The sequence below is a fragment of the Cylas formicarius genome, unplaced genomic scaffold, assembly GCF_029955315.1.
Source record: "Cylas formicarius isolate icCylForm1 unplaced genomic scaffold, icCylForm1.1 PGA_scaffold_10__41_contigs__length_53128322, whole genome shotgun sequence".
Classification (NCBI taxonomy): domain Eukaryota; kingdom Metazoa; phylum Arthropoda; class Insecta; order Coleoptera; family Brentidae; genus Cylas; species Cylas formicarius.
Window position 1 is genome coordinate 21,076,642 of NW_026844214.1, and position 60,948 is coordinate 21,137,589.

Below are 60,948 nucleotides of genomic sequence, written 5' to 3' on the forward strand. Positions count from 1 at the left end.
TTTGACACACAATAAATTATAATATATCAAGCATTCTGTTACAATAATCGTGTAAAACGAAATGTTCAAAATACTTCAAAGATTACAAGAAACAATTCAGGTGGAAAATTATCCAAGTAAATTTTCCTACCGGGGGTTTTGAAATTACGATAAAAAAATAAAAAATATACAATAAACGGACAAAACAAACGGATACCAAAATCGTGAAGAGCGCACAAAAAATAAAAAGACCTATAGAATATTAACATTTCATTTTCACAAAGTGTCTATTAACAAATTATTTAAACTCAAATAATATAAACCTCAATAATATAAAACAATCTCTTATGACACTTATCTGCTATTAGAATAACATGAATAACAAAGAAAAGCATTTCCTCAATTGCAGTTTATGTGAAGTTAAGTGAAGCGTTATTTACTTACCAAAATTTAACAAGAGCAGGATCGAACAGGTTGATTGTGAAATGAAATAAAGGTTGAACCTAAAACAAAATCAAATCTTCAGGTCATATGTGCGATCGGTATTTATTGTCAATCTATTCTACTTCTGGCATAAAATTTTTGAATTATTTCCGAACATGAATATTTTGCAAGATGTACTTACATCTCCCAGTCAATGACTAAAGAAATGTTGTACGAGCTAGAAACTAATTCAAGATAAATTTTCCAACTCGATGTTCCAGAAATTAGGAATTTTTATGTTCTGCTATACGAAAAATAGCGCATTTTTATACTTCATTACGATTCCGATAATTTTTTAGCCCAGTCCACTGATAACGTCGAATAAGCGGCTTTTTGCATCGCAAATGAAATGCAATGAGTATCTTTCTAATCCTCATATTTCAAACTTATGACGAAAAGATAACGCTACTTTGCGATTACTTAATTAACCGGGCTTGTTTTCCTTTGGTAAGTTGTTAATATTGCTAATATGGTACCATAGAGAAGAATACATGTATTTTTCAAACAAAAAAGAATATGTGTGAATTGGCACACTAAAGCAGATATTTTTTTTTTAGTACTTGCCCCAAAATTAAAAAATTAATCGACTTACTTGGAAGATTTTCCGAACTTGTACGTAGATACAATTACACATTGTAGTATTCGTTCAGCATGTTCTCGATCACGACGTTTAAAGCGGAAAACGAGTTTTTTTTTCGCTTTTTGTCTCTGCCTCTAGGGTAAACTGGGTAAAGGGTGGATTTGTAATTGTATCTACGGACAAGCTCGGAAAATTAATATTAATCTTCCAGGTAAGTCATCAATTTTGACACCTCCTCTTAAAGCAGCCGAAGTTGCTCCATAACGGCTGCTTTGGCCGGAAAATAAAATTTTTCTCTAAATAGATCTGTTGTGAGCTAGGCACAGTTCTACCATTTTGTGAAGGTAAGGGAATTTCAGAAGCGGATTAGTTTTATTTGGAGCTGATGCTTTAATCTTGTCTAATTCAAATTTATATTTTCCCGACCACAGTACATTTTCCATTTTTAGTGCCATTAAGGTATGTACTCTACCTGCGGATCAGATTGACAGTAAAAAGACTAGTTTTCTGCCACCAGGAAAAGTTCCCCAGCTAGTGAGTGGCTGGTCCCGAATGGGTATAGTATTAGATTGAAATTAGGTTCAAAAAAGATGATATTTTCTAGCAACGGTCTTTTAAAAATAGAGTACCACGGTTGAGAAGGCCAATTTGGTACCAAGCGTTTTGCCTTGATTAGATTTATCCAACCCTTGAGTAGCGCAAAGAAAAAGGTAGGAAGGCGTAAAAGTAAAATTTGTTCCACTGAATAGTGAAAGAGTCTACTGCCAAAGAATTTGGATCGGGAAACCAGGAAATATACCTTTTGCACTTATTGCTTATTTTGGTTTGTATTCGGTATCGAGTGATAATAATCTAGTCTCGCGTTATAATTCATTTATATTATCAAAATACCAGTGACAACACAACAAGGTATAGAAATTTTACCCTACGAAAAATTTGCGAGCGCAGAAATGCCACAAGCACTAGTAAAACTAGTTGATTCATTTGCTCACACTATAATTACTAAAAATTTCATAAACCCTTAGATATTGGGTTAATAAATGAAAATGAAGTAAATTTTATTGATAAACCAGAAACAGAAAATTTAGCCCCGCTTAATTTCGATAACAAAAACAAAATCTGTAATAAGGATGAGTATGAAGTCATTCGAGAATTATGTTACGAATATAGGGATATACTTTATTGCAAAGGCATACAAACTTAATTAAACGTTAAATTAATTTAGTTAACGACACACCAATCTACACACGAAATTATCCATACCCTGAAATCCATAAAGCTGAAGTACATAAACAAGTAAATGAAATGCTAAAAAATGATACAACATTCAAATTCCCCGTGGAGACTGGTGGACCGGTGTGACCGGGTTGAGCTGGAGGCCCCTTTAGAGCCAGCTCAGCATGCGTACCGAAGTGGCGGGTCTGTGGGCTCGGCTCTTCACCATCTGACTTCCAGGTTGGAGCAGGGTTTGGGCTCGGGACGGCTGTTGGTGTGCGTGTTCGCTGACATCGAAAGGGCCTTCAATAACACGGCCCTGTACTCGATCTGCAGGGCGGTGGAGAGTACTGGAGTGGGGACGGCCATTGTAAGGTGGATCCGCTCCATGCTAACCGACAGGAGGGTCGAGGCAAGACTGGGTGGGGAGCAGGTCTCCATCGGTTCATCACGGGGTTGTCCACAGGGCGGGGTCTTGTCCCCGTTCCTGTGGTGCCTGGTGGTGAACGAGATATTGCATATTCTGAGGGAAGAACACGGGGTCTATGCTCAGGCATATGCAGACGACCTTGTGATTATGACGCAGGGGACGGACGTGAGGAGGATGGAGGGGCTCCTGAACGGGGCATTGGCAAGATTCTCACAATGGTGCCTGGACAGCAAGTTGGCTGTCAATCCTAGCAAGGTGGAGATGGTCATCTTCACTAGGAAAAGGAAGATGGAGTGCAACCTCAACATTTCGATGGATGGGGTGCCTCTTTCTGCAAGCGGAAGTGTCAAGTACTTGGGCGTATGGTTGGACTCTAAGTTGACCTTCCAGGAACATATAAGATCAAGGACCAGGTCGGCCTTTGGAGCTCTGTGGGCGTGCCGGAGAGCGGTAGGGGGCACTTGGGGCTTGGGGCCGAAGATCATGCAGTGGATCTACGGTACCATGGTGGTGCCTATGCTCACGCATGGGGCAGTGGCATGGTGGCCGGGGACCAAAAGAGCGGGAGCAAGGCTAGTTCTTGACAGACTGCAGAGATTGGCTTGCCTCTGCATAACGGGCGCCATGAGAACGGCGCCCACGAGGGCCCTGGAGGCTCTGGTGGGGCTGCCCTCTCTGGCGGATCGGGTGCAGATGGAGGCGGCCAGGACAGCTGTGAGGCTGGCGAGCTGCGGGCTCTGGAGGGAGGGAATCTTAAATCGGGGTCCGTACGACATTTTAGAGGGCCGTCGCGGGGATCGCGGGGTCATGGGCATCCCCGAGATGACCTTCTTTGATAAATTGACCTTTCTCTTTCCATCAAGGGAAGATTGGAGAGAGGGCAGAGTCGGCTCCTGGGATGGACTTGTCTGGTACACGGACGGGTCCAGAATGGGAGATCTGGCCGGAGCTGGAGCGTACTGCGAGACAACGGGATCAAGCTTGTCGGTCCCTCTGGGTCAGTACTGCACTGTGTTTCAGGCGGAAATTTTCGCTCTATTGATGGCGGCCAGAGAGGTGCTTCGGCTCAACTACGGAAGCAGGAGAGTCTTCTTCTGCTCGGATAGTAGGGCTGCACTCATGGCGCTGAAGTCAGTGCGTACGCGCTCCTTGTTGATAAAGGAGTGCAAAGGGGTACTGAGGAGGGTGGCTGAGGAGAGAAAGGTCACGTTGGTCTGGGTCCCGGGTCACACCGGTGTCCGGGGCAATGAGGCAGCGGACGCCTTAGCCAGTGAGGGCTCCTCGCATAGGCATATAGGGCCAGAGCCCCGCGCTTGGGGATCGCCCCGTGTGTGAGGCGGGGAGCTCTCGAAGCCTGGGCGAGAGACCGGGCCGCGGGGGACTGGAGAGTTGCTCCGGGAATGAGGCAGGCGAGGCTTATGATGGATGGGCCCGCCCTTCCTCGGACCAGGGAGCTGCTTAGACTGACCAGGAGGGAGTGTAGAGCACTAACAGGGGCCTACACAGGACATTGCAGGCTTAGGAGGCATCTCTGCTTGCTAGGCATTGGAGACGACCCGGAGTGTAGGTGGTGCATGGAAGGGGAGGAGACCCCGTATCATCTGCTCACCGAGTGCCCTGCCTTGACATGGGCAAGATTGGGAGTCTTCGGAACGGCCCTGATCGATCCGGACTCAGTGCACGGTATTGGGCTAAAGGAGTTGCTGACCTTCTACAGGAGGGGCGGCATTCTGGACGCCCTCTAGAGCGGCCTGGGGGCACAACGGGCCCATCTGGTGACCTAAGTGCTTGGACGCCCGCGAGGGCGCCCCCCTTTAATACCAATACCAATACCAATACCCCGTGGAGCAGCCTCATATGGATAGTGCCCAAAAAGGCAGACGCATCTGGTGAACGTAAATGGCGTATTGTTATTGATTACAGAAAGTTAAATGAAAAAACTGTCGATGATAAATTTCCGTTACCTAACATTTCAGATATTTTAAACAAAGTAGGGAAAACCCAATCTTGATTTTACGAATGGTTTCCACCAAATTGAAATGGACCCAGAAGATATTTCTAAAACAGCTTTTTCCACTGATACCGGATTATATGAATTTAAATAGAATTTATTTAGGCCATAAAATTACTAGCGAAATCCTTATAAAATCGAAGCAGTATAAAGCTTCCCTATTCCAAAAACACAAAAGGATATAAAGTCATTTTTAGGCCTAACCGGTTATTACCGAAAATTTATTAAAGATTTATTATTAACAATTATTAATTAATGTCCCTATACTAAAATATCCAGACTTTCAGGCATTTCAAAAACTCTCGGAGACATAGAGAAAGAATCCAATCCAAAAATAATTATTCACGAAAACAGACTTATAAGACCAGCTTTTAAAACAACAATACATAGTAAAAATAACGACGAATATCTTCAAGATATTCTCATATTAGACGAAATAATCAACAACAGGCAAAACCAATTAATTCTCAAGAAAGCACCTTATTCTACTTATATAAAATATAATATTGAAAATTTTGGTGGTCATTACATTATAAATGCAATAATTCCCGAAAATGAAACTATTTTAACTACATTCTTTAAGGAACATCTAAACAATAAGAAAATATATGTTCACCTTTTGTCTAAAGAATTGCGACCTATTGTGCAAATGGTTTTAACAAAGCATTTTTAAAATTGTAAACTAATTGAATGTACAAAATTAATTAATAATGTTAAACCAGAAGAAAAAGTAATTCGTTATAAACATGAATGAAAAACAAATCATAGAGGCATCGAGGAAACATCTAAATTTCTAAGAAATAGTTATTATTGGAAATCTTTAAAATCAGATGTTACGAAATATATTAACGATTATGAAATTTGCCAACGAGCAAAGTATCACCGAAAGCCACCTGATCAACCATTGATTCTTCAGAAACCAGAACTCGAAACCAGAAACCCTCTAAATCATTTGAAATCATACATATCGATATATTTAATGTAGGAGGACAAACATTTCTAACTATTATCGATAAATTTTCTAAAGTTGCACAAGCACTCCCCCGATTTTGCAACCGCAATTTCAGCATGTCAACAATTAGTCCGCTTTTTCTCGTTCTGGAATTCCGAATCTAATAATCTCTGATAATGGAACTGAATTTAAAAATAATGTATTAAACTCCTTATTAAAAGTACATAAAATTAATAAAATAAAAAAAATCATCATTCAACTCTAATCGAACATTTAAGGCTACTCAAAGAATCCGATGCCTTATGCAATTATTACCTATAATAGTACTATACATTCAAGTACAAATTATACACCCTTTGAACTTATACTGGGACACACCGATATCAGAGACCCTTTGACTCAAATTCGTTCACAAGTCTATTCTGAATATGTGAATTCTCACCAAACAAATAAAAAGCTCCTCTATAATAAAATCCATGATAACTCTCTAATTAAGAAACAAAACATTATCAATAAAATCAATGAAACGTATAGAAAATCGAGCAGGTAAATTAAATAAAAAAAATTTCGGACCATTCATTCTAACTAAAATTCTAGAAAATAACAAGATTGAAATTCAAAATCAGAAAACAAAAAAGAAATAAACAATTCATATTAATGAGAATAAAATTATGAATATTGTTCTAGATGTTCTAGATTCTACAAATGATTACCCAGGACTTCTTCCTTATAAAGGATTTCTAACTACCTCTCACTCGTGCAAATCTTTGACTTAAATAATATAATTTCTGAATTTGCTATAATTCAAAATCAAGCAAAATTGCTAATAGAAAAACCAAAAAATAACGATCAATACTCTGCTGAATTTTCGAACTCCGTCACTCCACTCCTAGCGTTAAAAAAACGCATCGAGAATCAAATTAATCAAATGAACCCTGCAACGAAAAAATTACGAAATAAACGCGGCTTGTTAAATCCAATTGGTTCTATCATTAAATATATTACTGGTAACTTAGATCAAACTGATGCGGAAAAATATGAAATGCAAACTGAGAGAAATCCAAAATAAATTAAAAACCAATTCAATTTACAAAATAAAATTATTAGAAAAGACAATCAATATGTTTCATAATGCAATAACCAATATCTCACATAAGCGGATTATCCCTAAATCAAAAATGCTACAAACTGACGAAACAGTATAAATAGAATCGATTAGTCTTCGACGATGCGCTGGTTGCCCAGCTGAACCTTTCTCTAGCTATACGACGGAAGAAAACCCTCGACACCCCTGAAATTGACCTGAGCGCTATAACTAGATGAAAATAAAAGAACACTAGAAGAAATGACGGCTAGAGTTTATATACAACGAACTAGTGTTTGGACTATTGTTTGTGTATTATTATTGTGCTAACCATTGTCTATATAAATATTTTGTTTCTAATAAACTAAAAGGAAAAAAAAAAAGAAATAATAAAAAATATTGTAATATAACAAAAAGCACTTATGCTTTATCGTTGCTTAGTTAGCGTCTAGACAGTAATGTTACCTTGTTCCTTATGATTCTTGTATTGTACACGTACAATTGTAAGAAAGTTCTTGACCAGTTTGTTAAAAACCAAGCTCGAATAAAGTTTTTAAATAATCAAAATCGTTTTATAAGACGAAAACCCTACAGTGTGTAATTGTATCAAGGACAAGCGAAGGAAAATATTCAATTATTTTTCATCCTGGTTTCGTAAATAAGAACAATGTAGTTCCCCGTAACATACCGTACACCACGGATTTTTAAAGCAAAAAAACTCTCTATCGAATTCTCTAGAACTCGTCGGGTCTTACGATGGTCCGATAACGCAGTTAGCTCATTCCTTGTTTTCGTGCCGTACAGTGCGTAGCGCGTTTGATGCGTGTATGCTTACCATATTTTGCGTTTCTGTTTATTATTTAATTATTATTAGTTTTTAGTCAGTGTGGTGTAAAAAATTATATCGTCTGGACAAAAAAGGCGTTACGCTTCAGAAACGGATGAGAAGGAATTTCTTAAATGGAAAATTTCCAAGCTAAAACAGCATTTGACCGAAAAAAGTCGTAGTCGGTTCAGAGACAGGAGAACAATCTCTCCGCCCTTGTTTCAGTCGTCGAGAGAGAGGGCGGTGATAGCGGCACCGGCGGTCCACAAATCTGGGCCTAGCCAGCGGGAAGAGGATACTTCACGCACGAGAATCTGAATATTGGGAATGCTCGGATGACGAAGACCTTCCTTTATTCCTTCCTTGTTGCGGCCAATAATGTGGGCCGGACAGTTGAACATACAGGTAAATAAAATTACCGACCTTTTTTGTTTCATTTTCAAAAAATATTAGGACATATTTTTGTATATATATAATGCTATATTTAGTAGCTTCAAAGATGGTATATATCATCTTCCGTAGTGTTTAAAACTTACATTTCAATTCCAAAAAATATTGTGACATATTTTTTGGTTATTGTACATGGACTATCATTTCAATAGTCGGCTAAATATGGTGGTGTAATTAGCAGCTTCAAAGAGGATATATATCTTCTTTGGTAGCTAGTAAAACGTACATGCGTTCATGGATTATATATATATATATATATATATATATATATATATATATATATATATATATATATATATATATATATATATATATATATATATATATATATATATATATATATATATATATATATATATATATATATATATATATATATATATATATATATATATATATATATATATATATATATATATATATATATAAACATATATTTTTCCTATAGTAAATATGATAGTATAATTAGCAGCTTCAAAGATGATATAGATCACCTTTGATAGCCTGTTGTAAAACGTACGTTTCAATTCCAAGAAATATTTAGTTGATTGGAACTTATTAAGGCACATTTTACACTACGGACCATCCATTTAAATACTTTGAACCAATTGGGTTTGTACATTTATGGAAATGTCTCTTATATTTCTACGAGTTAAAAAGAATTATGTCGCAAGACAAAATAGTAATTCCTTTCTTATAGACAAAGAAATGTCGTCCCTTGACTCGAGTATTTTGGCCCTGTTGGGAGATAAACAACCTATCGCAGAAGCATCAGGTCCAGGACGTATCCCCCAGATGGTCGCTCATTCTGAATAAGGGACTTGGTGAGAAGGCCCTGACAAAATTAATGAAAAAATACCCACCTCCAGATAACTGTCTACTTCTGAATGCCCCGTCAGTTAATTTAGAAATTGCGGCAGCTGTCAGGGAGCTGGAGACTCGAAGGGATCAAAAGTTAGCTGGCCAGCAAAATCAGACTCGGGTCAGCACTGGCTTCATTGGGTCAATTAACCACGGGCCTTATTTCTGAAGGGGGAGGGGGCGCAAATCATCCCCTTATCGGGCTGGCGAGTGATGCTAGTAGGTTGCTACTCGACCTCCACTACAAATATTCAGCTATTTGTAGAGAATTGCTAATTCTCGGCCTACGGAAGGATTTAAAAGATACCCGCGTGTCTGCGTCAGCAGATGGGTGGCTTTTCGGAAAGGACCTGGGTGAGCGGATCAAGACATCCAGGGACATTGAGAAGACTGGCTTGGATTTAAAAGCGAAACCATCCAATACAGTTAATATACCACCTAATCCCAACAACCAGGGTTTATTTAAGAAGCCTTCCCAGCAGAACTCCTATCGTCAACCGACAAAACAGCCGACACGAGCCTACCCGTCAACGAGCCTACCCGACCCAAAGGACAGCGAACCTGGACCGTCGTCATCGACAAGGGGGCTGCAACTTCAGGAAGTAGAGTGTAATGAAGTATGGAGTATGGTTGGACGACTACGTAAGTTTTACCCAGATGGAAAGAAATTACGCAAGATCAGATAATTTTATCTTGGCTTTTGGGTTTAAAGATTCCATTCCTCCTTAAGTCAAACCAAAGTATACATACAGCCTTCAGAAAGACATTGGTCAGATTCCGCAGAGATTGTTTTAAGAGATTCAGTTAAGGAGCTATCAGCTATGGGTGCAATTAGTAAAGTACCACATTGCAAGGGAGAATCTATTTCAAATATAATACCGAAGCTGGATAGATCTACGCGATTTATTTTGAATTTAAGGTCCCTTAATAAATTTATTAGAGTCGAACATTTTAAACATGAGGATCACAGAACAGTGGGCGATATAATTCAAAAGAATTTTTTCATCTCTACCTTGGACTTAAAAAATGCATATTATCTAGTTGCAATTGACAAAAATTATTGAAAATTTGTACGTTTTATGTTTTTTTGGCATTTTGTATGAATACAATTGAATGCCATTTGGTATTAATTGGGCTCCGTTTGTTTTCACCAAGCCAAAGGGTTTATCTTCAGTATTAGATTTAGATGATTTTTTACTGTTGGGGAGAACATTAGATGAATGTAAACGTAACCATAACCGTTACATTTCTTCAAGAGTTGGGACTTGTTATTAATTATGAAAAGAGTATTCTTACTCCGTCCCAAACATGTAGATATTTGGGATTTATTTACAACTTCTACGCTATGACCCAGAAGATAAGAGGCCTCATCTTTTAAAATGTATAAAATTCCTACTTAGAAAAAAATCCTGTTGGGTTCGTGTTTTTGCTCAAATAATTGGGAAATTAATTGCTGTATGCCCAGCTGTTCGTTATGAATGAAGTTACTAGAAAGCCTTAAGACGTTCTCGCAGAAATTATGATAGGTTGATGACTGTTTCTTCATCTTTAGATTGGAGGTGTTTCATCAAGAAATTTTTTCAGATGCTTCCTTAACGGGTCAGGGTATTCTCTCTAATGATGTTAGGTCATACGGGTTTTGGTCCCGGGAAGAAAAGACACATCACATAACTTACTTAGAGTTAAAGGCAGATTTCTTTAGTTTAAGGTGTGGGGGCATGTAACCGGTATAGTCAAAATATCCTTTTGCGAATCGATAATACAACGGCATAAATAGAATGGATGGTGTTCAGCATCTAAGTTGAATTCCCTTTGCCGAAAAATTTGGCAGTGGTGTGAAGAGAGGAATCCCTTTATTTTCGCTTCCTACATTAATTGTAAGGAAAACTTTGTTACGGATACAGATTCCCGCAGTTCACACTTTGAGACTGAATGGGAATTAAACGATAAATATTTCAAACAGATTATATTGAATTTTGGATTGCCAAATATAGACCTCTTTGCGTCCCGAATCAATTCTAAATGTGACTTATTTATTTCCTGGCATCCGGATCCTGATGCGTTTAAGGTTGATGATGAAGTTTAAATTTTACGCGTTTCCTCCGTTTTCAATGATTCTTAAGACGTTACAAAAAATAATCGGAGACAAAGCTGAGGGTATTGTGGTGGTACCCTATTGGCCTACCCAGACCTGGTACCCCATATTTACGTCTCTTCTTAAATTACCACCTCTCTATTTACAAGCTAAGGAAGATTTACTTTTATCTTTTAACACACCTCAACCCCACCCACTGCGGCCACAGCTTATCCTGGTTGCAGGGCTCTTATCCAGCAGAGCCTAGAATTAAGGGGAACGCCTAAGAATGCGATTGATGTTTGCTTAGCCTCTATTACTTTGTCTACTATCAAGCAGTACGATTCGATGGTTCTAGAGTTTCTGTAGGAGCAATATGACAGGGGCGCAAGTAGTATAAAGGTACACTATAGTCCACCCCCACTCCTCTCCCTTTTTGTGGGCCTGTCCTCCTTCCCCACGACTGTCTAGCTCCTCCCCCTTTACCCATAATCCCTTGAAACTGGCCCCCATTGGATAAGCAACCAGAAATGTGGAGTTTAATCAATCCCCCTCCTCTAGTTTGCGATGGCGGCGAAGCCAATCAAAGCCCAGATATTTTCCCACCCGTATTGTTCGCGTGACCATCTGCACCCTCTAGCGGTTCGAATGTAAACTAGTGTCCCCTCTTGGAGTAAGATTTTCTTTAATAAGGTAACCCCACCTAGTGAATATTGACCAAAACATTTATTTTAAAAACATATAGTTCTGCGAATGTTACCCTCGCGGGTACAAACTGTACTTTTTACTATTGCGCACAAAGGACAGGGGAAATAAAGACGAAAAGTGTTGGATTTCTTTTTTCGGAACTGGAAGCTGGCTGGCACCACCAATAATATCTGCAAAACAAAAACCTGGTTAAAATTTTTATTAATAAATTAGGATATTAGAAACCATATGCATTATTAATTTACTAAGCCATCTACCGTGCGTTAACTTCATACATATTTCGGCATTCTTCTGTTTTAAGGTATCGTGAAATATTTGACTATTTATCTGGGAAAAGTTCATATGTCGAAAATATTATGTGTATGTGGCCGTGGTAGGTTTTCTTTGCTATTATAATTTTATTTTTATTGTTTAATATTTACAAAATTAATTTATCTATCTTATTGATGATTTAGATTTTCTTTGCTATTTTATTATTTGTTTTTATTATTTAATATTTTCAAAATTAATTTATCTAGCTTATTAATGATTTTAAGATATCGCAGTCAACTTTACTATTTCAACAATTTCTTTTATTTATTGATGATCTTTGAGGATAGTGTACATACTTTTTTTTTCGTAACTTATCTGTATCTACCCTTTAATCTCCTATCAACCCATGAAGCAAACTCGAAAGGCATCTTAACTAAAAAGTCATATACTTTAAAGCTGGTGCTACTACTACATGAAAGTGTGTTTCTATGGCAATCTCAACAACAATGAAATCTGGACGCTTATACTAAATACTGTAATACTCTTCTCTGCTAACGCTCTAGGAGACGCTATTTGAACCCCGTTCAAAGAAAAACTTCTACAGCCCAAATAACCTCTCTGAACCACACTTAAGCGCATCAGTCTTTCACTGTCTTGCAGCCTTCAGATTAATATTCCGTACTAACTACGTATGCCATACACGAAACGTTCTCTTTTCTAATTTTTTTCTATGCGCTACATTAACGAACAGGATCTAAACTTTTCTGTCTGTGTATTTTGTTAGCCACCTTAAAAAAATTTAAAAAAAGGTATGCGAACCTAGAGGATATTTTCCATATTTTTCACAAATGGTGACAACAATTAATGCAAGTATTATTTTTAATAATAATTCATCTTTCGCTATGACATGAAAACATCGATTTTTTAATTGTAACTTTTCTCTTTAGTCTATATCTGTTCTTTATCTAAATCCCCGCCTTTTTGAAAAACCAACCTCTAAAAATATTTAATTTTCTCTAATATAAATTTGTATATTTTCCGCAATATGTGTGAATATTTTTGCTAGAGCATTTAGTTACTCAGTACATGTCCTAATCAATATTTTAAAAATATAATTCTAATGATACGTGTTTACGATTTGAACATATCGAAACATTCCCCAGTTTTATAAATGAGAGCTCACTGCCAAACTACCAAACATCACAGTACAAACTACCGTACTACGCCCCCTGGACAAAATCAGGTTAGTCAGCGTCATTAATTCTACCTGCGTTAACGAATAGCGTATTGTTAATTAAGGTTTAATACGCAGAAAATTTAAGTAACAAATAATTGAAATGAAACTCACTAACATCATAAATTATTTAAAAAAAATTAGAACAGTTGGAATTTACTGGAGTAACCAATTTGGCACTAAAAATGGAAATTTTCGATACTCTACTAGGTGCCTACAATAAATTTTACTATTTTTTTTAATGCAGAGACACAACGATTTTCTAGTTCTGAATTTGATCCGGGTATATGACCATACTTTACGCCGACTCTAAAAGCCATGCAGTCTAAGCAATCAGAGTTATTGAACGCCCCATTTTGTGTATTATGTTCAAAACAGAGACTCTCTGGGCTTACGACTATCTGGGCTTACGACTACAGCTACCAGCTACTACTTTCAATAATATTAACACAAAAAAAAGTAGGTGGCATTTCTATAATACGTGCAAAGTTTATGTCAAAGCATCAAATTTGAAATTCCAATCCAACATATGTAATGGTGGGAATATATTAATCGCCTACGTGACCGATGGTACCCGACTGAAGCTTCTGCGTCTTCTTTACCCCACATGCCGACTTAAAAAGATACTGGTCTAAGTCTCAATATTCTTGTTAAAAAAAGAGAGGTTCTATATTGCCATAAATATGTGTTTTCAAAATTTTACCTGAATGGTTCGTGATTCCTTATATATGCCATGTTGGCAGCAATGTGGCGACGACTACACTTAAACTTTCCACATCTCGTGTCCCCCATGACTGGTCTGTTTCATATATGAAAGGTCACCTCGCACCGCTTTGAACCTCCTTAAAAAAACGAGGCAAGTCTTGTACTTATCATATCAAAACTTATTTCATCACCTCCAAAGGGGGGAGTAGGGGTTTCTAAAGTATGCTAGGTGCATCTCCTTATTTTTTTTAATTAAAAAAAGTGACATAATTACGCGACGTAACTCGATCCGGATCGTTAACGCGTCTCAAGATGGGGGTTTAGAGATGCTGAGGCCATTAAATTGATTCACTAATACGAGTACATACTGAAACCCCTTATTTCCAAAATAAAAAATTGTTAACTGTTAACACACAAAAAAAAAACTATTTTCTCACCAATTATATTTCTGGGGTCGTTTTCAGAATTTGTCCAACGTAGAATCCCAAGAGGATGGGTCCGCGATTTCGAAAAATGTTCATGTCTCCCCGCTATGCATTTGTACACGAAGCAGGGCCGGATTAACAGCAATTATATTCTTGTCAGTCAACATACAACCGCCGATTGAATTCTCGGATTCTGCTTTACTAGTTGCCATGGTCTGTCAAATATGTTACTTAAAAAATTGTATATATTTTTTTACAAATAATATACCTTTCCTAAAATAATTCCGCCTTTATCAAGGTGGACAAGGGCACGTCTGGCCGCTTTGAAAAGCGCGGCGTATGTATCTTCCAAAATGATCCAAATCGTTAACCTTTTTTTGATTTTTTGTACACGAAGCAGGGGTGGACTATCAGCAAACAGCACATCCGTCATTTTTCTTCTCGGATTCCGCTTGACGCGTTACATCGATCTGTCAAATATTTAATGTAAAACAATCTTATCTATTACTTTTACCCCAATATTAAGTACCTATTTAAAATTAGTAGCGCCTTTTCGAGTTCGAAAGGTTTCGTAGCCTATAGCCCTGCCGAAATAGCATTGCATTTGTACACGAAGCAGGGTCGGATTGTCAGCAAATAGCACAAGCCTCACTTTTTTTCTCGGTTTCTGCTTGACGAATTACATCGATCGGTCAAATATTTAATATAAAAAAATATCTATTTTACCAAAAATACGTACTCTTCTAAGATAAATTAGCTCTTTTCGAGTTTAAGAGGACACGTATCGTCAACTGTACGATGTTTTATTATTATATTTTCCAGTGTCTATTAATTAATAAACAATAGAAGCTTCCGAATACAAAAATTTCAACATGAGTTTGTTTTTCTTGAAACTTAAAAAGTTCTAACCCCTAAAACCATATTTTCAATACGCTGGCGGACGTATGACAATCCCCAAAAATTACCATATATAAATTGTTACTATTGATATATTTCTATTCCGAACTTAACTCAATACATGTAAAAAAAAAAATTAGCGAATGTTATTTATTATCTCCGATGGGTGGATGATTGAGAAACGTTTAAATAAATCTACCTTTCTGCCTCTCTTTTTCTATATAGGTAACTCATTCTCTCTATCTGTTACTTTCCACAATCCGAATTTACACTTTGTCCCCAAAAATCTTGTAAAATTTTATCTGCTTAACTTCTTCGCATTGTTCATATGGCTGAATTTTTTGGGAGATATATCGTGCGTTATTTCTATTAAAATTCTGTTTCCTTTTTACCTACTTCAAAAACGTAAGCGAGTATTTTTGGTTGTTTTATTAAGCAAAAATGGATACAAAACAAGATCCGTATCTCCGACCTCAGCCTCCTTTGATCACTCCCCTTTTTTTTTTTTAATTAAGTATAGAAACCTCGTCGAACATATACATAATACTAGGTCAAAATGTTACGCGGTTACTCATTAAAGTCGCAATTCCGAAAGCTTCTTACCTATCTTTTTCCAGTCTTTTTTGTTTTATTTATCCGTATATGAAATACACAATGCACACAAAACTTAAACTCGTTGGCGATATTGCATTAAGCAACAAACGTGGATAACATAAACAAACCCATAACACAAACGCTTCTTTAAACTTCGACTGACACGTGAAACAACCCGCATTCCTACGAAAGGCAGGTAAACCAAGCAGGTCAAATTTAAGCTACCCTCCAGTGTCGTCGTAGGTTCGGGCATAGTAAATAATGAATACAACAAAGCGGTAATTTTTAATAATTTAATTTGCATTTTTTTTAACTTAAGTTGTTATGTAGAAAATGTGACATTTCTACAATTAATCAGTATACTACGAGTACTTTTCCGCTTAATTACTACTTTGAGAAACAAAAGAAAACGTTAGATTCCATTCAAACTTTTTCGGTTTTCATAATATCTCGCGTTTATTTAGAAGCTAATGGCCTGTGGCCATTAACCAGACGTTTCCAAAGGCTGGTTTGATATTATGTATATAAATCTTAACAAACACAAAAATAGAGTTATATTGCCACCGAAAATCTGAATTTATGTTTAAAAATGTAACTTCCCTTATTTAAACTATTGCCTGCATTGGCGACTATATTTTATAGTTTTTTTGTATCCTATTTTTTTTGTTTTGCTTGCAAATGTGTGTCCATTTTTGGGTACTGATTTTTTTTTCTCAAATTATTACAAGTTACTCAAAACGGAGTTAAAAACGGACGAGGAGAAAAGGGAAGAACCCTTATTTCTCCGACACTGACTTCCGATTTTTATAAAAATTGACGCGTTGACACCCTGCCCGTGAATATTTTGCAAAGGATTTTTAAAATTTAACTTCCAAATAACGCATACTCTCTCCTAGTGTCACAGTTTTGGGCCCCATTTTGCTATGGTTAGACAGGTTTATTCTTGTACTTTGACAAAAGAAGCATCTCCTTCATCCAAATGGACTTTTTCATACCTAATACAACAGCTCCCGGGCATCATCTCGCCTTAAATGTTTCTATTGAATTAATTTTAGTTACAAAAAATTAGATGATCGTCAAAATTGGCATAAAAAGATAATCAAGATTTAATTAAACAAGAATATGCACAAAAGAAAAGAGATAAACTCCGACACAGGAAACAAGGAAATATCGCTAAAACGGCAACTGATCGAGCGCGCGCTTTTTTTAAAAATAATAATTATTTTAATATTTTAATATATTTAATATTTAATATTTAACGCCCTTTCATATCTTCCAATATATACGTAAGAGGGAAGGAACCACTTACTTTAACAATCTTGAAATTTTCGGGGTGTCCAATTAATTTCATAGCTTTTGTCAAAAACCGATTTTCTGCGACTTATGCTCACTGCATCGCCAACTTTGAAATTTGACTTTTTCACTGCATTTTTTTTGGTAAATTATATACGAGAATCTCCGTTGTAGGGGTAATTTCTGAAGGTTTCATTCCGGTGGTACTATGTTTTGTTTGATTATATTTTGTTGTTATTTTTTTTTCTTTAATAAAGTTATTTTACGCAATTAGTTGTTTTTTTTTACTTTTTTTATGTGGGGTAAGGATAAAAGACACACACAGTGAATGTTATAAAACATTTATTATTATTAGTTTACAGATAAATTTCTATTAAGACACAGGTATGTCCCACGCTATCCTTTTGTTGATATCTTGTTTTATCTGCATTTTTCCAAAACGCATGTAGTCCTCCATGCACTAGCTCTGCTCACTCTCTTCTGTAGAACATAAATATTCTATATGCGGAAAGATTTTGGCGTCTTCCAGCAAATTTTCATGTATAGTCAAATACAATATTCTATCGTAGTACTCGTAAAAGTTCAAACGAGACAGTACTCGTATTCTTTTAAATACCAATTTGCTTATGGTAATTAATTCCTGTACCCAGTCTTTCAAAATATAGAGTAAACCCTCGCCATTTTCAATCTTGACCAAGACTTCACCATCACATTGTAGACAGCTGAGTTTGAAGCAGGTTAAATACATAACTTTACCAGTCGGGCCTGCTGACAATATCAGCGGAAGCTGTTGTATTAATTCTGTGAAGTCTATCTCGTCGAACGAAATGCTTCTTTTCTCCGACAAAGTGTAGGGGAGAAAGCTCACTTTCACTGCTGGAGCGAAGATTCTTGCGGGGCTAAGACCTGAGGTAATTTCTAGTCCGAATTCCGACAGCGTAATTGCTGCCTCGTAAATGTATTTTTGTTCGCGGATTATTTCCGCATTGACCACAAATCTTCCCCACGAATCTAATGCTTGCGTTGGATAATTTTCGACTTCGGACATTTTTCTCACTCTGCACTTATCAAAAAATTGTATGAGTGGAAACTGAATAAAAATTTAAATTTCTTATAGCTTATATATGTATAACCCCCACCCGTTCCCCAGATCCAAAGCGAACGCCTCACATACTTGTTTCGACAGGAAAAAACCTGACGGAGTACCTCCATCCATCCCGCTTTTTTTTTAGACAAGCTCTGACAAGAAAAAGTACGTATCAAATAATGCGCCATTTTAAAAGGGGACATATTATCAATAGTGAAATAATTTATAAACGATTTATATTAAGATATACCTTTATCCTCTTTGCAAATAATTTTCTACTCGCTCACAGGTAGGATCATGAAGATTCTTCAATATTTTGTTGCACCAGGTATTTAGCTTAGCCTAGAATTCTTCTGAAAAATTATTATTATTTTTAAAAAAGGCGCGCGCTAGATCAGTTGCCGTTTCAGCGATATTTCCTTGTTTCCCGTGTCGGAGTTTATCTCTTTTCTTTTGTGCACATTCTTGTTTAATTAAATCTTGATTATCTTTTTATGCCAATTTTGACGATCATCTAATTTTTTGTAACTAAAATTAATTCAATAGAAACATTTAAGGCAAGATGATGCCCGGGAGCTGTTGTATTAGGTATGAAAAAGTCCATTTGGATGAAGGAGATGCTTCTTTTGTCCCGACAAAGTACAAGAATAAACCTGTCCAACCATAGCAAAATGGGGCCCAAAACTGTGACACTAGGCGAGAGTATGCGTTATTTGGAAGTTAAATTTTAAAAATCCTTTGCAAAATATTCACGGGCAGGGTGTCAACGCGTCAATTTTTATAAAAATCGGAGGTCAGTGTCGGAGAAATAAGGGTTCTTCCCTTTTCTCCTCGTCTGTTTTTAACTCCGTTTTGAGTAATTTGTAATAATTTGAGAAAAAAAAATCAGTACCCAAAAATGGACACACATTTGCAAGCAAAACAAAAAAAAATAGGATACAAAAACACTATAAAATATAGGCGCCAATGCAGGCAATAGTTTAAATAAGGGAAGTTACATTTTTAAACATAAATTCAGATTTTCGGTGGCAATATAACTCTATTTTTGTGTTTGTTAAGATTTATATACATAATATCAAACCAGCCTTTGGAAACGTCTGGTTAATGGCCGCAGGCCATTAGCTTCTAAATAAACGCGAGATATTATGAAAATCGAAAAAGTTTGAATGGAATCTAACGTTTTCTTTTGTTTCTCAAAGTAGTAATTAAGCGGAAAAGTACTCGTAGTATATTGATTAATTGTAGAAATGTCACATTTTCTACATAACAACTTAAGTTAAATAAAATGCAAATTAAATTATTAAAAATTACCGCTTTGTTGTATTCGTTATTTACTATGCCCGAACCTACGACGACACTGGAGGGTAGCTTAAATTTGACCTGCTTGGTTTACCTGCCTTTCGTAGGAATGCGGGTTGTTTCACGTGTCAGTCGAAGTTTAAAGAAGCGTTTGTGTTATGGGTTTGTTTCTGGAAAAAGATAGGTAACAAGCTTTCGGAATTGCGACTTTAATGAGTAACCGCGTAACATTTTGACCTAGTATTATGTATATGTTCGACGAGGTTTCTATACTTAATTTAAAAAAAAATTGGGGAGTGATCAAAGGAGGCTGAGGTCGGAGATACGGATCTTGTTTAGTATCCATTTTTGTTTAATAAAACAACCAAAAATGCTCGCTTACGTTTTTGAAGTAGGTAAAAAGGAAACAGAATTTTAATAGAAATAACGCACGATATATCTCCCAAAAAATTCAGCCATATGAACAACGTGAAGAAGTTAAGCAGATAAAATTTTACAAGATTTTTGGGGACAAAGTGTAAATTCGGATTGTGGAAAGTAACAGATAGAGAGAATGAGTTACCTATATAGAAAAAGAGAGACGGAAAGGTAGATTTATTTAAACGTTTCTCAATCATCCACCCATCGGAGATAATACATAACATTCGCTAGTTTTTTTTTTGCATGTATTGAGTTAAGTTCGGAACAGAAATATATCAATAGTAACAATTTAAATATGGTAATTTTTGGGGATTGTCATACGTCCGCCAGCATATTGAAAATATGGTTTTAGGGGTTAGAACTTTTTAAGTTTCAAGAAAAAAAAACTCATGTTGAAATTTTTGTATTCGGAAGCTTCTGTTGTTTATTAATTTATAGACACTGGAAAATATAATAATAAAACATCCTACAGTTGACGATACGTGTCCTCTTAAACTCGAAAAGAGCTAATTTATCTTAGAAGAGTACGTATTTTTGGTAAAATAGATATTTTTTATATTAAATATTTGACCAATCGATGTAATTCGTCAAGCAGAAACCGAGAAAAAAAGTGAGGCTTGTGCTGTTTGCTGACAATCCGACCCTGCTTCGTGTACAAATGCAATGACATTTCGGCAGGGCTATAGGCAACGAAACCTTTCAAACTCGAAAAGGACGAACTGTTTTAAAGAAAAAAGGTACTTCATTTTTGGTAAAAGTAATAGATAATTTTTTTTTACGCTAAATATTCCACAGATCGATGTAACTCGTCAAGCAGAACCCGAGAAGAAAAGTGACGGTGGATGCTGTTTGCTGACAATCCGACCCTACTTCGTGTACAATTGCATAGCGGGAAGACATGAAAGATTTCGAAACTGCGTGCGTGCGTGGAAGGCTGCGTTGGGGCGAATTTTGAAAATCTCTGAAAGTTCAACGATTTTGGACAATTGGCAGACGATATAGACTACGAAAAATTCCGAACTCGGAAAGGACGAACAAATTTTAAAGAAAAAAGGTACTTCATTTTTGGTAAAAGAAATAGATAATTTTTTTTACGCTAAATATTCCACAGATCGATGTAACTCGTCAAGCAGAACCCGAGAAGAAAAGTGACCGGGGGTGCTGTTTGCTTACAATCCGACCCTGCTTCGTGTACAAATGCAATGCCATTTCGGCAGGGCTATAGGCTACGAAACCTTTCGAACTCGAAAAGGCGCTTCTAATTTTAAATAGGTACTTAATATTGGGGTAAAAGTAATAGATAAGATTGTTTTACATTAAATATTTGACAGATCGATGTAACTCGTCAAGCGGAATCCGAGAAGAAAAATGACGGATGTGCTGTTTGCTGATCGTCCACCCCTGCTTCGTGTACAAATGCATGGCGGGGAGACCTGAAACTTTTCGAAACTGCGTGAGTGGAAGTCTGCGTTGGACAAATTTTGAAAATATCTGAAGGTTTAACGAATTTTGGAGAATTCGACAGAGCTACAGACTACGAAACCTTTCGAAACGAACACACGTGTCCTGTTGAACTTGAAAAAGACGAAATTATTTTTAAAAAGGTATATTGTTGCTAAATAATAGATTTTTTTTTTTAATTAAAATATTTGACAGATCATGGTAACTCGTGAAGCAACAACTCAGAATTGAATCGGCGAGTTGTGTATTTGCTGACAATCCGAGCCTGCTCCGTTTAGATTTGCATAACGAGGAATCAAAAAATCAAAAAAAGGTTAACGATTTGGATCATTTTGGAAGATACATACGCCGCGCTTTTCAAAGCGGCCAGACGTGCCCTTGTCCACCTTGATAAAGGCGGAATTATTTTAGGAAAGGTATATTATTTGTAAAAAAATATATACAATTTTTTAAGTAACATATTTGACAGACCATGGCAACTAGTAAAGCAGAATCCGAGAATTCAATCGGCGGTTGTATGTTGACTGACAAGAATATAATTGCTGTTAATCCGGCCCTGCTTCGTGTACAAATGCATAGCGGGGAGACATGAACATTTTTCGAAATCGCGGATCTATCCTCTTGGGATTCTACGTTGGACAAATTCTGAAATATGATTGGTGAGAAAATAGTTTTTTTTTGTGTGTTAACAGTTAACAATTTTTTATTTTGGAAATAAGTGGTATTAGTGAATCAATTTAATGGCCTCAGCATCTCTAAACCCCCATCTTGAGACGCGTTAACGATCCGGATCGAGTTACGTCGCGTAATTATGTCACTTTTTTTAATTAAAAAAAATAAGGAGATGCACCTACCATACTTTAGAAACCCCTACTCCCCCCTTTGGAAGTGATGAAATAAGTTTTGATATGATAAGTACAAGACTTGCCTCGTTTTTTTAAGGAGGTTCAAAGCGGTGCGAGGTGACCTTTCATATATGAAACAGACCAGTCATGGGGGACACGAGATGTGGAAAGTTTAAGTGTAGTCGTCGCCACATTGCTGCCAACATGGCATATATAAGGAATCACGAACCATTCAGGTAAAATTTTGAAAACACATATTTATGGCAATATAGAACCTCTCTTTTTTTAAAAGGAATATTGAGACTTAGACCAGTATCTTTTTAAGTAGGCATGTGGGGTAAAGAAGACGCAGAAGCTTCAGTCGGGCACCATCGGTCACGTAGGCGATTGATATATTCCCACCATTACACATGTTGGATTGGAATTTCCCATTTGATGCTTTGACATAAACTTTGCACGTATTATAGAAATGCCTACTTTTTTTTGTGTTAATATTATTGAAAGTAGTAGCTGGTAGCTGTAGTCGTAAGCCCAGAGAGTCTCTGTTTTGAACATAATACACAAAATGGGGCGTTCAATAACTCTGATTGCTTAGACTGCATGGCTTTTAGAGTCGGCGTAAAGTATGGTCATATACCCGGATCAAATTCAGAACTAGAAAATCGTTGTGTCTCTGCATTAAAAAAAATAGTAAAATTTATTGTAGGCACCTAGTAGAGTATCGAAAATTTCCATTTTTAGTGCCAAATTGGTTACTCCAGTAAATTCCAACTGTTCTAATTTTTTTTTAAATAATTTATGATGTTAGTGAGTTTCATTTCAATTATTTGTTACTTAAATTTTCTGCGTATTAAACCTTAATTAACAATACGCTATTCGTTAACGCAGGTAGAATTAATGACGCTGACTAACCTGATTTTGTCCAGGGGGCGTAGTACGGTAGTTTGTACTGTGATGTTTGGTAGTTTGGCAGTGAGCTCTCATTTATAAAACTGGGGAATGTTTCGATATGTTCAAATCGTAAACACGTATCATTAGAATTATATTTTTAAAATATTGATTAGGACATGTACTGAGTAACTAAATGCTCTAGCAAAAATATTCACACATATTGCGGAAAATGTACAAATTTATATTAGAGAAAATTAAATATTTTTAGAGGTTGGTTTTTCAAAAAGGCGGGGATTTAGTTAAAGAACAGATATAGACTAAAGAGAAAAGTTACAATTAAAAAATCGATGTTTTCATGTCATAGCGAAAGATGACTTATTATTAAAAATAATACTTGCATTAATTGCTGTCACCATTTGTGAAAAATATGGAAAATATCCTCTAGGTTCGCATACCTTTTTTTTAATTTTTTTAAGGTGGCTAACAAAATACACAGACAGAAAAGTTCAGATCCTGTTCGTTAATGTAGCGCATAGAAAAAAATTAGAAAAGTGAACGTTTCGTGTATGGCATACGTAGTTAGTACGGAATATTAATCTGAAGGCTGCAAGACAGTGAAAGACTGATGCGCTTAAGTGTGGTTCAGAGAGGTTATTTGGGCTGTAGAAGTTTTTCTTTGAACGGGGTTCAAATAGCGTCTCCTAGAGCGTTAGCAGAGAAGAGTATTACAGTATTTAGTATAAGCGTCCAGATTTCATTGTTGTTGAGATTGCCATAGAAACACACTTTCATGTAGTAGTAGCACCAGCTTTAAAGTATATGACTTTTTAGTTAAGATGCCTTTCGAGTTTGCTTCATGGGTTGATAGGAGATTAAAGGGTAGATACAGATAAGTTACGAAAAAGAAAGTATGTACACTATCCTCAAAGATCATCAATAAATAAAAGAAATTGTTGAAATAGTAAAGTTGACTGCGATATCTTAAAATCATTAATAAGCTAGATAAATTAATTTTGAAAATATTAAATAATAAAAACAAATAATAAAATAGCAAAGAAAATCTAAATCATCAATAAGATAGATAAATTAATTTTGTAAATATTAAAAAATAAAAATAAAATTATAATAGCAAAGAAAACCTACCACGGCCACATACACATAATATTTTCGACATATGAACTTTTCCCAAATAAATAGTCAAATATTTCACGATACCTTAAAACAGAAGAATGCCGAAATATGTATGAAGTTAACGCACGGTAGATGGCTTAGTAAATTAATAATGCATATGGTTTCTAATATCCTAATTTATTAATAAAAATTTTAACCAGGTTTTTTTTTGCAGATATTATTGGTGGTGCCAGCCAGCTTCCAGTTCCGAAAAAAGAAATCCAACACTTTTCGTCTTTATTTCCCCTGTCCTTTGTGCGCAATAGTAAAAAGTACAGTTTGTACCCGCGAGGGTAACATTCGCAAAACTATATGTTTTTAAAATAAATGTTTTGGTCAATATTCACTAGGTGGGGTTACCTTATTAAAGAAAATCTTACTCCAAGAGGGGACACTAGTTTACATTCGAACCGCTAGAGGGTGCAGATGGTCACGCGAACAATATGATCAAGTCTCATTGACACGGGTGGGAAAATATCTGGGCTTTGATTGGCTTCGCCGTCATCGCAAACTAGAGGAAGGGGATTGATTAAACTCCACATTTCTGGTTGCTTATCCAATGGGGGCCAGTTTCAAGGGATTATGGGTAAAGGGGGAGGAGCTAGAGAGTCGTGGGGAAGGAGGACAGGCCCACAAAAAGAGAGAGGAGTGGGGGTGGACTATAGTGTACCTTTATACTACTGGCGCATCATATGGCACCCTTAATTTGTATCGGTCCGCCACAGCCCAGCTGCTGGGGACCTCTATGGCGGAAGATAGTCTGACAAGACGATCTCTTAAGGGCGCATTTCATTTGCTGCCTAATTTACCTAAATACAAAAACACTTGGAATCCGTTAATTGTACTGAATTATCTTAAGACTTTAGATAATGAAAATATTTCCTTACAGTAAATTTCTTATAAATTGGCAATGTTATTGGCAGTGCAGACGCTCTCTCTTATCGAGCTTAGGGATATAAAAATCCTCTTCTCACGGAGTTCAAATATTTTTTAGTAAGCGTATTAAGACATCAGGTCCTAATAGGGAGCAACCCACCATTTCCCTACGCTTTTATGAAGCCGATAAGGCTATTTGTGTTGCTACCACGATTTTATCGTATATAAATTTAACACGATCCATTCGAAGTTCGGAATGTAACAGACTCTTAATAACCTTTAAAAAACCGCATCATCGCAAAATATTTCACGATGGATACGCAATGCCTTGTCAAAGGCGGGTATTGACTCTAACTCTTCATTAGCGTAACGCAAAGGCATATCTGTAGATGTAATCAGGTCTGCTGCGGGCTGGTCCCAACAATCAAAGACCTTTGCAATTTTTTGTAAGCGACCTGTTTGTCATACTTACGCTTATGCAAGGGCCCTATTAGAATAGTCTCAATATAATAATATTTGTGTCTCTTTATTAAATGAAATTGTTTTGTTTTGGTTGTTACAACCTATTTGTACGTTATTTACATAATATATAAGGTTTTGCTATATGTTAGAATTAATGTTTTATATTTCTATTTTCTTGGGTTACCAAAGTGTTTGCCTTATAATTAAAATAAATTTATATTGACCTCTAAAAAGTTTTATCTTCCTTGGGGGTATATAGTTGCACAATTATGTAAGTACCTTTAAACATCTACGTTGTTCTTATTTACGAAACGAGTACGAAATATAATTACTAAATCAAACGAACTTACCTGTAATGAAGTTTGATTGTAATTATATGAAGTCCTCGTGAAGTAAATAAGACCCTTCCTCCCTGGCTGACGCTCCAATTCCCATTCTTAATCATAAGAACTGCAGAAAGCCTTTAAAGAATGAGCTAACTGCATTATTGGATCATCGTAAGACCCGACTGGTTCGGGCGGGTTCGATAGAGAGTTTTTTGCTTTAAAAATTCGTGGTATACGGTATGTTACGGGGAACTTCGTTGTTCTTATTTACGAGACGAATACAAAATATAATTACAGGTAAGTTCGTTTGATTTAGTAATTATTTACGCGTCGAGCGTGCGGAGATTTTTAATTCAATTTTAACGGTCACATCACACACCACTAAGTGAAAAGTGGTATTGAAAAACTAATAACTGTAGAAAAGATGCAAGACATTTTCTCTGTCACTCGGTATTTAAGCGCACGCTCTGCTCGTGCCAAATGAAACTAGTGACTAAGAAGGCATTTATCAAACTAACATAATAATTCTATGTTCAAATTATGGACTTAAATGGATTTGTTTATGTATTTATTTATGTATTTAAGTTTTTTTGACTTTTTCCTCAAATCGCAAAACTGGCCTACTTTTAAGGTGCTAACCGTTTGCAAATTTTGTACATATTTGGAAAAAAAATCAAATTGGGAATATAAAAATTCAGTCCAAGTTATATATATGCAGTGTACGGCTAAAATATGGAACAAATTCATTTAAAAATCAGGCATTAGATTTCAAGTAAGAAAAATAAATAGAACATGATTTTTTAAAATCCATTTTCGATTTGTGGTTTGTCCTTATACGGTTTTGATTTTAAATATCCCCAGAGGAAAAAATCCAGTGGAGTATGTGGATTATTGCGCGTTAAACGTTCGTTAAAGGAAACCCGGAGTGCTTATTCGTCATAACGTCCACTGTGCTGGGTGGGGGTAATATTCAATCTAACCTTTTCGAACTATTTTGCGCAACGCCTTGTAGACGTTTTTGAGAGTCTTTTTTTTTTTGAATTTGGGAACTTTTTGGCATTTTCAATAAATGTGAAAAAATATTTACTTGTAATGAAACGTTATTTTTGAAAAAAAAACTCAAAAATTGAAACCTTGACACGCTGTGTCTCGGTATTATAACGTTTTCGGATTCATGTTTATATGAACTTTTTTCTCTTATTTTGAACTGATGAATGCACTAGTTTTCGTCGTGGAAAACGAATTTGATTTCTTAAATAACTTTATTCAAGCGAGATGACAAAAAAGCTGGCGATGTGGTTCGCACCGTGGTTTTATATAGACAAATTGCTGACACTTTGAGAAACAAGTAATATAATATGTATGGGAACCTTTACTCAGCAGTTTACAGTATCAAAGCGTTTATAACTCCTCCGCCCTTAGATAAAAGCACGGGTACAACAAGTGCTTTTAAAAAACAATATTTTCTTTTTGTTTATTAATTTTAGATTTAAATGTAAAATATTTATATAATAAATAAATCAAGATTAATATAATTATTACGTATAACAAAATTGTCCAAACACTAATTCTTGTAGAATATATACGTGATGACATCTTTCCAAGGTTTTCTTTTGCTTCGTCCATTTGGATTTGCAGCTCCTTTATTTCTTTTAGGTTGATCGTGTCCAATGTGAGTTCTGGTGGATCGAAGATTGTTTTCTGTTTATGTAGTAGTGAGAGATTCACTTCCGGTAGACGAGTGTCATCAAATCTCAATCGATTAGGGGTATAGGTTCTTAGTTCAGTTTTTCCAATTTGTACTTTGCAAATTGGGGAGGATTCGATAAGGTGGGATCCAAATAATGGAACAGTATTACTGTCGTCATTACATTGTACTGTTGTTATTATCTTCTTAGGTGTCACAATAATCCATTTTCCATTTTGGATTTTAAAAATTTTTATTTCTTGAAGTTGGATTTTAACTGGTTTACAGTTTGTTATATTAGTCTTGTGAGTTATTATTTCCACTGAACAAGGCGGGTGTTCCTTCATATAGGTAATATGCATATTTTTACACATGAACTCATTTTTTAGTAGCTTTACACATTCAGAGTCCATAAATGAGTTCATATTTCCACTTAATGCAAGATATGGTTTGATCGGTATATTAACGTAATATTGCAGTTCTTGTTCGGTAGCGGATACAACTGGTAATATTGATAAATTTCTGATTCTAGTAGCGGTAGTTCCAAAATAAATGTTATTATTAGTCCTCTAGAGTAGCTTTTTATTTCTATAATTTTTTCAAAATTTAATATATTTTCGATAGATAACTCGAACGGCAGTTGATTTTCCTTTAATTCTTTTTTAATGTTTTTAATTTCTTCGAATAGATCAGACGGATCAATTATCGAATTATGTAGTGTTTAATTTGGCAAAACTAATCGCGGTTTCAATTTTCTCAAAAATGTTATATATTAAATTATACATAAAGGTAATTTGATTCATTACTACATGTATTTGGAAATACTCATAGTCATTCGTTTGTTCAATGGTTATCTTTTTAATTACTTGATCAATTTGTAATATTTTAGATTTAAGGATAAGTTGGTTATGAGAAATATTTGATATCGAATTTTTAAATGAGTTGATTGTTTTTTCTAACAGTTTTATTTGATTAATTGAATTGGTTCTTAAATTATTTTGGTTTTCTTGCAGTTGTTTGATTTCTACATCGTATTTTTCCGCGTCAGATTGGTCTAAGTTTCCAGTAATACATTTAATAATAGAACCGATTGGGTTTAATAGGCCTCTTTTACTTCTTATAGATAATGGATTGAGTTGACTAATTTGATTTTCAATGCGTTTTTCTAATGTTACAAGAGGGATGACTGAATTAGAAGATTCGTGAAAATAATTAGTATTATTTTTAATCTGACTAATTAATATTTTTACTTGGTTATTCAGCAACAGCTGGGTTTAAATCAAAAATTTGTATAAAGGAGAAATGGTTGGAGGTTATTTTTGCGGTACCTAGTTTATAAGGATTCCTGGATAGTTGTTCAGGTTGTGGATTTTTACTTCGTTTGCTCCGATGTTTGCGAGCCATCTGGAACAATGTTCATTATTTTAGTTTCGTTAACGTGAGTTATTTCTTTTTTATTTGTTTTTGGGTTTTCTATTTCAATTTTATTATTATCTAGGATTTTTGTTAATATGAATGGTCCAGAAAATTTTTTGTTTAATTTACCTTTTCGGCTTTCGGTGCACTTATACACTGTTGCGCCAATTTTTAGTTCTACTGGAGTTTTGTTTTTGTTAATTTTATCGATCGTTTTTTGTTTTTTTAAAAGGGAATCATTATGTACCTTTTCGTAAAGAAGCTTAGTATTTGTTTGATGGTTATTTACGTATTCACAATATATTTGAGAAGGAATTAGGTTCATAGGGTCACGTGTATCAGTGTGTCCTAGTGTTAATTCAAAAGACGTAAAATTAGTATTTGAGTGTATAGTACTATTATATGCAATGATCGCATAGGGCATAAGTGAAATAATATCGGAATTTTTATCTATTTCCTTCAATATTCGTAAGTGTTCGATGAGGGTTGAGTGAAAACGTTCATAGGTGAATTGGATTCGTGGTGACTCGGCGTTGTGAAATGGATTTTAATTTTATGTATTTTTAATAAAGAGTCTAGAACGTCATTTTTAAATTCTGGTCCATTGTCAGAAACAATTGGTTTTGGTATTCCATAGAATGAAAAGAAATGTACTAATTGTTGGCATGCTGAAATCGCAGTTCCAAAATAAGGCATTGCCTGTCCAAACTTAGAGAATTTATCAATTATAGTTAAGAATTTTTGTCCGCCGGCAATAAAGGTATCGACGTGTATAATTTCAAATGGTTTAGAAGGTGTTTCAGTTAACATTAAAGGTTGATCTGGTGGTTTTCGTTGATATTTTGCTCGCTGGCAAATTTCACATTCGTTAATATATTTTGTAACATCTGACTTTAAGGATTTCCAGTAATAATTATTTTTTAAGAATTTACAAGTTTCTTCTATGCCTCTGTGATTAGTTTTACCTTCATGTTTATATTTAATTAATATATTTCGTTCTTCCGGTTCAACATTATTTATTAATTTTGTGCATTCGATTAGTTTATAATTTTGAAAATGTTGGGCGATTACTTTTTGTATAATTGGTCTTAATTGTTGAGATAAAAAGTGAATATACGTCTTTTTGTTATTTAAATGTTCTTTGAAGAATTTTGTTAAACTAATTTCTTCTTCTGGAATTGTTGCATGTAATATATTATGACCGTCGAAGTTTTTAAAGTTACATTTAACATAAGTAGAATACGGAGATTTCTGAAGAATTATCTGATTTGGTTTGTTGTTAATAATTTCATTTAATATAGGTATTCCTTGTGAAGATTCGTCAGTATTTGTACTATGTATTGTATTTTCAAAAGCCGGTCTTAAAAGTTTGTTTTCAAGAATGATTATTTTTGGGCTCCTAGGACGTTTATTTTCTATTTCTTCGAGTGTTTTCGAAATTTCATTTGAGTCTAATTTATTCGGATCGAAATCGTCTAGAAATTTGTTAATATCAAGATCAATATCTCCAGGATTATTATAAATAGAGTCGGTTTCTAAAGCATTTAATTTTATTCGTGACAAGGCGTCCGCATTTGTGTTTTGTTTACCATTTTTATAAAGAATTTCGTAATCAAATTCTTCTAGTTTAAGTCTCCATCTCATAAGTTTTGAATTTGGTTCTTTTAGGTTAAATAACCAGACTAATGGTCTGTGGTCCGTAAAAATTTGGAATTTTCTACCGAAAAGATACGGTCTAAAATATTTACAGGCCCATACTATGGCAAGTAATTCTTTTTCCGTTGTAGAGTATTTTTGCTCGGTGTCATTAAGTGTGCGAGACGCGTATGCGACTGGGTTATCGTTTGGTGGTGTGCCTTGTGATAATACGGCACCTAACGCGTAATTTGATGCGTCTGTAGTTAACACGAATTGTTTTGAAAAATCTGGATATTTTAATATTGGGGCATTTATTAGTAATTGTTTTAAATGGTTGAAAGCTGTAATAAATTCGGGGCTGTATTCTACTTTAGATTTTTTCTTTAGACATAAGGTCATTGGTTTTGTGGTTTTAGCAAAATCTTTAATGAATCTTCTGTAGTATCCTGCCAATCCTAGAAATGACTTAATTTCCTTTTGTGTTTGGGGGAGAGGAAAATTTTTTACTACTTTTATCTTGTCAGGATTTGGACTAACAACTTCTTTAGTGATTTTATGACCTAAATACGCTACTTCTTTATGTAGAAATTCTGATTTATCTAATTGAATTTTAAAGTTTGCCTCCCTTAGTCTCTGAAAAAATTTTCTTAATTGATCAATGTGTTCCTGTAGGGATGTGGAAAAAATTATAATATCATCTAAATATACTAAACAGATTTCGTTTTGGAAGCCTCTTAGCACATTATTCATAACACGTTGGAACGTCGAGGGTGAGTTTTTCAATCCGAAAGGCATGCGTTTAAATTCGAAAAGTCCAGTACCAGTAGAAAAGGCTGTCTTTGGGATGTCATCGGGATGCATTTCTATCTGATGAAAACCGTTAGCTAGATCCAGAGTTGAAAAATACTGAGCTTTACCGAGTTTATCAAGAATATCTGAAATGTTAGGCAAGGGAAATTTATCATCAATTGTTTTTTCATTAAGTTTCCGATAATCTATGACAACGCGCCATTTACGTTTATTTGATGCATCTAATTTTTTTGGTACGATCCATATAGGACTACTCCATGGGGAATGTGAGGGTTGGATTATATTATTTTTTAGCATTTCGTCTATTTGTCTATTTACTTCGGCTTTATGTATTTCAGGATAACGGTAATTTTTTGTGTAAACGGGGGTTTCGTCAGTTAGATTAATTTTGTGTTTAATTTGATTCGTGAAAGATAATGGCACTTTATCGCAATAAAATATGTCTCGATATTCGTAACATAACTTCCTAATTACTTTATATTCTTCTTTATTACAGTGATTCAGTCTAAAATTTTTTAGATTTTCTTTTTGCAGATTGTCGAAATTACTTATTGAATGTTCGATTAAATTTTCATTGTTATCTTTTAATTTTTTTATGAAATTAGTTTCACATTCATTTATTAATTCTATTTCTAGAGGTTTAATAAATTGTATACTAACAGGATTTTCAGATGTGTTAGTAATGGTTGTTAACGCGAATGAATCGACAATTTTTACTAAAGCTTCGGGCATTTCAGCATTTACGAATTTTTCATATTTTAAGATTCCTATACCATTTTGTTCTGTCACGGGTATTTTAACTTTATATGTTGTTCTTGGTCGAATAATAATTTCATCGAATTTAAATTTGGAAAATTTTTATTTATTTTTGGATCCGCTGGGGTGTTTTTAATATTATGTTGGTAATACAGTGGAATTATTACATTCGGTGTTTCCAGTGTAGACTCGCTAATATTTATTTTTGATTTTATTTGTTTCAAAAGATCTACTCCTATAAGTCCATCAAATTTTGGGGAAAAGTTAAAAAGATAGAATTTATGTTGTTGATCAGGACAATTAAAAGAAGGAAATAATGGTATTGTCATTACTTCATTATGAACAGATGTTGCAAGAGCTGACATTACTGAAAAATTTTCAATATTTATAAAGTCTGGGTAATATTTGTAAGCTAACTGTGGATTTATAAAACTTTTCGCGCTACCTGTATCTAATAGAAATTGAGCATCAAGTTCAGGAAAATAAACTATTGGTAAATCAGAATGATTATAATTATTAACATATATTGAAGTGTAGTTTTGGGGAAAATTTTGCGTTAAGTTTGGTTGCTTGTATTCGGAGTTTCCTGAAAATTTCCGTCCTGTATCATAATTTGTGTCGTAAGTGTATTGTTCTTCAAGGATGGGATATTGGTGATAATAAAAATCATAAGGATTTTCACTTTCAAAATTTGATATTTCGTTGTTTGAATTAGCTTGGGGGGTTGTGGATTGATTGTCAATCTCTTTTGCTAGATAGTAATTTTTATTTGGTTGAATTTGATTTATACGGGTATTGCCTGATGAAGTATCCATAGGTTCCGGTTTGTCAAATTTTGGGGTTGGAGTTTGGTTATATTGATTAAACATCGGTCTTGTAATTGAATGCATAGGTCTTTGCATAAATGGGTAAGGTCTTGGATTAAATTGATGTCTTTGGATCATCGGGTTAATTCTTTGAATATTCGGGAAGTTTTGTCTTTGATTATTTTGGAAATTTGGTCTTGGAATATTCTGAAAATAAGGTCTTGTTTGGAAATTATTTTGAAATTTCGGGGGGTTAAAATTATTAAAACTTGGTCGAATTGTTGGCGGTTGAAATGGGCTAGTAAAATTTTGTGAAGCTAATGGCTAATTGACCTAATAGAGGTTTTGGTTTATTTTGCATTGCAACAGGTGTAGTTTTGGTTGAAATATCAACACGATTTTTATAAGCGATAAAATTTTCTTCTTCTAACGAGAACGACATGGCTTCTTCGAGAGATTTTGGATTTCTTAAACGTACAACTAACTGCATATGGTAATTAAGACCGTTTATAAATGTTTTTAAAATTAGATCTTCAAATTGGATAATTTTTAGAGTTTTTATATTGATATAAGAACATATAAGAACAGAAATGCGCAAAAATATAAAGAGGTGAACACAAGAATAAGAAGAGAAATAAGACAAGCTAAACAAAGATGGCTGACAGAAAAATGCGAGGAAATAGAAGAGCTACAGCGGAGGAACGACCACGGTGCGATGCACAAGAAAGTAAGAGAAGTGACCGGGAAAATCAAAAGCAAACAAACGACATCAATCGTCAATAACAACAACAGATACATCCATGACCCCGACAAACTTAAGAAATACTGGGAATCCTATATACAAAACCTATTTGAAAGTGCAGACACAAGAGGCTATGATATAACCAGAGAACTAGAGACAGCGGCAGAGATTCTCAAGGAAGAAGTAATTCGAGCCATCAGAATGTGTAAAGCGGGAAAGAGTGCTGGTCCAGATGATATACACATAGAAATAATAAAATTACTGGACGAAACAAACATAGCAATTCTTGTGAAGCTTTTTAATAATATTTACAGAACAGGCATAATACCCGAAGGCTGGCTGAAATCCATGTTTATACCTATACCGAAGAAAACTAACGCGAAGAAATGCGACGAGTACAGACTAATAAGCTTGATGAGTCAATTACTTAAACTATTTCTAAAGATTGTTCATGCGAGCAAGATATCAGCCAAACGCAATTCGGCTTCCGTGAAAACTTGGGAACCAGAGAAGCCTTATATAGCATGACAGTCCTTTTTCAGAAATGCAACGATCGACAACGGAAGATTTACGCTTGCTTCATAGATTATGAAAAGGCTTTTGATAGAGTGGAACATGTACAACTCATTAAAATGCTAGAAAGAAAGGGATTAGACAAACAAGACATCCAGATTATCAAAAATTTGTACTGGCACCAACAAGCGTATGTTAGATTCGGTAACCTGGTAACGGACCTGGTGGACATCCAACGAGGGGTACGACAGGGATGTGTATTATCGCCCCTATTATTCAACATATACTCGGAAAGCATTTTCGCGGAGGCCCTGCAGGAGGAAACTGATGGTATTAAGATCAATGGACAGATCATTAACAATCTGCGATATGCAGACGATACGGTGATCATTGCCGACAGGCCAGAAGGACTCCAACGGCTACTAACAAAACTAAGTATAACGGGAGAAAGACTTGGACTCAAAATAAACGTTGGCAAGACCAAAGTAATGGTTATTAGCAAATCTCGAGAGCCTCCACCAAGCATATCAATAAATGGAAAGGACATCGGACTGGTCGAAAACTTCAAATATCTTGGAACTTGGATAAACTGCCACTTGGATCCTGAACCAGAAATAAGAGCCAGAATAGAAAACGCAAGGGGCACATTCAACAACATGAAACACCTGCTATGTGATCCTGCACTTAACTTTGAGCTGAGATATAGATTTGTAAGATGCTACATCCACTCTCTATTGCTGTACGGGTGCGAGGTTTGGACGCTAAAAGTAAACACCATAAACAAAATAGAAGCGTTCGAAATGTGGACCTTGCGAAGGCTCCTTAAAGTCCCATGGACAGCACGTGTAACCAACGAGGAAATATTGAGAAGAACACAACAGGAGAGGGAACTGCTAACAATTGTCAAGAGAAGAAAAACGGCATACCTTGGCCACATAATGCGAAGCAGTAAATATACCCTACTTAAACTAATAATGGAAGGCGAGATTGAAGGACGACGGGGGATAGGGAGAAGAAAACATTCCTGGCTAAAGAACATTCGTGATTGGACTGGCCTGAATGCCCACACCCTGTTCGAGGTTGCTAAGGACCGAGCGGGATTTGCTGAGATTGTATCCAACCTTCACTAGTGGAGATGGTACCTTGAGAAGAAGAATATTGATATCTTCGCATGTAGAGTTAATTTTTGAAAATAAAATACTACGGGCATCTTGCAAGCGTAACCCAAAATTATGCGCACTTTCACTACTATTGGGTTTCATTGAAATTATATCCTGTAAAAGACAATCAACTGATCTTTGATCGGAGAACGTTGCCAGAAGGGCTGTTTTAATTTTTAACCAACTATCGAGTTCAGAACTAGAAGCTATTAAATCAGCTGCTCTACCAATTAATTTACTAATTATTGTATCGATTAAACAAACATTTATTGAAGCGTTTGGGTTATTTACATTTTGATGGTTAGTTAGAAAATTTTCGCAGATTCTAATAAAACGATTTATTTGTTTAGGATTGCCGTCGAAATGGGGGATGTTATCCGCTTGGTACCTAACTAATTGAAGATTCACCGTATCCGGCATTGTGTTTAAATTAATGTCAGAATCGGAATCGGAATCAGATGATGTATTAAAATTATCGACAGAAGCTACTCTAGGTTTTAACTCTAATGTTTCAAAACGAGACATTAATCTTTCCAGTTTGAATCAGAAAAATATTTACAAAAGAAAAACTTACATTAACAGTGAGAGAACGACGATTTTCATTCCTGGTTGTTTCGTTTCTTAATCTGGTTTTCCAATAGGATGAGCGATGCTTGTCTCTTCCCTGGGCTAAGTATGAAATTCGGACGATTTTTGTTCCTTATTTCGCACCAATAGGGTTGTGGACGATGCTTGTTCCTTCCCCTGGCCAATTGAGCACTTTGCACCCACTTAAACAGTTTTTTGTGTTGTTCGGATTTCGCGAATAAACTCTTGAGAGAGACCAAACAGTGTCGATTTTGGAATGCTTGTTTCACGGAAATCCTACCGACTGCGCCAGTTTTCGTCGTGGAAAACGAATTTGATTTTTTAAAAAACTTTATTCAAGCGAGATGACAAAAAAGCTGGCGATGTGGTTCGCACCGTGGTTTTATATAGACAAATTGCTGACACTTTGAAAAACAAGTAATATAATATGTATGGGAACCTTTACTCAGCAGTTTACAGTATCAAAGCGTTTATAACTCACTTCTACGTAAGGCCGTATACTAAGGAATCACCACGTATTTATGTATTGCCGCGCTGTTACGGAACACCCTGCGTATAATCATTTTAAGATATGTATGTATTTATTTATAATATAACTAAGTTACATATCTAACAACGCTTTGTTGTGTGAAATTGCAGTATATTTGTCCGATCAGATCCAAATTATGTGATGGACTATGCTGATGACTACAAGAAATGCTAGTTCAGCATTCTCAGTATCGGCGACGCCACGTTCCCATAGGAACATACACATAAATATGGGTAAAATGTGCTTTGTAATTAATTCTCCTTGTAACGGCTTAATCAAGAGCTTATCGTTCTGCTTGTGAAACAATAAAAGGTGTTTTTAAAAACGAGACCCGTCGTTTGAAAACTTTAACGGGCGTAGTCGTAATGTAGTGGGGTAGTTTTCGGTCAAAACCGCGTCATCGGAACGATTTGATCGCGAAACGTGGGTTTCAACCCTTAGATTCCTAAACGAACCAGTAAAAGACTGTCTGATAAATCCAACGTGATTAAGTTCGACTGAGGGCAAAGGCGATAATAAATCACCCTCTCAAGCAGCGCTATGCAAGTGTAGAATTAAATAGGAAGAATAGACGGACGACTAAGAGAAATCAAGGTTAGGGCCCAAAAATTTCTATTGTTCTCCTTTCATCTTCCTTGGTTAGGACTGTGGAAATAATTTTAGGATTCTTAGTTTTAAGTTCAATTTTAAGAAATTTCAAAATCAATTAAATTTATGAATGAAGATAAGACGTCGCCCATTTAAGTGAATTCTTTACTTCTTTAAACTTAGTGGAAAAGAAAGTAGAAAATAGTCAAATTAATTTAAAAATGAATTCTAATCAACTTTCAGCTCCACAAGATGTAAATTACACTTTATTAAAAACGTTTATTGACACTATTCTGCCATATAATGGTGATCCTAATACTTTAAATGGTTTTCGATCAGCTGCCGATTTTCTTTTTAAAACCTATGGTTAAGGAAACGACGAAATTTTAAAACAATATTTATTAAGGACTATAAGAATTAAACTTGTTGATCGCGCACAAATTCTTGTAGGCTGTAGAATGGAGTGACTAATATGGGAAAATATTAAAGCAGCTTTGTTAAATTGTGTTGGCGATAGACGAAATTTGAATCTTTAGAACAGAATTTGTTTATGGTCACTCCTTTTAAAAATGAACATCATTTAGATTTTTCTAAAAGATTACAAGTTTTAAGGCGTATCCTTGCTAAAAAAATCAATGCATTTCCTGCCGATATCATGGACAATGCAAGCAAAGTACCAATTACCAATATACACAAAATCTCTTGAAAACCCCAATTCAATCAATTTTTTTTTCTAATACTTGAATTGAACCCGCTAAACAGTTTTCACAAAATCCAAATTAGTTTAGTAACCAAAATTTTTATATGTACAACCTATTCGCTCTACAAATTATTTTCATACCAACATTTTAGAATCAGGCATGATCAAAATCAGTTTACTCCTTCTCAAACTAATAACTTTCCGAGAGGTCAAATTAATATGCCTCAACCACGCGAAGTTAATAGGCAAGTTTTTGGCCCACCTAAAAACGTATTTCAACGGACAGGTCAGGTCCCTTACACCGAACCTATGTCAACGAAAACAAACTATACCATACCACTTCAAAATAATCAAAATAACCATTTTAAACCCAATAGGTAAGTTGTCAATAAACAATTAAGAAACAATACAACTAATAAAATAATATACCAATTTTATTAAGACAACCACACGAATTTGTTAACGTAAAAATTCTCAGTACACTGAGAAAAATATAACATTAAATTTACAACAACCTCTAAACGTTTTATCTTTTCCGGACTTTCATAAAGAAAATTTTGAACTTTTTAATTTAATCTTAATCTTAATTAAATCTTACCAAAAAATAAGGAACAATTTAGTAAATGCGATATTCCCAAATTAATTCGTTGCGAACATTTAAATTCAGAAGAAAAATCTGCTATAAAAGGCTTTGTAAAGAATATCACTACATTTTTACAAAACTTCTGGATTCCTCCTGCGTCGGTTTTTGTTGAGAGTCGAACTTGCTAACGTTTTGCCAATTATCCTGTTGGCTTCTTCAGACCTTGACTGAAAAATTTGGGTGATTGACGGAACGTTAGCAAATTAGACTCAACAAAAACCGACGTGGGGGGAATCCAGAAGTTTAAAAAAAAATAATATCAAGATATTTTCCATCATGAAAGTAAAAAATTAATATTCACCAATAAAATCAAACATTGTATAAGAACAACGCATGAATTGCCTGTATACATGAAATCTTTATTGATGAAGAGAAGGTTCAAAGACAAATTGACAAAATGTTGGACGACAGAATTATTAGATACAGCTAAAGCCCATGGAGCAGCCTCATTTGAGTAGTCTCGAAAAAACCAAACGATAGACGATCACTATCTATTACCTAATATAAATAATATACTCGACAAATTGAGACAGTGTACTTATTTTTCAACTATCGATCTTTCATCTGGTTTTCGATCGAAAGGGATCCGGAATCAATCTAAAAAACGGTTGTTAGTGTTGAGAATGGTCATTTTAGTATGCCTTTTGGATTTAAAAATGCATCTGTAACACTCCAGCGCGTCATGGATAATGGTTTGCGTGATATACGTATATATGGACGACATCATAGCATTTTTGTCATCCTTAGAAGAACATATCAATCATCTAAAACTTATTTTTCAAATAGTGCTATATGCTATACTAAAAAGTCATGTAGATAAAACGTAATTCCTACGAACCGAAGTGGAATTTTTGGGCACATAATAAAAAAACGGAATTAAACCGAATCCCAAGAAAATTATTGCAATCCAGAAATTTCCTGTACCGAAAACAGCAAAAGACAAACTCCTTTCTGGGATACTATAGAATATTAATAGATTTGCAAAAATCACCAAATCATTTACAAATTGCTTAAAGAAAGGAGCGGCTATCGAACACACAGCAGAATTTCTCGAAGCATTCAATCTTTGCAAAAATATCTCGTGCTACGATCCAATATTTCAATATCCAAATTTCGAAAAACCTTTTACATTGACAACGGACGCCTCTAATATTTTTATAGGAGCGGTTCTCCGCGAAGAAAAAATTGGTAGTGATCTTTCAATAGCCTTTGCCTCTCGGACATTGAACGCGGTTGAAAGTAATTACTCAACTATAGAGGAAGAACTATTAGCTATCTTGTGGTCAGCAAAATATTTCAGACCATATTTCTTTGGCCTAATATTTTTTATAGTTGCCGATCACAAACCTCTACAATAGTCGTTTAATATGAATGAACCGAATTCAAGATTGCTAAGGAGGCGACTAAAACTGGAACAGTTTGATTACACAGTTCATTATAAGAAGGGAAATCAGAACATCCATGCTGATGCCCGGTCATGCATCGAACTAAATATGATTGATAATGAGTCACTTTTCGGAAATCCTGGAGATATTAATGAAGACATGGATAAATACATTCTTGGGAAGATTAAAATATAAGACGTGTTTAACCCTCGAGAAAATGTAAACACTTCAAAAAGTATTATCATCTAGAACATTCAAATTAGACCGCCAAATATTCCTAATACTGGTGAGACAGCAGCTAAAGATCCGAATTTAAATATACCAATTACCGACAATATTTTAAATCAAATCAAATCATATTTAACCAAAAAATAAACGGTCGTTATCATGTGATTATTAGTTGCCCATTCTAAAAAAAATTAGGTTCTCTGTTTATTTAAGTCAAAACTATCAAAATGAAATAATTAAATTCTTTTTAGATTATCTTGATCCAACAAAAATGGCCTTTATGTACAAAATACTGAAATAGGGAACTTACGTCACTAATAGGACAAAACAAGAAGATCTAATTTCATATAATCATAAAAAAACTGTCTTCGAGTTATTAACGTTTATTAAGTGCCAACAAACAAAATATGATAGACATTCACCAAAATTAAAGTTTGCGTTGTCGCCGACCCCTTCTGAACCATTAGAATCCATTCATGTGGATACTTGTCAAATATGCAGAGTAAAATTCCTTACAATTATATACATACCTTCACGGTTCGCACAAGCTTATCCATTAGAACCCGCTTGCACAGCAATTGCTATCTTGGACGGTTTAACGACCTTTATAAGTCATCGCGGCCTACCTCAACAAATAACGTGTGATAATGGTACGGAATTTAAAATGTCTTTGCTTTTAGATATCTGTAAATTGCATAAAATTTCAATTCATTTTACAACTCCTGGCAATTCTAACAGTAATAGTCCAATAGAGAGATTTCGCTCTACTCTTGTTGAACTATATAGGGTTCTAAAATTAAAAGAACCTAAACAAACTAAAGTTCAAACGAGGTCAATTAACAGCCCAATTAATAAGGGCTGCGAATTATTTGAATTCACTAGAACAATTACAATTAAGTGAAGCCCACTTTTTCAAATTAAGTACCAGATTAGAGAAACTTGAATCTATTTTATCACAAGTTGAAATTGTCTGACAAAAACACCTCGCAGAAAACGAGCGATAGACATTCTAAATTAAGAAAAAGTGACAGTTCTGAAAATGAACTAATTTTCCTAGGTTTGTTAAGCTTCCGGACGTCAAACCACCAACCTTTAACGGCGCTTTCGAACGTTGGTTAGAGTTCCGGGACGCATTCAATTCATTGATAAATGAAAATACAAGTCTAGCGCCTATCCAAAAATTTTACTATTTAAAGTCGCTTCTGGAGAGTGAGCCATTAAATTTAATCGCGTCAATCGAGGTATGCTCTAGTAATTACAGTGTGGCTTATATTCTTTTAGTCGAGAGATATGAGAATAAAAAACTCATTGTTCACAATTATGTAAAAGCACTATTCGACGCATCTGCATTTACTAGAGGATCCCATGTCAGTTTAAGGAAATTAAAAAGATTAGGACTCCCGACGGACGAGTGGGACTGTCTTATAATTTATTTATTTATTGACTAGAAAGTTCGATAATGCGACGAAATGAGATTGGGAATGATTTCAGACGGAAGGCGAACTCCCGACTATGAACGAATTATCGCAATTTCTAAGAGTGCGAACTTTTAGAAAAGTTATAGGTTAAGCTTGAAAACAAAACTAGTGACAAGACATTCATTTACAATAAACAATTCAAAAATCGCTGCAAGAAAATAGAAAGACACGTTCTTTGGCAGCGACGACTGCAAAGATGCTGTCGTGTTATTATTGCAAACAAAACCATTCCATTTTTTATTGCGATGAATTCAAAAATGTTGCTGTCGCGAAGGGGCGGTTTATGGTTAAATACCATTCCAGGACAACCTAGAGCTTCTAGGCGATTCAAAAACTATGGCATTAAACTGATTTTATGCGCTTGAGAAACTTACTTAGGACACATGCACTGGTAAAAGAAGCAAGCAAAACTACGCGCGGTTCGAATTGTTTTCGACGCTACGCGCGTCCGGAGAGCGGTCTATAATTAAACGAAGTACAGCATATCGGACCGAAGATCCAAGACGATCTTCTAGCAATCATTTTAAGATTTCAGACTTACAAATATGTTTTAAATGCGGATATTTCAAAAATTAATCGCCAAGTTGACACATCTAAGCGAACATAGCTTTCAGCAAATATTTTGGCGCGAAGATTCGAAAAAACCACTAGACTACTATCAACTGAACACAGTGACAGACGGTACTTGATCGGCTCCTTTTTTCGCAGTGAGATCTTTACAGCAATTAGGCCATGAAAGTCAACACAAGTATCCTCTAGCTAGCCGAATAATTTTAAACGATTTCTACTTGGATGACTTGTTGAGTGGAGCAAATAACATTAAAGAATTAATTCAAATTCAAAAGGAAGTCACTTCTATTCTCGTCAGTGGCGGTTTCGAGCCGAGAAAATGACTAACCAATGAACCAAAGCTTTTCAATGAATTTACAATAAATAAAAATCTAGACTCGAACATTTTACATTTGGGAGAAAATGATTTTAACAAAACTTTGAGCAATTATTGGAATGCTAACTCAGACAAAATTCAGTATTCAATTTGCGACTTCAATTCTAGTATTTCCATCACCAAACGTGTCATTCTATCCACCACAAGCCAAATATTTGACCCTTTGGGTCTATTGCAACCTCTTATAATTCTGGCTAAAATATTGGTCCAAAGGAGTTCCAACTTCTATAAAACAAATTTGGGTGCACTTTTGCAATGATTTAACCTCATTAAATTCATTAAGCATTCCCAGATGGGTAACAATTGACAATTTCGATTTGATTGAACTTCACGGTTTCGCGGATGCTTCTTCTGAAAAGGCCTACGCAGCCTGCGTATATATTTGTTGCAAGCTGAACAATAATTCTACATTGTATAATAATTTGCTGTGCGCAAAGTCGAGAATGGCTCCAATAAAAAATAAAGTGACATTACCTAGATTGGGACTTTGTTCAGCAGCTTTATTAGCAATTTTAATACAAAAGGTTATCGATTCTCTTCATATGAAAAAACTAGAGTGTTTCTATTGGAGTGATTCAACAATAGTTTTACATTGGTTGAACGGCTGCCCAAGGCTAATCAAAATCCTGCCGATTTAGTATATCGAGGCTGCAGTGCTGCAGATCTTATTAAATCGACGCTATATTTTCAAGTACCTGAATTTCTATCAGGCCGTGACAAATTAGCTGTAAATAGCTTCCCAAAAATTGATCTTAGCGACATTCCCGAACAAAGAACAATTACAAATTTAGTTCATTCTCATCGTTTTCCCGAATGCAAAGAACAGTGGCATATTCAATTTGAAAAATAAATATTCAAAAAATAAATATTTAAAAAATGTAGAGCCATTTACGCCGCTAGAACTGCAACGTGCGTTATATCAATTAATTAAAATTTCTCAAAAACAAGCAGTTTCGAAAGATTATCTTAACCTCGAGAAAAATAGAGAACTAGAACGTTCTAGCAAACTTTTATGTTTAAAACCTTTCATCGATCATTTCCGTCTCATAAGAGTGGGAGGTAGATTATTTTCGATAATAAACACCATTTGACGTCATTAATAATGAAACAAGAGCATATACGACTCATGCATTGCGGTGCGCAACAACTTTTGTATTCTTTAAGAGAAAACTATTGGCCCATCTCAGGTCGTCGTATTGCTCGAACTATAATCAAACGTTGTGTGGCAGGTTTCAAGGCCAAACCTGTGACTTGTGAAGTACAAAATGTATCCATTTGGAATTAGTCAGGATCTAACCAGCGAGTCATTCTTAGCAACATTACAACATTTTATGTCTAGACGCGGAAAGCCAACACATTTTCTCTGATAATGGTAGTACATTTATAGGACCAAGTTCTGAATTAAACAAGTTTCTACAATATAATACTGATTCAATTCGCGGTAATCTTTCCTCGCAGTAGTAGCAGCTCTCAAGTGCAGTGACGGTTCAATAATCAAACACGCAATGTCCCGCAAGTGTGACATTTAATGAAAATGTTAAGAACTCATATTGAAATAAGTATTTCAAGGCCGGCGGGCTGTTAACGCCTCATTTTACATTTATAATGTTAATTTCTATGTCACGTTTTTAGAGAATGAAAATAAACGTGACAACTATTAAACTGATGTGGCTTATACTAGATGAAAATCCATCTGATTTTAAGTAGCTCCGATAGTTTGTTGTTGATAGTCTATTTTGTAGTTGATATAGCGGGTCGCGGATCGTTGGATTCCCTTTAATAATTTGTTTTAAGCACTGTGTAAAATTGGAAACTATGTCAGAATAAATAAGTACCGAGATATTTTTGATAAAGAAAGTCAAGCTTACAAATCCAATAACATATTTGCTGCATGATGACAAAGGTGAAGATATTTCAAGTGGGTTTTATGAATTTGAATCACAGAAACCAAAACATCCTGGTGAAGTTGAAAAAGTCTTTAGAAAAAAGGAAACAAACTTTACGTTAAGTGGTTAGGTTTCAGTAATGCTCACAACAGTTGGATAGATAAACAAAATGTGACTTAGAAAATATGAGCTTAGAATTATTTATTGTGGTTCTAATTGACTTCAGACAGAATTAGGATGAAGTTGTGTTGTGTAGATTTGTTTATTGTTTATTGTTTATTGTCAAAGAATTAGCAATAGTGCATGCTAACGAATTCTCTCTCTAAGCATTTCAACGATTTGCGATATAGTGATAAAAAAAGTGAAGAAGAAGTCCAGCATATATTACAGAAGAATATTTTTGATGAAGAAGTGGATGTTATTTATGTTAAAGGAGATATTAAAGAAACTTTCCTGCTCAACGTTTTAAAAACTGATTGCCGTAGAATTGTAAATCCGGATTCATTTAAATTGTGTATGAATATCTTATACATATCACAACGTAGCATTAAATGAAAAATGTATGTGGTCTCAATCTATATATCTTTGGTTGTATGCCTCTCTTCCTAAATAAAGTAATTCGATACATAATAATTTTTTATTTCCGTTATACCTTATACATTTAGTTAAATCAGACAAAAATTTTCTCTATCAGTGGGAATTAAATAACAGACAAAATATTAAAAACGATTTATCTAATTTATCATACAGGACATGTAGAGAATGATCAATTTTCTGGTTGAATAAACTGATGACGTTCAGTAGTCTTGTTCGCTATTAATGCAGATTCAGAATCGCAGGGAACGAGATCTAAAATAAGGCTAGTATTAAAGTCAATCAATTAAAAATTTTCAACCTGTTACCGTCTTCCATTATACAAAATTCCTGGCAGTTTATATTAATTATTCGGTTAAAGAGGTCAACTTCGATTCAAACTTAAGAAGTTTCTGTATACGCACCGGTATATATTAAAACCCCTCCACAAACTTCCCCCTCTCTTCGTCATATGCGAGTTAGTCCGAACATAGCCGAATACGATTTATACTGCGCATGCGGACCCCGAAGATTTTCCGCGAAAAATCGAATGAGAACGCTAACCCGAACACACCCGGACATACCCGAACACGCCCGAACATGCCCGAACACACCCGAACATACCGGATAACATCCGAACATACCCGAACACACCCGAACATACTCAAACACAACCGAACATATCCGAAGATTCAAAATTTTCACGTGCCAACCCGAACACACCCGAACATTCACGAAAATTCAAAATTTCCCGCCAAAAGTGGCTTAGAACAGGCACTACTATACTACTGAAATAACTTACTTAATAATGCTCAGTATTAAATCACACAAGTAAAATTCAAACTCATTAAGATATAACCTAATAACCGTAGAGAAAGAGGTTTAATAAATGCTGTAGGTATATTATCGAAATGGCTTTTTGGCACTCTCGATTCAGATAATATGATAGAAAATATGATATGATAGAATCATCGGAGAACTTGTCCGTAGGAAACATTCATCTGACATACAACTAAAATGGCAAACCTAGTCGATGTAACAGCTGATCGACAACCATAATGACACTATTACACTTCTACACAAAAATCAAGGAAATATTAACAAACATATAGATTATTTTTGATTATAATTTAAATAAAACTGTTACTGTCATTGCTACTTTTACTAAAGCTCATAACACACTTTTTCAAATAATTCTAAATTGCCAGTTTTATAACATTTTTGTACAATTTAGAAGAGGCCATTATATTTGCGAAATTAGTACACATGACATACTGCAGTAATATCGGCCGCGGAATTAGAACAAATAATTTTCAAATTGACTGTTGTCTATGGTAATAATCAAATTTTAATTTTTGAAAATCAAAACAATTATTATCAGTTAGTAAACTTACAAGTTAAATTTGCATAGGATAAAATAATTTTTGCCGTTAATATTCCGATTTTTCTTAAGGAAATTTTCCCAGTATCCGTAAATCACTCCTTAATTGTACCTAATTTTGAAGACACCTACGCTTGCGAAAATCATTTTAGTCAACGAATCTGTCTTTAACCAATGGCAGGTATACTTGCTAATTCTGACGTTGGACCCATAAGACTTTGCGGCTTTCAACATGCAACATGACTATAAATTATCAGGTAAAAAATGAGTTAAGTTGTGGAAAAGCAGTGCAGAATTGCAGTACCCGCCTATAATTCTGTAATTAATTTGGTGTTTTTGTTATTTAGGCCCTATAGATACGATGCAATTTGTATATGTATTTTTTCATGTAAGCTATTTTTTCCGATTTTTTTGCTTGTAAATCGGCACAAACCGAGAGTTTTAATAAACTCATTGGTTTAACCTATATTGAAATAACTTTGAGATGCCATATATTGCACAAGAAATATCTAAGTGGAAAACATATTGGAGAAGCACGTCCTATAGAGAGTAGTTGACAATGAGTATTCCTTATGCCTCTTCTAGGAACAATTCAACTTGTAGCTTAATTGTTTTCTTATATATCCTGTAATCATTGTACACTTAAACATATTACCCAAACATTCTTTGTAGCTATTTAAGTGTACCAAAAAATATAGTGAATTCTGTTTAGTAATTTCCGTAAGTCTGTTTTCCAGTGTGTTAAGTGTAAAATATATATGAATCACTGTTTCACAAAGATCCTATTAGGTTCTCATATTTGCCACATTTGCTGTAATTTTCAAAAAGAACAAAGTATTGAAAGCACAAAATTATACAAGTTTGTGAGTACGGTGCGGAGATATTAACACCAAAAATGAAAACAACAATGGCATAGGGCACAGACTGTTGTGTGACAGTAGTAATTACTTATCTCGGCGTTCCCAATTATGCTCAGATTTCAGTATATTTGTTGTGATAATACCCTCGGAACAACAGAAACTTAAATTACAAATAATTGTCGAAATAAAGAAATAGCTTTTATTAAAGAAGCCTGCATAATCCATGTTCCTTATAATTGTGATATAAGTACTCAAAATAATGAGCTTTGGAGTAAAGAAGAACTTTTTAAAGGAAACCCATCCTCACTGCCATCCATTATAGTTAAAAATATAGAATATCAGGACGTAAAGTACCTGCCACTGCAACTACAATCGATTGTTACAATCAAAAACCTACAAGAAGCTGCGTAATTATCGATCCCCGACATTGGTTATGAAATTCATCCAGTTATTTGGAGTCTCGCCACTTCAACGTGAATGATCTTTATTTTAATTTTGCTAATAGTTATAGCGTGGAAAATATATGCAAGATTCCAAGAAAAATAAGCACGACCGGAAACAACCTTTCGTCCTTGTTGTTTGCTACTACGTAGGGTGGAATTATGTGATTGAATATGCTGATAACTAAAAAAAATGCTAGCTTCAGCAATCTCACTATCTACGACTCGATGTTCCCATAGGAACATTATAAATATGTGTAAAATGTGCTTTGGAATTGCACGCTCATAGTTCTGTTTGTGAAACAATAAAAAGTGTTTTTAAAAACGAGACCCGTCGTTTGAAAACCATAATTTAATCCTCCATGTTTTTTTTTATTGTATTGCATTGCCTATCAACCGGACAGAAATATTGTTTTCGCTGTCGTCATGTGGGCCGTTCGAAAAATTTAGGTTTAACGTTGCCTTCTACGTCATCGCAGTAAAAGCATTTGCACTTATTTTAAAGCGATTAAGGCTTGTGTCATTCATACCTAGTGAATAACTCCATGAGATGATAGTTTAGGGTAATTTAGAGTAAAGTCTGTTCATAGATATAAGAAAGTGACTAACTGATACGAACTAAGGAAAGACCCGGGCAAGCTGTAAGAATGAAATATGGCCGAACAGGTCCGTACTTTGCTTAGAATTTAATTATTTGGGGTTTTGTTAGGAAAAATACTAAACAATATTTATTTATTTATGTATGTATTTACGTTTAAATCTAAAATAAAATTACAAATTATTTTTATTACCTACTTAAATTGCTTAAAATTATTCACATAATATATCAGTATCACTATCGCTATCATCGCCTGTTCTAATTATTATTTGTACTGCTTTTTCTATATGTTTAACAGAATTTGCCCAACTTTGTTGAGGTATGTTAAAAACTTCTATAAGTTTGAGGACATTGGAGTTAACACGGGGAAAAACATTATTACGACGAATGGCAGATTTCAATGCCAAAACTGTTCAATGGGATTAAATATACAGTGGTAAGGTGGAAGCCTTAAAACTGTATGCCCTAGATTTTTTGCATAATTATCACAGACGTATTCTTTTTGTAGGTTCAAGCTTTGTAGAACCTCAATTAATTGCTTTTTGGTATAATCTTCGTGAAAATAAATGTCGTTATTATACATGTAGTTTTAGATTGTTGCTTTTGTGTCACATGAGGAAGCGGTTTTAATTAACTGTCTACTGTGATAACTTGCATTGTCCATTACAATTACGCTATTAAGAGGAATGTTTGGAACTAGTTGGTTTTTAAACCAACTTACAAATAAAGCAGCGGTGGTGTCTTCATGGTAATCCAGAGAAGAATCTTTAATATTTCTCGCAGACAGAGAAAGTCCATTTGGAATCCAACCATCTTTAGATTCAGCATGCAAAATATTTATCAGTTGAGTCAACCTAACCCCTTTCCGAGGTATCATAAGTGTCGAACCAGGTTTCATCGAAGTAAATAATTGGCCTTTGTTGTTCTCTGTAAATAATATTTTTTTCTAGATATTCCAGTTGCCATTTCCGAATTCTAAAAGATTCCATTAAAACTTGTCTTTTGTTAATTTTTTTAAATCTAAAACCCATGTGTTGAATACACTTCCATAAGGTAGTTCTGCCACATTTAATACCGGTTTCATCTTTTTCAAGCCTCCTAATTAAGATATCTCGTATCGTATAACTGGTAAATTTTACGCCGTATTATACCTTGATCACTTTCATCTACACTCGAGAAAATGTCAGCATCGCTTCTTTTTTTCCTCGCTGAAATGGTATGATTCACAATTTTCTATACCGTTGATGTTGGAATTTTCGTCAATGTCGTCGATTCTTCTAAAGATGCTTGCTTGTTGGGCACCACGTTCAATGAGAGTTAAATAAACATTGTTTATAACTTCCTTAGTCTGAATAGAATAGTGTTTTCTACATTTGGGCGGGAGCATCTCCTGAGATACAGTAGACTCGCACATATTTTGCATAATTCGCATACAATTTAACACACGCTGTACTACACACAAAATAAGAATGATTACTAATATACTTAAACTAAGTAGTATACCAAACCAAAGAATATTAAACACAGGTATAAAATTATTTTCTATTACGGACCACAATTTTACCTGAATTTAAATTCCGAAACTTTAGGTAATAATCTTGTTGCAATGTATGTTAGTGACCACCCGCGGATTATCCCATCCAAAGGCAATTGGTCACTTTCTTATATCTATGAACAGACCATATCATATTTTCTATTGCACTTTGATAAAATGTTTGGGATCAATTATTTTGTTCAGTAATCACCACAAATCGTCTCAGGCCATCGTTTTTACCAATTTTCTTTACTTGCTTGTCCTTTCAATATCTGACCGACTGGTCTACTTCCTGCAGGTCATTTAGTTATGTCAGCTTGCATCTAATCTCCAATTTTATTACAAATATTTTATACTGTCGTGTTTTTATATTTTTCCTGGAAACTGTTTATTAAAATATACTCCAAAGGCTTTTTCGGCGAGACATTGATACGCGTCTACGATGAGCGATGAAACCATAATTTGTGTAAATTTTCCGCTCAATAAAAGCTCACTTACTTGGTTACTTATGCTGATACTTACAGTCAACGTGGAACCGGAATGAAATCCCCCTTTTAGTTGACCAATGAGTTTGGTGGCCGTTGGTCACCCGAAAATAAATCACGGTTGAACCCGAGAATCCGAAGGCAAGCTTATGCACCTACAGGAATCTTAAGACAAACCTTTACACATGCCAAAATTTGAAAGAGGTGAAAGTCCTGCTGCTGGTCGTTTGAATGCGGCATCTGCAAATAATGGAATATCTGCGGACTATAAAGTATAGACTCTGTTTATAATACTGCGGAGGTACAATTTTTGAAATTGGCAAGAATTGAAAATTGAAAATGTACTTTTTAATTAATCGAGGTTATAATATTGAAACCGCCATGGGGTTCCTTAAATATTACATTTTTGCGTTTATTTGGATATTTTGCACGTCTGTAACAACAAGGTTTCCTTCAAGAATTTTTTGATTTAAACAAATTTCGAACATTACAGGCACAAGTGTAACAGAAAATTACGAAAAAATAAAAGATGCCTTATGGACCGAATCTCAGATAAACTGCGATATACTGTGGGTGTAAATTTATAAATTGATCGTAGTCACACTCCGATAATAACGCGGCAAGGTTCACGCGGCATGGCAGTTAACATCAATGATAAGGCAAATTCAAGGTCTGTGCGAGATTCTGAGAGGAAATCGCTCTGCGTTATTTTATATTCTTTGAGAGGTACGTACATAATTCAACTTATCATTTAACACAAAATAACTTACTAGATCCGTTTCTGTGTTTCAAATAGATTAACTAAAAAAAAAACACTGCAACTTCGTGTAAAAAACTTATCACTTACTTTGACAGCAATAATTATTATTTAATTTCTATTAATTAATTTTAATTAAAAAAATTATTGTAAAAAAAATGTTTTCAGAGTATGCTTTGTCAATTTATACATATCATACAGAGAATACGAGAAAAAAAAACAAAAACCTATTAATTTACTTTTATTAATGGTAGTATCCTATTGTTTTTATCCGTATTTTTTATAAACTTAGTACTAACTGAAAAATGTGCATTTCTGTATTATTCTAGAGTTTTCTTTAGGATGGAAGATACAGTGGTAGAGACTGCATTGGGAAGTATCCGTGGGGAAATCTGTGAAGATGTAAGGGGAGGAAGATTCTATAGTTTTACGGGCATTCCTTATGGAAAACCTCCCGTGGGTGAATTACGATTCAAGGTACAAATGCAACAATCGTTTCTTATTATTACATTTTAGAATACTGTTTATATTTTCAAAACTATAGCGTTGCATATGTGATTTGAAATTTTACGTTCACAACATATTTGTAATAGATACCAACAGTTTAGTAAAGCGTGATTATTAGTTATGGAATTATTTAAAACCTGTTAGGTGAAAAATTATTTTTGAAAAACTAGCCAAAATTTGCGCGTAGTTGTAACAGTCTCTATATTTATATCCCCATGATAGACATCTTTATCTTCCCCTATCTATACTTATATTTAAATTAACTGTATTCTCGAGTCTTGCAAAATAACTTATAAACAATTAGAATTAGAATGAATACTATCAAAGAAGGGTTTTTGTAGGCGCCAGTTCCAGCAGAACCTTGGAACGGAATCAGAGACGGAACTAAAATGGGTCACCAAGCGATACAAGGCAATGTGCTCAGTGGGGAGATGGTTGGTTCGGAAGACTGCTTGAATTTAAATGTTTATACGCCTCATGTAAATACCAAATTTATTTTTGGTATTGGTACCTATGTATCAATGTAATTTTTAGGTGTCACGAGATTCATTAAACTGTAATAAAAAACCTGTTATGGTTTTTATACATGGGGGAGGATTTTTGTCAGGCTCAAACGGAAAGGATATGTACGGACCAGAGATTATTATTTCTGGCGGTGTCGTCCTTGTCGTTATCAACTATAGGTTGGGAATTTTTGGTGAGTGCCTAAGATACATTGCGATACGTATAAGTACAGAGCTTAATTATATTTTAAATTTTAGCTGAACTTAACCCACAGCACTGATAATTTAGCAAGCACTACAAGCATCCGCTCTTAGGTTACATTAGCAGTTATTTCACCGACTGAAAGGTCACTAAATATTCGCAAATGTTCACGCATTATAACATTACTTCATACTCTCCCCCATTTAAAAAAAAATTAATCATTTAATTCTGTAGTATACGTGTGGGTTAAGGTCCGCTAAAATTTCAAATATGTGGCAGCGCTCTTAGCTTTAAATACTACTTCCTCATATTTAGTTTTGGGTGTTTGGAATGTTTATTTTTCACTACCATTATTTATCGGTCTAGCCTAAACAGTTATAATCTCTAAAATCTAAACCCGACACTGTAATCCTACAAGCAGATAAAGGAAATTCTAAGGTGGTCATTAACACAAATGAATATCAGCAACAGATACAAGATATTCTTACAGACAATTAAGCAGAATATCATTAGATACAGGAGATATTCTGGTTAGTTTCAACTTAGTACTAAAGTTCCTATTCCTGAAACCCTCACCATCATTTCAGATATATTAAAATACGAGAATCTGGAACCAAACCTTCTCACCTTAATTGAAAAATGCTTCTCTGGACATATTTTCCTTATAATTTTTCAACAAACGTCGGGAACAGCTATGGGTTCTCCACTATCACCTGTCATGGCGAAAATATTTATGGAAGCCTTTGAGAAAAAAGCTCTCAACACCTTCCATCTAAAACCAAAATTATGGAAACGCTACGTCGATCATATCATTTGTTATTTGGCCTAACATTTAATTAACAAAATTAAAATACATTACCTCTTCTCTTCTCTCTAATAATTTTCACATGAAGATATTAAGCGTTCCATCACAAAATACAGTTCGCCACAACCTTCCAATAGCAATGACGTTGTCCGTCCTTACAATCAAAATATTACTGACCACATATCACTTGTTCAAAAATCGGTCAATATTTTCGATCCGTCAAAGACAAAATTCCATTTGAGATGTTAGGAGTTCACAGCATTCCATGTACAAGCCGCAATTAATACATTAGAGAGACCGGACGTAAAATATCAACTAGGCTCAAAGAACATGAAAGAGCCTTAAGACTAAGACAAATAAATTCATCAGCAGTAGCGGAACACAATCACGAAACCGGACATAAATTTTTATTCAATAAAACAAAAATTCTTGCACGTGATCAATTCTTCTACCAACGAAAAATACGAGAGACTATAGAAATCTAAAAGCAACCTAGCAATCTTAACCGCGACTCTCTGTGTTTACCTGTCTGTCACTAATAAGAGAAACGTTAGCGAGTCAACAAAAACCGACGCAGCATTACAGCAGATTGTGGGAGTTCCTTTAAAAAGTTAAAAATTACATTCTTTCTTCTTGATAGGGAAACAATGGAAGAGCGATTTGTCATCACAGTGAAATAGTTGAGAAAGAACAAAATAGAAGCGTAGAAAGTGTTTCAACGTCAAATTTTCCATGTAATCCAATGAAAACGTTATTGAAACATCATACACTTATTTTGGTAGTAGAATTTATATACTCTTAACACTTTTTTTAACTTTTTTTAGGACTTTAAATTTTACAGATCTAAAACTTTTTAAAGATCTTGTATTTTGGTCGCAAAATTACGTGCATATAGCGCGGATATTTTTCGGAAAATTGTTGTTTTGGAATGTCAACAACTTATGAATTTGAATATTTATGTATTTTTATAAATTTCTCAAATAACTAATACCAAAGTTGCTTTATTGTCTATTTTATGTTTGGAGAAGAGAGCATTAGAAATTAAAGCTTTGGACGAAACTTGATACTTTAATATTCCAAATTATTAGCAACGTGAAAAGAATTTTCACTGTAATTACTAAATTCTATAGAAATAGAATGTCAGAAAAAAATTATTTGTCGAATAATAAGGCCATAACTAATATTATAGATATGAAAATGCTTGGCTATTTTTCTGTTTCCTAGTTGATGAATGACCGATGGGCAATGAGAGAGCGCGGGGCGAATTTGAATCGACAAACACTTCCCATTTTGTTCGCTAAAACTGATCCATTAAAGCTTTATTATTAGATGATGTATTGGCTATTCTCGTTAAATCTGTTCCTCCAAGTTTATTACTATTTTTTAAGCAATCTTTTGCATCAGATTGTTGCCATTTTGCCTAGCTATATCAAGTAGAGTAGTTTTTTTAGCCTTTTTGTCAATTACAATGTGATTGCATTACATTGTGATTGCTTCTTTTATTATTTGAAATACTGCAGTGCCGGTGTATTTTATACCGAGTGTTTTCTACATTTGATTTTGGACTGTCAGTACATTATGGATAATTTTTAGATTGTAGAAGCTGCAGGCTGTTCGTCAAACCCTGATGCACAATTTTAACCATTGCATCGTGTCTTTCTTTAAAATCCGCAGTTTCATACCTCAATCTGCACTTATCGAAAGGTCCATGATGACGTGTTTTAAGTAATTTCTGGTCAGGATTACTTGATCGAGTGTTGTTACTCCACTTTACTATCCTAAAGGAGTAACTTAATTCAAACTGCGCACGCATAGGTATTAGGGGGTTTTTGCTGTTAATTTTAGATTTTATCCTTCTTAGAATCTTATTATTTTATTATGGTATGGTAAATTCAATAACCGACAAGTATACGAACAGGTTTCCTAAGTTTGGAAGATCCCTCCTTAGGAGTTCCAGGAAATGCGGCATTCAAGGATATGGTTTTGGCTCTAAAATGGGTCCAGACAAATATTTCCAAATTTTGTGGCGATCCCACAAATGTCACAATTTTCGGCAACAGTGCTGGTGCCGCAGCGGTGCACTTTCTGATGCTTTCACCAATGGCAAAAGGTAAAGTATGGAAAGACCTGAATGGTAAAATTTATAATGTATGTATTTTACCCCTGTTTCAGGCTTGTTTCACAAAGCTATATGTCAGAGCGGCTCAGCTCTAAGTAGTTGGGCTTACGGTATGAATAACGGAGAAATCATGGCTAGGCAAATGGGAATTTCATATTCCGACGAAAAACAGATTCTTGACAGCTTGTTGAAAGCGTCAGTCGAAGAACTTTTTAAAGCTCAAGAAGCGATTGACAAAGTTAGTAGCTTTTTTTTTAGTCTTTTCTACTGTACAATATGTTTACAACACAAAAGTTAATTTTGTCCGCCTGGAATCGAATGAATACAAAAACGTTAAAAAATAAAGCGAAAATAAATATTGCTATTGACTATTGATATTACACGCGTCTGTCAATATTTGAATGCATTGTGTTTTTTACTTCCAATACTTAAAATACACACGGTGGTTTCAGAGTAAGAAAACAGATATTAAATAGAAAAAAACAATTTTTTACAGTAATTTGCAGTGGTTGTTCGGTACTACTAGTGGCACATGCTGGTTATGTGGGAGAACGAGAGACGAACAATTTAAAAACGTTTGTTTTCAATGTAATAATATGAGTGTGTTGGGCTTTCGGATTTTAATTTTTTCTTATTTTAATTTATATGCAATGGTATTCAAATGTTAGTAGTAGAAAGATTGTATGCCATATTTGTCATTACATTATAATGAATTTTAGGAAACTATTAAAGCCAACAGGTTTCGTTTCATAGGTGCAGTAGTGGAAGATTCAAAAACAGATGGCGAATTATTTCTCACCCAGCATCCTGTTGAAACTTTGCTCTCGGGCAATTACAACAAGGTTCCATTTTTAGTGGGATATAACTCAGGAGATGGTATGTACCTTGGCATATTTTGTCTGAAAGAATATCGTATCGGTTCTGTAGGATAGAGCACCAGGCACGAACTTTTAATGTGTCTTAAAGATATGAAAATTAAATATTATATTAGGTTGATTAGGTATAATAAAATCATATTAGTGCTAATAGAAAATACCATTTCACTAAATATATACAAAGTATGAATAAGTACCAAAATAACTAAGTTTTTATTCAAAATATAATTATGTTTCACTATCAGAGTAGCCATTAAGTTAAAGTTCTGTTAAGTACAATGGACTTATGTTATATGGGGCAAAACATAAAACACCATGTCCCTGCAATATAATTTTGTAACAAATTAATAAATCTTTCTTGCAACACTGCCATCTGCAATATTTCTTAAAAGATAATTTTGAAAGTTTTCAAAAAGTTTTGGTTAGTTTTGCAACTCGGATCTTCATATAGTCCAAGCTAGAGCCCTTAACACTCTGGGCAGATAACATCTAACAGTTGTTGTGTTGTTCACTATTATCTAGACGATGAGATTGAAAATCGCAACGTTTTTTTCTTTAATTCAATAATTCGCTATTAACAATATCCTTCATCGATAATATTGAGGTTTCCTTTAAAGCTTCTTGTTCAATGAATAAATGAATGAATGGATCCGAATAAATTACTGGTTATTGGGTTTACGCAGTAACAGTAGATATGAAGGTCGTAATTACTTTTTGGAGGAGGGACCGTATAAAGCCTAAACGATATACTTTGAGACACACGATAGTGTTTCGTGTGATGGGGTTATTTTTATCGATTCCTTTTTTTAGGTATGATTTTCGACTCGTTGGTGCCTCCCGAAGAAAACGACATCTATTGGATCGATAAAGAATATAATGTCCCTGGGTTATTGTATTTGAAGAAAGGCAGCGCACTCTCCAAAACACTGGGCGACGAAATTGTTCGTTACTATTTCGGTACTGGCAAGATATCGCGGGAGACACATCTCAAGGAGCTTTACAACGTAAAGTATTACTTGGAGAATGTTTAAAGAAATGTTAATATTATTATTATTAAAATATTTCGAAGAAGAACTTATTAATGCAATTGATATATAATAATTGAACTTATAATTCAGATAGTAATTTTTTTAAAATTTTTTCAAACTTCGTGTCATATTTGATTTAGAAAGGACTGACTTAAAAGTTTCGCAGGACGGTACACAAAACCAAGCTTTATTATAGATTTCGCAACTATTTTATCCTATATTCATTTATTATAAGAAACAAAGAAAATAGAAACGTGAAATACATGTGAAAAACAGGGTTTCAACGTTTTTTTTCAAAATGTCTTTTGATATTTTATCTAAATTTGTTAAATTAGTTATGTGTAACAAGGTGCACAATAATTTATTTTATTTCGACCAGTGGCATCCGCCCGGGATGTTTAGAAAAAAAAATGTACGTCACTGTCATTTTTACATTTTTAATATTTTCTTTGGAAAGTCTAGTTATTTCACCTCTTGCGTTGTCAGATGCACGGTTCCTCCTTAAAATTAATTAAATTAAGGTGTTACAGGTTCTGGTGTTTCTAACAATACAAAACCCTTGAAGTGAAGATTTTTTTTATTGATTTATGCAAACCAACCGTATCTGACATCAACCAAGCAATCTTTACTCTGCTTAGCTTTTTAACTGAAAGATAGTTTTTTCCAGATCACTACAGATAACTCTTTTCTAAGAGGAATTCTGTATTCAGTTCAAAATCACGGCGGGAGTTCCGCCACTCCAGTGTATATGTACAAGATGTCTTTAGAAACAAATCTGAACTTTTACAAAGCGATATTGTCCATCGAGTTGCCAGGTGGGTGTACAACTCCTAACTTTCAAATATTCACCTGAAATAAAGGTAAAAATAAAAAATCCAGCGGAGTAGTAATGTAGATACCGCTAGTAGGAAAAAAAGTGAAAAACAACAACAAAAAATTAAAATTGCTATACATTTTTTTATTGTGTTCAATACGTTATTGCTTTTTAGGAAAGTATGGATGTGTAACTTACAAGTAATGCTTTTTCTTTGTTGGTCAATCATACGAGAATTAATTCTGTTATGAAAATAATAATTTATAATGAAAATATGTCTTTCTACTCCCGTCTGTAAAATACCTAATTACACACCGATCTAGCGTGCGGGAAGAGTCACTTTTATGTCAAGTCCCACGAATCCGAGCCGCTTTGGACATTTCCGGGATTTTACCGCATGGATTTGGGAGCACTTTCAATTTTGACGTTTGTCAATTCTGACGGTTATGTTCGTGTTTTTTTGCGAAAATGTACCCAAAGACTAACGGTCGTGGAAAAAGTATAATATTAACTCACTGGTTTATTAAAAAATCGTGAGTTAAATGCCGTTTACCGCACTTGTTGCATAATATTTTTTTACTAATTTCTGCGGTTACTCTCGAGAGTCCCAGCATGATTGCGTTTGGAAATTCACAAAAACCGTCGAAATCAAATGTGCGTTTGAGTTGACGTTTTGGTATGTGCGTCTATTGCTAAATTTATTTTTTTATGGTTTAGTGTTTGAATGTTATTCCTTTTTATTTTATGTTATCTCTTTTTTATGAAATGGAAATGCAAAACTCAATTATAAGTTTCGTTTACTGAAAGACCGAAAATTTATTTTACAAAAATAATTAGAAATGTGTCTAGCTATTTACGAACGTAAAAAGTGTAACTGCTGTAGGTAATTAGGACTTGAATGGTTTCCATATTTTCATAGATTAGTTTAAAAAAACACAATTAGAGACTTATTCAAAATCTTCGTAAAAAGTTTGTAAATTTCTTTTTTACGTTCCTTCCGATTCCTATGAATATTTCCGCCGAATTTGGTAATTATATTTTTCAAAGCAGATTGATCATGAATATATTTTTTTATTTTTGTTCTAAACCACTAGGCTTTTATAAGTCGAGTCTCCCATAAAAAAAAGAGTCATCAACATCAAATAATTTCAGAACGCCTGAAGAAAAGAACCAACCGAGAGTTAGGTAGCTTTTAAACGTGATTTTTAATTGGTAAGTAAAATACTCTCCGGCAAACGTGCGCAATTTCTAGAAAAAACTCAAGAGCCGTGAAAGTTTCTAAATTGAAGGATGAATAGGGTTAGACCTTTAAAAATGTATCACCTTGTAAATGGAAGATTTTAGAACCCATATTTATATGAACTTTCTTTCTTATTTTCAGCTGAAGACATGCCCTTAAGTGGAGGCCGTGTATAATATTTTATTACCCAAGTCTTACTGTCTTTAACATATTTTGTAGTTTATATTAAAAGTGAAATTTGCAAGATCTGTCGATTTCTCCTATTGAAATACTTTGTTTTCCTTATTTTCTACTTTAGTGGTTTGTGTTCATATTTCAGAAATAATTAAAGGCAAAGTGATCAAAAACTAATATTAATAGCATGGCAAAACATGATGAAAAATGCCGAGTTTATGACAATTTTATGTCACCTAACTTAGTCCATACAACATTTAAAAGAAAAAGTATATAAAAATGGTATTCTTTAATAAAAAATGAATACATTAATTGCCTAATCCAAACATATTTTTCAGTGATTCTAGATTCTAGATTCTACAGGTTACCCGGTACAAAATAAACAATGGTCTTCTTTGTACTTGATTCAACAAAATTAATCATAATTCATTTTATTAATTATACAGTTAGTTAGTTTTAAATTTTGGTTCCTTTTAAGAAGTCGTCAGAGAATTATGTCTTCTTATAGTAAAACGTTCCATTAAATTTCAGGCGTTTGCCACGCCGACGAAATAGGTTACCTCTTCAGTACATTTCTCACCGAAACGCCCTCGCCCGGAACAGTCGAAGACACCGCCCAACGGAGATTCGTCCGAATGTGGACGAACTTTGCGAAATTCGCAAACCCGACTCCATGTCGAGATCCCCTCTTGGAAAACGTAATTTGGACTCCTGCGGTCTGCCGCGATAATATTCCGTATTTAGATATATCTGCAAACCTGGTGATGCGCAGAAATCCCGAGCCTGATAGGATGAAGTTCTGGAAAAAAGTGTATTCCAATGGAAGGCTTGTTTCGAAGTTGTAATTTAAACTGTGTTGTTTGTTATTAAATAATAATTTTTGGAGAACAAACCGTGTCTTGCTTTTTCCAAAGTTTAAAGAATAAAATATATTAACGTTTGGGGCTTGTTTGCCGTCATAATTCTGACTTAGGCTAATAATACCAAAATATGAGAGTGGCTGCAGAGGTAGTCGATCTATTTGTCTCTTAGTGTTTAAAATTAAAATTAGGATCAGGTATAGTTTCTGAGAAACAGATTGACAAAAAAATTATATTATTCTAAATGTGTTTAAAGGCCTTCAACATCAAATCTAAAAATTCGTAGTGGCAGAAATAGTTCAAATGTGTTCGAATATGACTAGAGTTGGACAGTCAACAATACATCGACTTATGCATCAGGTCACTAAAAAGAAGTATTGCAAGAAAAGAAACTGTTATAAATTACTTCTGACTGCCGTCAGGAGAATAATACACTCGTTTTAAAAAAGATATACCTACCTTGGGCAAAATAATGTCTGAAGTGAAAAAGGGATCATTACACACATGGATAAGTAGATATTTAAGGAAATGAATTTTCGTTACAAAAAATAAACGGAACTTCTAATAGAGAACGAATAGAGACACCACTTTAAAAATCAGAGATGTTGAAACTCTCTTTCAAGAGAGAATAAATATAGTGGATTGTGAAAAATAAATAACAAATACTATAACTTACCAATGAAGTATTGTAAATAGCACTTTGTTTTAAAATTAGAATATTTGGTACAATTTACCTCTATAAAAGTTTTGATTTAGGAGATCTTAAAATAGTTATCTCAATCATCATCATATAATTATTATTAA

At 34.6% G+C, this 60,948-nt stretch overlaps 2 protein-coding genes across 5 annotated transcripts in view; one reads left to right on the plus strand and one right to left on the minus strand.

Moving 5' to 3' along the window:
* The window catches only part of LOC132697194 (juvenile hormone esterase-like), a 15,520-nt gene extending 12,950 nt beyond the window's left edge, over positions 1–2,570 (minus strand). The window contains exons 1-2 of one of the 2 annotated variants that reach the window (XM_060662511.1): positions 2,451–2,570; positions 424–482 (exon numbers count right to left, since the gene is read on the minus strand). Coding sequence is in view for 1 of the 2 variants with exons in the window: in XM_060662504.1 (XP_060518487.1) it covers positions 424–482; positions 605–606 (61 nt within the window). In the remaining variant the exon portion in view is untranslated. Of the gene's footprint in view, positions 1–423; positions 483–604; positions 693–2,450 lie in introns of those variants that run through there. The other variant, XM_060662504.1, reaches the window with a different exon arrangement.
* A 48,275-nt stretch (positions 2,571–50,845) lies between these two features.
* LOC132696391 (juvenile hormone esterase-like) lies at positions 50,846–60,167 on the plus strand. Of its 3 annotated transcripts, none has more exons than XM_060661197.1 (10): positions 50,846–50,986; positions 51,347–51,494; positions 51,866–52,003; positions 52,059–52,221; positions 54,953–55,144; positions 55,207–55,391; positions 55,873–56,029; positions 56,839–57,032; positions 57,724–57,871; positions 59,816–60,167. In XM_060661197.1, exons 2-10 carry the CDS (start codon positions 51,360–51,362, stop codon positions 60,127–60,129), a joined length of 1,626 nt encoding a protein of 541 aa, XP_060517180.1. In that variant the 5' UTR covers positions 50,846–50,986; positions 51,347–51,359; the 3' UTR covers positions 60,130–60,167. The 3 variants fall into 3 exon arrangements, with proteins under 3 accessions (XP_060517180.1, XP_060517187.1, XP_060517196.1); XM_060661204.1 differs by having other exon boundaries at positions 50,876–50,986; positions 51,359–51,494; XM_060661213.1 differs by lacking the exons at positions 51,347–51,494; positions 51,866–52,003; positions 52,059–52,221 and having other exon boundaries at positions 50,884–50,986.
* The last annotated feature ends 781 nt before the right edge of the window (positions 60,168–60,948 follow it).

Coding starts and splice junctions, on each gene's coding strand:
- LOC132696391 (XM_060661197.1), top strand. CDS start 51,360: ATGGAAGATACAGTGGTAGAGACTGCATTGGGAAGTATCCGTGGGGAA. Junction 51,495..51,865: donor TGGGTGAATTACGATTCAAG/GTACAAATGCAA, acceptor GGGTTTTTGTAG/GCGCCAGTTCCAGCAGAACC. Junction 56,030..56,838: donor GGGATATAACTCAGGAGATG/GTATGTACCTTG, acceptor TCCTTTTTTTAG/GTATGATTTTCGACTCGTTG.